The sequence below is a fragment of the Apium graveolens genome, chromosome 4 (genome assembly GCF_009905375.1).
Source record: "Apium graveolens cultivar Ventura chromosome 4, ASM990537v1, whole genome shotgun sequence".
Taxonomy (NCBI): domain Eukaryota; kingdom Viridiplantae; phylum Streptophyta; class Magnoliopsida; order Apiales; family Apiaceae; genus Apium; species Apium graveolens.
In genome coordinates, this window is record NC_133650.1 from 176,091,580 (window position 1) to 176,163,668 (window position 72,089).

Below are 72,089 nucleotides of genomic sequence, written 5' to 3' on the forward strand. Positions count from 1 at the left end.
GTCTTACCATGCTTATTTGGAAGAGACTTGTGAACAAGAGTTGTAGGCCATCTCAATACCTTTCCAACGAGCTATAGAACACATCATTTGAGTGAGTATTGAAGGAGATATGGCAGTTTGAAGTTGCTGCTCTGGTTTTGGCCGAGAGCAAGCTTTCAAGGGGGAGAAAGTGAAATGCTTCTTGTTTTGCCCTTTGACTAATTGTGTGGTCAATTATTTGGTTGCTTCTCTTTTATTTTAATTAACCATATTTAGAATTTACCATGGTTAAAAACACTTGGCTAATATTCCACCAATTCAAAAAATCTACTAGGTCATGCTTAGGTCATCTTGATTATGTCATCCTTTTACACTTGTTTTCTTCTTATTGGTATGATGACATCATCACCCACTAACCTCTTTGATTAACCCCTAATTACTTGGCTAATGACCGCTTATCTGTTATACGGTTCGTTTAACTTTCGTTCTCGTTTATCGTTTGAGGGATCATACCCGGGATCTTATTACTTGGGTTCCCTTAACCTTTCTCAATACATTATATTCCTTTTATGATCCTCTCTTATAATTCTTGAATTTAAATTCTTTTAATCATGTTACCTTCTACTCAATTCTTTCGGTATCTGGTGGATTTTCGGGAAAAATCAAAGTGTTCAGATTTGGATTCTGACGATCTTTACATACACTTATTTATCATATAGAGTACTAATACGATCTCAGAATAACAATAAAAGAACCCCTACATAGTGTGGCATGAAAAGTTTTCTTATTCAGCATAATCAGCAAAAAACACTATTCATAAGGGTTTCAAAAATTCTAAAATTTGGGGTTATTACACATAATTAGGTTTCGTTTAATATAATCATATATCTTCGTTCAACATATCTGATAGTTATAGGTTACGTTCCCGTATTTTCGGAATTAATTTTCCGAAAATCGGGAAGCGTCTCCTTTGTTTATCGGCCTACCCGTCGAAACAATTCGACGTCACATCAACAACCACAACACAATCCAATTCACAACCAAATTCACCAATCCCAATCACCGATACGAATTCATTTATTAATTATTATTATCCATTCTCGTTTCGAAATTACCTCCACGAACTAATTTATTTAATATATAAATATAGGACTCAGATAAAAATCATCACTGTCCACCATCGACTCGGCGAGGCTCATCGTTAACGGCGGTAAAATTCGCGGATTTCCGTTTATCGGACTTCCTACGCGAATTATACCGATTAATTATAATAATACCAGCATAAAAATCTTTTTATTTCACGGAATGTTAATCAAAAGGTCTGCAAAATTAAAAGTTCAGTCAGTAAATAAAATAAACAGTCAAACCAACACGACACACACCACGCGCCACATAACACAGCGCACAACCAAAACATAAAAGGGACAGGGCCGGAAACAACCGAACCCGGCCGGAATCAACACAACACCACCGCGCACACACACGGAACTCACGCACGCATAGGACACACACACACATATATATACGCACGCAAAACACACTCGAGAACAGCCTTCCACGCGCCACCACCTCGCCGGAGAGAGTGAAGGGTGGCGACCGGAATAAAAGAACAGATACAGCAACGAGGCAAAGCAACACACACGCGTAACTGATTTACATACACAAGTATATGTATATATATATATACACATACGAACAGGATACCAAGTCGGAGCTATTACCCAACAATAAGCCGGAAAAAAAACCAACCCAGACGACGGTAAGGGGAAGAAACAGCGAGGAAAGAAGAAGAGAACGAGAGAATTAAAGGAATAAAGGGAGAAAAAGAGAAGAATCGAGGGTGAGAGAGATTGATTGAGGGGAGAAATAAGAAGAAATTGATGCTGCATATTGGGGGTAAAAGAATAGCAGGAGATGAAATAAAAAAAAGAAAAGAATTGATTTTGGAGGAGATAAGAACAATTACGTCTATCTGGTTTAGCTCATATTATTTCGAATTAAACATCGCAATTGTCAATATAATGAGCAATTAACGGGTAACGATAACCTTAAAATTTATCAAATTTTAAGAATCCCGAAATAGTTTAAAACTATTAAATAAAGTTTTCGAAATTTTTAAAGTATTTTTAGAACATGCATCAAACCCGTATTTAACGAATTAACGAATAAACGCTCCGGTGAAATAAAGCCAAAAAATTACCGGAATAATTTTAAAATTCTCGAAATATTTAAAAGGTAATAGAATAATTTTTTTATGATTTTTGAAATATTCTGGAATTAAATACTGATTTTACAATTAAATGAAATCAAAAAATCATTTAAAGATAAATAATCAATAAAAAATTGATTACTAAATTTTATAAACTCCTAAAAACAATAAATAAAATTATAAAGCGACAAAAATAATTTTAGAAACAATTTTAGCATTTATGAGAATAAATATTCAATAAAATCATTTTAAAAGCAAAATAATTTTATACAGCTCAATAATTAATTATACAATAAATTTTCATTCCTAACAATTACCCATAATTAAAAACAAGGCAATACACAGCTAACAGAACCATCATATATTTTATTTATTTAATAATTCTATAATTATATTTACATATCGGATCCGAAAATAGATTACTTAGCCGCTAAGTAACTATAAAGACGATACAATTTATTACCACATTTGGATAATTATCAAAACTGAGCTTCCTATAAAATACTTTATACGAAAATAAAGTAATATTATTCCGTCTTTCGAGAATACGGGTTTTATAGATTTATAAAAATGATTAGCATATCAAAAATTTTACGCCGGGACTCGTACAGGTCAAACCGTATCCCAGATCGAAAAAGTCAAAACACGGAAAGTGTTCAGAATAATCAGATTAGATTAGGAAGGAGGTTTCCGAAGAGTTTCGGATTGTAAAAACGCAAAAACAGTTGAAGTTGGACGATTTCAAATTTTATAAAATAATTTTATAATTACTTAAGAATAACAATTATTAATTCTACAAATCCTTATAAAATCAAATCATATAATAATCCAAAAATTATCAGAAGAATACCAAAATTATCTATATTTTATTCTGGATGATTACAAAATAAAATATCCTAATTTTACCATATATAAACACCCAAATATTAATATCAATCATCAGCTAATTCACCAAAATTCACGTAATAATTACATAATAGTTATTTATTGATAAAAATAATTACACGCGATATCCCGGATATTACATGTCTCATCAAGCTCCCAACATCCAATCTCCACATCCACAAACATCCAAATCTAATCTCTTCAACAACAAGTCTCCAATCTGCAAGCCTCCAATGACTCACTCACAGCTCAGGTCACAACTCTCACTACTTTGGTGCAGAGTCAACAAAATGACATCAGGTACCTGGTAGACTCTCACAAACATCTCAAAATGCAGAATTCTATCTTAGTGGGAGCTATTGTGGGTGCCTTGAATGTTCCATTACCCGCTCTACCTGAATATGTGAGGCCAGAAATTTCAACTCCATTACTCCTGCCTGCTACCAAGACTAAGGGGGATATGGAAGTTAGAATTCAACAATCCAAGAAAACTGGTAAATCAAAGGTAGCTGGAAAATCTACTACTCACTCTGGTCAAAGTTTTACACAATTAAAATCTCTCAAGATGTTTGAAAAGATAGACTCCAGAAAGCTGCAGAAGGACCTTGTCAAGACAAGGAGTTCAATGAGCTATTAAAGTTCTAAGAGTGTATCTTCACAACAACTACATCACTTACAAAAGATCTTTGGCCAAAACATCAACTTCCTAAGGGTGGTGATAGTAAAGGTTGGAATTTTTTTGGAAAAGAGGATAGTAGCCAATGTCAATGATTGTGGCTTGGATAGATGTTTACATGTGTCACTCTCAAATCTTCAAACCATAAGAGCATCTGAATTGGATGTAATGGTTTATAGAATCAATCCAGTAATTCCAGAGGACACCAAACTGCTTAATAAACTCAAGAAAGCTCAGATAGCTACTTTTGCAGAAGCCTATCTATATTCAAGCAAGGGGTGACCTACATCTTTCCACAAACCAAATAGTGCAGATACTTTACAGTTCCTAAAAATTGTGTAAGGGGAAATACAAGATTGATTATGACATTGGATATTGATCTTAAAACCAAGAACAACAAAACAACTAAAGATAAAGAGATGATCATGATGCTGGGAAGATACCTATAAAATGCTGAGACCATGTTGCCAACTATACAGTTCAATACCAAAGATGACAAAGATGATAATGAGCAGAAGAATGATGAGTAAAAACCTTCTGGCTCAAATTCAAGTCATCTAAAGTAACTGGCAGCAAATTAGAAGAGAAGAAGCAGGATGAGAAGAAGAGGGATGATAGAAAAAGGGGAGATGAAAGCAGAAGGAGGAAGAAGGGTGAAGAAGAAGGTGTCAAGAAAAATGTCCTACAAATCCAAATCTCTCAAACTCAAACCACCAAGCATAGCCAAACACTATCTCAGCCAAACCTACCTTAAAAGCCAAAATTCTTGTACAAATAAACTGCAAATACCCTACTCAAAATACCAATCACATACAGCCATACCACACTTAAGAAGATCTCGAACCTACCTTCATTCAAGCCTTCGACCATAACTCACTTCAAGTCTGTTGGAAGAAAATCAAAGAAAATGCAAGCTGGTGCTAAGGTCATCTAGAATTGCTTCAATTAAACTGAATTTCTGCCTTTAAATATGTGCATCACAGATGAAGACTTTTTCCAACAATTAGCTGAAAAAATTGTCAAAGTTTGTTTTGTATCACTAGCAGAAGTCAGAATCTACTACCAAGATGGCTCCTTTATTTTGCTTAGCAGTACAGTAATGGAAACTTTTTCAACCACAGAATTGAAGAGGGTAATTAGCTTGATGAATGATAAGGATTCAAGTATAAGAATGTGGAAGGATGTGTTGTCTGAAAGGTTGAGGGAAAGGGATGAAAAATATGCAAGATTGAAGGCTGAAAAGGAGGAAAGGGATAAAAAAATATGCTAAGGAGATAGAGATTTTTTAGCAGAGGTCAAATGAGCTCAAGGCAAGGGGATGGGTATAATATCAAAGGATGGACATTTTATGAACATACAAGTTGGCAGATTCTCAAGATTCAGAGTGAGTTACTTAAATGGTTACATAGTAGATGAATGGCTCAAGCTAGTAGAAGTTCTAAGAGGGACTGGAATAATAGAAGAACTCCAGGTGCTAGCACTATGCCATAAGTGGGCTACTGTAATGTAAGTGTTACAAGCAGTGTTATATTAGCTAAAAAATTTTTGTCCTATTGTAACACCTCTCAATTACTGTTACAATAGCTATAAAGTTAGTGTTGCATAAAATTGCTGGTGTTGCACAATATTTAACACCGGTACCTAGTGTTACATTAATTACTTTTTAATTTTGAAAATATTAAAGTAAATTTTTTTATCATAAATTAGTAATAAAATTATATTCTAGTTTTTAAGTGAATGAAGAATGTAACATATAATATTATTTTATTTTAAAAATTATCTACAATAAGATAAAAATATTTTTATTTTTCATTTGATAAATAATAATTAAAATAAAAAATAATGCACGGTTTCCTAAGTGAAAATTTGGGCGGTATTCCCCCCAAATGAAAACCCAGTTGTATTCCTTCCCCAAATGACAAATCTCTCTCAACTCTCTCCCTTTACACTCTCGGACTCCCTCTCAATCCCCTTTCTTGGCTCTGTCTCTCGTCAAACACCATCTCAAAAATTAGATCAACCCTCACTTTCCCGGCCTGTACACTCATTCTCTCTCCCCTTGACTGACTACGACAACGATTACAAACTTTTCTTCTTCACTCTGGTTAGATTTCTCATTTTTAATTTTTTGTCCAATTTTGAGATAATATTTAAGGCTAAGCATATTGTTACCATCTTCTTCTCTCCGCTTCGATTAGTAATTTATTTGTATTTGACAAATTAGGGTATTTGAGTTGATGTTTGAGTTAATTAAGATACCAATTAGGGGTTTTTGACTGATTAGGTGTCTGAATTGGTTTCGAATGCTTCATATTGAAAAGTCGATGAAAGATAAAAAGTCGATATATATAGTTTGGTTTGGGCTCACAACTGCTTTGCTTGCTTTCTGACAGATCTTTTTCAATTCCTCTATACATTTTAGGAGTTAAAACACTGATTTTTTAATCATTTTCTTCTTGATTTTCAAGTGAGTTTTGACCTGAGTTTCTGGTGCCTTCTTTCGGTGAATTCCGTTGAATTTTATATTACGGAAGTTATTGCTTCTTTCTTATCGTAATCCTGCGGAAAATTTTGAAGCTTAAATAACCCAAGTTTATGTTTGGTTTCTTACTCTTTTAGTACTTTTTTGCAGCGAAATTCAGCATATAAGGTAGCACTTTTCCACAGATTTTTTAAGCAGATTTTATGAGTTATTGGAGCACTTTTTACAGCATTTCTTGGTGAATTTCAGAACTGATTCAGGAGCTGAATCATGCGCTGGTTCAGGTTAGTTTTTAAGTGCATTTCAGCAGTTTTTTCAGGCATTTTCATCAGGGTTATGGCCATTTTCCAGCATATGTTTTGTTTGTTTTTCTGCAGATATCTGGACCATTACCTTTGTTTTTCAGCATATTTTATTACAAAATTATACAGACTTTTCTGTTGTTTTGACCTTGTTTAGGATCGAGACACCGGAAACTCTAAAGGATATGACTTCTGTGTTTCTGAGGTGAACCTAAATAAACTCTCATTAGTTGCCAAAATTAAATATTAGCTATTTTTTCTTTTCAATTGCTTATGCTGTTAACTTTCTCTAGCATTTTTTTAATGGGATCATTCATAGTCATGCCTGCTATTACTTACCTACCATGTTGTGAAAACTCGGAGCATCAGTATCCTTTCATCTGCCCAAATAATTTTTTGGATTTTGCATATTAAGGTTTCAATATATGCCATTAGGTTCTAGATTCTTAACTAATATGTGCTCTATACCAGGATCAAGGAGCAACTAATGTTGCATGTGCTGCTTAAAATGGATTAAAATGGGTGATAAAACACTTATTGTTCGGCGTGCTACCATCAGGTTGGAACTTCTAATTATCTGGATTCAAGACCACTTCTTAGGTTTTTGTAAATGTTAAGTTATATATATGTGTTAACGAATCATTTTATGTGCAAAGTGCCAGGAACGTTTTGTCAATTACTATTTCTGCTTCTTAGAGTATCATCATTAATCATGGTATATGTATACATTTTTTGAGGTGTTCACATTTTGTGTGTCAATTACTTTACATTTGATAAGTTGGATTGTCTTTTGCAAAGCGTTGAAACTATGATATGATACTAACTAAAATATTGTATTTGATAATTTACACCCAGACTACACCTTAAATTTATGACAGGAAGCGTTGCATTTTTTAAAGATTATATTTTTATCTCTCTGATTTACATCTTAAAGTTAATCATTACCAGCTACTATCTGGATGTCAACTTGTAATTTTTTTTCTAGGAAATGTGCTTGCTATAAAAACTTTATCAAGCCTATTTTTGTGTCATGATTCTGTTCTATCCCATTTTTGTGTCATGATTCTGTTCAATGAAGATGTTCATATCTCATGTAAACTATATACCAGATAATATTGGTGGGAAAGCATACCGGATCTTACCAACTTTTAAAGTGTCACAAGATCAACTTAATATGAATGACATAATTAATTTAGCTTTTGTGTATGTTTAACAAAACCTCCCAGACGTATCACTATATTGAGTTATAAATTATAATAAGCTTTCTCTTCCATGCTGTGTGTTTTTTAATCCACTTTAGTCTGGCTTGTACAACTAGTATCTACATATTTCATGTTAATTCTTGGATTACCAGCGTTTAATCAAATGATGGGCAGTATGTTCAGGACCATAGAAATGAAAATTTGAATGCTCTAAATGCTCCTATTATTTTATTTGAAATGTGCAAGTATCGTACTGTTGCATAGTCTAGGTATGACAATACGTATCATTATACATCTACTTTATGTAATTAGCTAATTAAGTATGTAATTTTATGCAGACAGTGCATATACACCTAGGTTGATGAAGTATAAGTCTTGTTTGTTTTAATATGACTTGGCGTCTTGTATTTTGACTTTTGAGTTAGGAGGTATTGTTGCTTAATTGACTAGGCAAAACCTAAGATAATGTAATTGCTAACTTTATTTGAATGAAATACAACAAATTGATATGATTTCAGTTGTTAGTATGTCTTGATCAATATTACTATATTTGTATGCAGGAAATCGATTTGTAAAATGATATGACTTCGGTTGTGGGTAAGAACCTGTATCTTTGTCTTGCTGCCTCCCTAAGTATTAGTGCCTTGTAATTGAATTTCATTGCCGCTATCAAAGTTGGTTGTAGGCTTGAAATCTCTAAACTATTTGCATACAGGTACGTAATCTTTTGATTCTTTAAAGTGTCTTTAACTTGATACCGCGGTCCAAATAATTTGCATTGACAAATGCTCTCTATAGTTGCACTTATCTAAATGCTCCTTAGCACTTGTGTGATATTACCAACTTGGTTATTGTATATTTCTTTGTCTAAATTATCCGAGATTTACATTTTTTTAATCGTTGATCTCATCTTGTAGGTATCTAAAAAAACGCACTTCTTAGGGATTACTCTTTATCCAATTCAAGTGATCTAGAGGACAATAACACCCGTGTCACTCAAGGAGGCCGACTTCTTAGATATTGTATATTATTTTACATTGGTACATTGCTCAAAGTTATGGTTGTCAATATACTTGTAGTAATCTAGTAGAGTTATCATTTACACTTGGTTTGGAGATGAGACTATTATGTATTACTTTTTTGATGTTACATTGTTACTGGGAATGTTGTTTAAAAATAACATGTATTTTAAAATATTTAAAATTAATCCTTACATTTGTCTATCCTACTGTATCCTACTGTATTGTATGTTTAAAAATAGTATTACGTTAGTATTGCTCAATTATAAAAAATTGGTGTTGCAATATATAAAATATACTGTTACAATATGCTATATGGGCCCACGGGTGGATCCCACTTATGCAATCTTGACAAAACTATTGTATCACTCATTTTATGTTACATTTGGGCCTGTTAGTGTTACAGTAGGTGCCTATTGTAACGTTTTCCTCTATGTAACAATAGATCAGTGAAGTGTTACATTAGGGTGTCTATTGTAATGCTTGTATACGTAACGCCCCATGGTGTTACAATAGACCTATTGTAACACTTTTGGGGCTTATTGTAACACCATTTAGGCATTACAATAGCCCACTTATGGCGTAGTGTAGTAAACCTAAATGACCTCATTAGAAAACAGTCAGGCTATGAGAAACTCATTTGATGACTATAATTGTGGAACTTATGTAATCGTCAAATGTATAAAAGTTGTATTTGTACATCTGTGATTGGACGTTCAAAGATGTAGTATCTAACTGGATTGCATTGGATAGAGATTTGAATAAATATGTGAGTGGACCTAGCTGTTAGGTATTATGTTTTGTCTTATTTCACATGTATCTTGGTGATATATAAACCAAGAGTAACAAATGTTTAGAAGTGAAGAATCATAGTTTAGTTTTAGAACAAAAAGAGAAAGCAAGCTGTATCTTTAGTCTCTCTAGTTACACTGGTAAGCAGCTGTGTGTTATTAGTATCACAGAGTAATCTTCTCAATATATATCTTGTTAGATATATTTGATAATGTCATGGCTAATATGTTTTATGTTTAGTTTTCAGATCTTACTTAACAGGACAAATCAGTACTTAACTGGAAATTAGTACTTATACTGGAAGTCAGGACTTAAGGATATCAGTACTTATATTATCAGGAGATAATCATCAGAAGTTGGATATCAGGACTTAAGTGCTGAAGGACGATTAGATAAGGGAAGTAGCTGATTAAAGGAAAGAAGATCGAGATAAACATAAGAAGAGATATGCATGAAGAATGAGTTATGTGAAGAATGGAATACTTGGAAAAAAAGATATCTGATTGATATATTTTAGGAAGCAGAATTATATTCCATATCAATTAAAGAATATCTTGTAACTGTGTAGTATATAAACACAGACATAGGGTTTACACTCGATGTGTTATCATTATTCGAGAAGATTATTCATTGTAACCCTAGCAGCTCTCGTGATATTTGTTCATCACTGAGAGGTAACAGTTCCATACTGTAACAAAGTTTATTGTTTCAATAAAGTTTGTTTTCTGTTACTTACGATATTAAAGTTCGATTTGATTGTATTATACACTGTATTCACCCCCTCTACAGTGAGTGTGACCTAACAAGTGATATCAGAGCTTATCTGTTAACACACATACAGTTAAAGATCCAAACACAATCATGTCTGACACAGAAACTCCAACTAAGCATACCAAAACTGAAGAACCTCCAAAGACACAAATTCAAAGTCGGTATGAAACCATCAGAGTTCCCATACTGAGACCATCTGAATATGCTATATGGAAGGTGAGGATGACCATGTTTCTGGAAGCTACAGATCCAGAATATCTTGATAGAATCAAGGAAGGGCCTCACAAACCAACCAAGCTCGCTGTTGCAGTTGCAGGTGAAGCAGCAAAAACCGTATCAAAGGAAAAGAGTGATTATACTGCTGAAGATATCGCATCAATTGCTAAGGATGCTAAGGTACGACACTTACTGCATAGTGTCATTGATAATGTAATGTCAAATAGGGTAATTAACTGCAAGACTGCTAAGGAGATATGGGATGCTCTGGAAACAAGGTGTCAGGGAACTGACACAATTAAGAAGAACAGGAAGACAATACTCACTCAAGAGTATGAACACTTTGGTTCAAAGGCTAATGAATCATTGACTGATTTATATGATAGATTTGTCAAACTCTTGAATGATCTGTCACTGGTTAATAAGGAGTATGATCTTGAAGATACAAACCTTAAATTCTTGTTAGCTCTTCCTGAATGTTGGGATTTGAAGGCAACAATAATAAGAGACAACTACAGTCTTGATGAAACAACTCTTGATGAAATCTATGGAATGCTCAAGACTCATGAATTTGAGATGGAACAAAGAAGCAAGAGGAAAGGAGGAAAGTCAAGAATAGTTGCTCTTAAGGCTGAAGAAGAATTCCCCAAAGCAGCTTCCTCAAGGAAAGACAAGGGTAAAGCTCTTTTTACAAAGTCTGATACTGAGTCATCAAGTTCTGAAACTGATGATGACTCAGATTCTGAAAGCTTACCTGAGGCTGATGCTGATGAGGAGATGATGAAGCTGTGTGCTCTTATGGTGAAAGGAATCACAAAGATTGCATACAGAAAGTTCAGGAAGGGAAAGAAGTTTTCCAGGAAAGGCACAAGTTCTGATAAGAAGAATTTTAGAAGATCTGAAGGCAGAGGAGGAAAGTCTGACAGAGGAGATTATACCAATATTAAATGCTATAACTGTGGCGAGAAAGACCACATATCTCCTGATTGCAAGAAGGTAAAGGGTGACAAAGGCAAGGCTCTTGTCACAAAGCAGAAAAGCTGGACATACACCTCAGACTCTGAAAGTGAGGAGAACTATGCTTTGATGGCAAATGCTGATAAAGAAAGTGCTGAGAGCAGTTCTGAAGCTGCTGAAACAAAGGTACCTCAGACTACTTGTGCTTTTCATACTGATGATATAAATGAGTTGAGAAGATATCTTAAAACCATGTTTGTTAGTTATAGAGATCAAACCTTAACATGTGAAAGATTAACTTCTGAAAATCTTGCTTTTAAGAAAAGAAATGATTTCTTAGAAAAAGAGTTAGTTATATTCCATCAAACTCAGAAGGATAGAGATGATGCTTTTTATGTTAGGGATGAAGTGCTAAAAATGAATGAATCTCTAAAAACTGAGTTAGAAAAGGAAAGAGAGATAATCAGGACTTGGACTAACTCTGGCAGAACAACTCAAAATTTGCTAAGTAGTGAAAATTGGAAAGAGGGCTTAGGTTATGGAGAGGATAAGAATGATAAAGGAACTGAAGAAATTAAGCATGTTGTTAAGCAAAAACCAAAGTTAAAACCTGTTAAGTTTGTAACTGTAAAGTCTGATAATGAGAAATCAGAAGTTAAAGAGGAATTAACTTCTGACAAACTAAAACAGGAAAAGACAGCTGAAGTAAACATAGGCTTAATGACTAAGAAGCAGCTTAAGCATAAGCTGAAAGATGTTAAGAATGCAAACAAGGTAAAATCACCTAGGAAAATAGGAATGGAAAGGAAGGTGTGAATAAAACCAATGATTATAAACTTGTTCCTGATGCTCCTAGGAAAACATGTCATAACTGTGGAAGTTCTAACCATCTGGCTTCTTTTTGCAGGAAGAATAAAAACATTAACTCCTTACCTTCAAAATCAGGAGTTAAGAGTCAGTCTGTTAGATATAAACCACAAAATCCTTGTTTTCATTGTGGTAGTTTATGGCATTCCATTTATACTTGTAAGGAATATCATAGTTTGTACTACGATTATTATCAATTAAAACCTTCTTTGAAGAAAGTTTCCATTGTTCCTTCTAGTGTAAATTCTGATTCAAAGTCTGATAGTGTAAGTTCTGATAAGAAAAATGTTAACATAAACTCTGATGCTAAATCCGCTGCAAATATTAACAAACTTAATAAGGCCAAGGGATCCAAGCAAGTCTGGGTCCTTAAAACTAATAATTAGTGGTCTTTGTGATTGCAGGGCAACAGGAAAAATATTCTAGTTCTGGACAGTGGATGTTTAGGACATATGACTGGAAATAAGGCCCTGCTATCAGACTTTGTGGAGAAAGCTGGCCCAAGTGTTTCTTATGGAGATGGTAACATTGGAAAAACATTGGGATATGGCAATATCAATCTTGGGAATGTCATCATTAAAGAAGTAGCTCTGGTCTCAGGACTTAAACACAATCTGCTGAGTATAAGTCAAATCGGTGACAGAGGTTATCATGTTGATTTCTTTGAAGAACACTGTGAAATTGTGAGTAAATCTAAAGGCAAAGTTGTTCTGAAAGGATACAGGCGTGGTAACATTTATGAAGCTAAGCTTTCAACAAGTACTGATGGTTCTGCAATCTGTCTGATAAGTAGAGCATCAATTGAAGAAAGCTGGAATTGGCACAAGAAACTCTCTCATTTAAATTTCAACAATATAAATGAACTGGTCAAAAAGGATCTTGTGAGAGGACTGCCAAAGTCAGTATTTGCTCCTGATGGTCTTTGTGATTCTTGTCAGAAGGCCAAACAAAGAAAATTTACATTCAAGAGCAAAACTGAATCATCAATTCTTGAGCCTTATCATCTACTACATGTTGATCTATTTGGTCCAGTAAATGTCATGTCTATTGCAAAGAAGAAATATGCATTGGTCATAGTGGATGAGTTCACTAGATACACATGGGTGTATTTCTTGCACACAAAAAGTGAAACTGCATCTATCTTGATTGATCATGTCAAACATCTGGATAAATTGGTCAACGATTCTGTGAAAATTTTAAGGAGTGATAATGACACTGAGTTCAAGAATTTTATAATGGAAGAGTTCTGCAAAAACCATGGAATTAAGCAGGAATTTTCTGCTCCTGGAACTCCACAGCAAAATGGAGTTATTGAAAGGAAGAATACTCTCATTGAAGCTGCACGTACAATGCTTGAAGAAGCAAAGCTTCCAACCTATTTCTGGGCTGAAGCTATGCAGACTGCTTGTTTTACTCAAAATGCAACACTCATTAACAAGCATGGAAAAGCACCATATGAGATGGTGAAGAAAAAGAAGCCAAATCTGAAGTACTTTCATGTATTTGGATGCAAGTGTTTTGTTCTCAAGACTCATCCTGAACAGCTATCAAAGTTTGATCTAAAAGCTGATGAAGGAATCTTTGTTGGATATCCACTTTCCATAAAAGCCTTCAGAGTCTATAATTTGAGAATAAAAGTGGTCATAGAATCTATCAATGTCTCTTTTGATGACAAGAAGATTACTGATCTTGAAGATTTTATTGACCATGATCAGCTGAGATTTGAAAATGAAGACTCAAATTCTGATACTGAAAATCCTGACAGTCTAAGTCCTGATACTGTAAACTCTGATGGATTAAACTCTGATGTTATTGAAACTGTGGTGACTACGCCAAAGGAAAATGCACCTATGCAGGGGGAGCATACTCAAGATCTTACCACATCTCAAGAAACATCAGAACATACATCTGGCTCTTCAAGTTCTGATTCGTCAAGTTCTGATAAGCCAAGTTTTGATAGTGCTGAAAATCTTAATTCTGAAAAATTCAACTCAGAGAGCATAGTTTCAGGGGGAGCATCAGAAAATGAAAATGAAGACAGTATGGATCATGGGGGAGCATCCAGTTCTAAAGAAAACTTCCATCTGCAAGAAAGTGGACAAAATCACATACACCTGATTTGATAATTGGAAATCCTGATGCAGGTGTCAGAACTAGAACAGGTACTTCAAATGAATGTCTTTACAATTCTTTTCTTTCTCAGACTGAGTCAAAGAAAGTGGAAGAAGCTTTTCAAGATGCTGATTGGGTGCAAGCAATGCAGGAAGAGTTAAATGAATTTGAAAGAAACAAAGTCTGGACCCTAGTGCCAAGACCAAAGAATAGATCTGTTGTTGGTACAAAGTGGGTATTCAGAAACAAAACTGACAGTGATGGCATAATTACAAGGAATAAGGCAAGGCTGGTTGCAAAAGGATATTCTCAACATGAAGGAATTGATTATGATGAAACATTTGCACCAGTTGCTAGGTTAGAAGCCATAAGGATATTTTTGGCTTATGTTGCTCACAAAAAGTTTACTGTCTTTCAAATGGATGTGAAAAGTGCTTTTCTCAATGGAGAATTGGAGGAGGAAGTATATGTTGAACAACCTCCAGGCTTTGTAGACTCCAAACATCCAGATTATGTCTACAGGCTTGATAAAGCACTTTATGGACTTAAGCAAGCTCCTAGAGCATGGTATGAGACTTTAGCTCAGTTTCTTCTGGAAAGTGGATTCAACAGAGGAACAATAGAAAAAACACTGTTCTACCTCAACCATGGAAAGGACTTACTTCTGGTCCAGATTTATGTTGATGATATCATTTTTGGGTCTACAAATGACAGACTTTGCAAGAAGTTTGCCAAACTGATGCAGTCAAGGTATCAGATAAGTATGATGGGGGAACTTAGCTATTTTCTGGGCCTTCAAGTCAAGCAGAATGAAGAAGGCACTTTTATTTGTCAAACTAAGTACACCAGAAACTTGCTGAAGAAATTTGGAATGCAAGATTGTTCAAGTGCATCCACTCCCATGGCCACTGCAACAAAACTGGATAAGGATACTGGTAAATCAGTAGATATTACTGATTACAGAGGTATGATTGGCTCTCTACTCTATCTAACTGCTAGTAGACCTGATATCATGTATGCTACCTGTCTTTGTGCAAGATTTCAAGCAGATCCAAGAGAACCTCACTTAACAGCTGTGAAAAGAATTTTTAAGTATCTTAAAGGAACAGCTGATCTGGGATTGTGGTATCCTAGAGAATCATATTTTAAACTAATAGGTTACTCAGATGCAGATTTTGCAGGTTACAAAATTGACAGGAAAAGCACAAGTGGAAGCTTCCAATTTCTTGGAGGCAGATTGGTTTCTTGGTTCAGCAAGAAACAAAAGTCAATTTCCACATCAACTACAGAAGCAGAGTATATTGATGCAGGAAGCTGTTGTGCACTGATTCTTTGGATGAAGAATCAGCTACTGGATTATGGGTTAACATATTTCAAAATCCCTATTTACTGTGATAATCAAAGTGCTATTGCTATGACAAGTAATCCAGTTCAACACTCTATGACAAAGCACATCAGCATCAGGTACCACTTCATAAGGGAACATGTGGATGAAGGTACAGTGGAATTGCACTTTGTTCCAACAGATTAACAACTAGCAGATATCTTCACAAAACCATTGTGTGAAGCCACTTTTACAAGATTGGTAAATGAACTTGGAATGATTTCAGGTTCTTTCTCTAAATCTGCTTAGTCTTATTCTGTGTTATCAGACTTTATGATCAGTATTTACAGAATTTAATCTCTTTGTGTATTCTGTGATTAATTGATAAATGTGTTTAAGTACTGACTGTTGTCTGATATATGTTTCTAAACTCTGATAAGTGATATGTCTGTTTAAGTAACCATTCAATCCTATGAGGATAACTGTGCTAGATGCTGACCTAGCAGTCTTCAATAAACAAATGATCCCATGTAAGAAGTAATTATTTCTATGGAAATCTATTGACACAAGCAAATTCTGATAATAGAGCTAAGTTGAGTTTACTTTGTTTATCTTATTATTAAGTCACAAATTAGAATAATGCTACTCATCTGTTAAGTTCTGATACTAGTAATTCTGCTGAATGCACTAAGTGCTGATAAACCTCTCATATCAAAAGGAAAAAGCAAAAGGATCAAAGAATAAAATCAGGTACTCCTTTGAGATCTAGAGTAAAAATGTGGAAGGGACGACCCAAGTGCATTGCTGGTATTAAGTAAATATGCATTAGAAAAGCAAAATATTTTCTTGGTGACTTTTTACACTCTATGATTACTGGAGAAATACTCTAATAATAGCATAAATTCTGATAAGCAGTCGTGACTCACTTACACTGAGAAGCCACTATAAAATGGAATTCAAAAAGATGCATAAAATTAGCACAAAATAGTTGAGGTGGACTCTAGCATGAACTCATTCAACATTAGGTTACAGAATAATGACAGCTCTTTAGCAAAGTTTTAATTATGCCTTATTTCTAAGATGTACTGAAGTGAATCAGACTTTATTCTTTGTCTGAAATTTAGCTTAATGCACAGCATCTCGTTGAGCGTGGAGAAGCATTGGGAACCCCAATTTCTTTCTTCGGAGCCGTTTCTTTTCCCCGAAATTCTAAGTGAGGTCATAATAGTCCTTTCTTTCGAAGTAAACTTTCAGCATCGAATGAGAACTTCTCTAATTAGATCCATTTTGTTTTGAAAAAGGATTGAAACATCCATAAGAATGATGAAAGTTACTGTGGTGGTCCGTGTTGTTTTAGATAAACAGTCATTGTGTCACTTTGCACAAATTCTGAGGACAAGTTCTGGTTGCATGTTCTGATGATTAAGTTCTAAAAAATATAACTTAGAACTTGTATGAGGACTTACTAAGATAGGCATTCTTTTTTCGAGTTAAGAAATTATGTTATGATGACTGTTAAGTTCTGATATAAGTCTAAGTTCTGATATTCCAGTCTAATTCTTTACTTGACTTATCTGTGGATAAAATTTTATAACAGTCTCGGTTCAAACTAGATTTATGTTGAAGTGGAAGATTAATAGTCACTATGGTTAGGGTTAATGGTATTCGTACTTGAACAGTCAACTTTTACTTGCTTCTTGTGCGCATTAAATCATGTTTTCTCTTTCCAATGAATGTTTTTCTTTTTCCAAGTCTGGGGAGACGAGGTAGAATAAATTCTATCTGTCAATATTAAATTCCTTTGCGTCTCCTAGCATTCTCTTGCCTATATAAGCAACCACTTCACATCAGTCTTTCCATCAAATCTTTTCTCTCAACATCAACTTACCTTCATACTTTTTCCTTCAAAAACACCATGGTCAGATACAACATGTTTTTGAACTACCAAAACTTCAATATGGAGCTAAGCTGTGCCGATTGGTAGCAGGAATGGCACGTTACTGCCATTCCTGATGAGATATGGGACTCTGTCCCACAGGAGGTACTCACCCACCTCCTGTTCTTCTATATGGACTACCATCGCCATCTGGAGCGATTGGAGGAGGAAAGGCTGGAAGCTCTCCACCAGCAAGAGCGAATCATTCGACTCGCCATCTGGTTTGTCGAGAGTAGGAAGAAGAAATGATTTATTTTCTTCTTCCTGTTTTTCTTCATCATCAGCCTTGCCCTGCTTCTTGAGCTAGGACTAAGGCTGTTGATGTTAGGTCTAGCAGCTTAGGGAAATCTTGTATAAGTTCTGATGTAATTTTAATTTCATGAATGTATTCACTTGATATATTAATGAAATTTGTTTTTGTTTCAAGATTTTGTCTCTAAGTTATTTTGTAATGCATTGATAAATTCTGATAACGATTCATATTCTGATGACCATATAAATTATGTTTTCATTTAAGTTCTGATTTTCCTTTTTCAGTACTTACTCACTTGATTTATCTTGGTCATTTTCACTTGTTTTATTTTCAGAATATTAATGATGCAGTGAAAAATAATTAAATCAGTGGGAACGGTTTTAATTTTGAATTAAAACTGTTTCTCCTTAATTAATGGAATATCTGGGTAAGTGGAACGGTTTTTCCTTGAAAAACTGCAAGTGGGTAAGTAATGATTACTGTTTTCTCGCGCCCAATAACTATCCGTTATTACTGCATGTCTGACAGGTGTCCAACGGTAATATTTTTTTTCAGAGTATAAGTACGACAGAGAGAGGATTTTTTAATCTTTTATTTCCTTTCATACTTTTTCTCTCTACTTGCTTTTACTCTCTCTCTCTCTCTTCTTCTCACGTTTTTTTTCATACAGACATTTTATCAAACACCTACCAGACACTCTTCAATCTCAACTTTTCACATGGCACCCAAGGACATAATCTTCAATGGAGCAAAGTTTGTTCCTAATAACTTCTCTGCTATCCTTCACACATCAGAGGCACCCTCTGAACTTCATTTCATTCAGGATTTTCTCACTAGTTCTGATATTGGGTACGCTCTAACTGAGCCTGAATCAGTCTCTGGAGTTCAAGTATTGGAGTTCTGGAGGAGTGGAGTATATGATGATGGTGGTGCTCAAGGGTCCCCGAGTATTATCTTTTCATCAGGGGACAATGAGTATGTTGTGACTTTGTCTACGGTTCGACAAGCACTGTATCTACCTGAGAACTGTGTTTATTCTACTGTTGACGAACCGGTTCTTCAGAACATGATGGCCAATCTAGGATATGAGGGAACATTGGCAAAGCTTGGCAAGTTGAAGAGATCTTTCATAAGGAGGGAATGGAGTTTCTTCTTTGACTGCATTACCAAGGCTTTTGCTAACAAATGCTCAAATTTTGATGCAATTCCCATATTCAGCCAAAAAATCGGGTATGCTCTTATAAATCACACTGATTTTGATTATGCAAGTGCTGTCTTAGGTTTTATTGGGGATAGGATGACAGAAGATCGAAATACTGTATATTTTGCCAGATTTTGTCAACTTATTCATAGGTTCTGTTGTAATCAGCCCCAAAATTTTGGTGATTTAGTTTCATCCTTTAGACTAGCTAAAAGAGCTTTCACTGATTTATTATCTACTGATAATAAGAAGGCTGTGTTAAGACCCCTCTTAATACCTTTATCTGTCAAACAAGCATTAATCACCTATGACCCTGTTAAGTACACTGCACTTTATCCTGATGTTCAACCATCAGAACCTCATCCCTCAGTATCTACTGTGAAGTCTTCATCTTCCAAATCTAAGAGGACAAAGACTGATTCTCAAACACCTCAAAAGAGAAGAAGGATTGCCTTGAGAGATGAATCTGATACTGAGGACCAGGTTCCTTCTTCAGAACCTGTTGTAAAAGAAGCTGAGAAAGTGACTTCTCACAAGGATTCTGGAATTGGGGGATCTAGGCTTCTCAAGAGGCTTAGAAGAATGACAGTTTCTGAAACTCCCAAGGAATCCAAATCTTCAAAGAGATACAAGAAACAGAGGGCAAATAGGCCAGTTTCAGATGATGAAGAGGAAGCAACTAAGGAAGGGGATCAGGAATCTCTGATCTCACAAGAAAAGGAATTTGCTAAAGTCACTTCTTCTCCATCAACTCCATCTAAGGAAGCTGTTTCTGAAAAGGTCAACACATCCTCTGTATCTCCTGTTGATCCAGGCACAAGTGCTGATATTGATGTTCAAAACTTGGTTATGCCTGAAGTAATTCTCTTAGAAGCTCCAACAACAACTAATCCTTCAACAACACCTGTTACTGATGTTGTTCAAACTCCAGAGTTATCTACAACACCTCTGCATCAAGATGCTGATGATCAGACTTTAGGTGAGCATCAGGATATGGCTGTTGATCAGAACTTAGAACCATATCAACAATTAGAGGATGCTGAAGCCTCCATTGCTACTCACACTGTTATTTTATCAGAAGATACTGATTCTGTAAGTTCTGATGCTGCAAATGCTGGAGATACTGGTGATGCTGCTCCAACTGCAGATGCTGATGAAGCAGGTCCTTCAGGACATGCTCCTCAACAGACTATTCTTAAATCTGAACTGGTTAAGAAGTTTGTTACCAGAGAAGCTCCAGTGCCTTGGAGTGAAACTCCTGCTGGACGGGAGTGGACTAAGGAATGGAACTCAGTTTCCTGTGTTCCAAATGAGATTCATCTTGCTGAGCACTTGTCTAAAGCTGATGAAATGTTAAATTCTGATGATTTCAAAACCCGGCTTCGAGTCACTGCATTGAGTACTAGACATCTACAAGGTCTTCATTCAACTACTCATGCAGAGCTACACAAGATTCAGGAAGAATTTATTAAGCAAGGAGAAGTTTGGAAACTTGACAAGAAAAGGTTCTTCCAACCTACCTTTGACATGATTGCTAATATTGAGAAGACTCAAGAAAAACAACAAGCTCAGATTAATGATATTTTGACAAATCAAGCTTCTCACCAATCTCAACTTACTGAAATCCAATCCTCGGTGGAATTGCTTGTCTCTCTCCTATTACCTGCTGATGCCAAAAAGGGGGAGAAAGTAATTAAGTCCAAATGCAAGACTGACAAGACACTGAAAGGGAAGGATGATGAAAAAGATGATCAAGGAAGCTCTGGAATGGGTAGAGGTCATAGTCTAGGTAGAGGATTCACATCAAGAAAAGCTGAAATCACAAGTCACAGGACAAGTTCTGATACTGGGAAAAGAATAAGTTCTGCTACTGGTAAAAGGATAAGTTCTGATGAACTTTTAGATCTTGATGAGGAAATGTCAAGACAGTTATTTCTTCAGGAAAATCCAGGAATGGACTTGGAGAGTTTAATGGAAGAAGAAGCCAGGCTTAAATCAGAGAAAGTCACATCTAAATCTGAAGCTTCTGGTAAAAAGCCACTTCCAAAACTCAAAGGCATTGTGATCAAAGAAAGGACAAATACTGAAACAACATTGGCTAAATCACAACCGCAGATAGATCCAAGATCCAAGGGTAAAGAAAAGGTTGGTGAACCTATCAAGGTTTATGTACCTCCTGAGGATGAAGAAATTACTGATGAAAATGATGATCTTGCTCTGACTTCAAGAAAAGTTCTTAAAACAACCTCTGACATGGCTCAAGTTGTTCAGAGTTAAGAAACTGTGAGTTCTGATATTTTGAAGAAGCAAGTAACCTCTGACATAGCTCAAGTTAACTTGATATCAGAAGATAGACCAAAGACACTCCTACCAGGATTCACTAAAGCAAAACAGACTCAACCTTTGAAGTCTACTACAAGTGGTTTTGAAGCTAGAGTAGTTACTGGAAAGGAAGCAAGAGATAAAACTGGATTGGGAAGTGCTGATGAAAGAAGAATACAGAACACTACCAATGATCCAACTTCCTTGAGTGAACCAGGTATTGGAGCAACTCCTGAGAGATTGAATCAACTAGAATCTGTACAAATGGTTTACCATACCTACTTGAAAGAATACATCTTGTTGTATTTCATGACAGATGGTAGGGTTTATCATATAAGACAAAATGCCATTCCATTGAAATATTTTGAAGAACTGGAACATGTACTATTCTTACTTCAAGTGGATGACAGAATAACAGGAACTGCTGCAAACTATTTGAAGGATCAGATTTAGAGACAAAAAAGGCTTTATTCTGTTAAGTCTGACAGCATATATGTTCCAAAGTACAAAGATCACAAGGATGATATAGTTGAAATGAAGCCCAATTCTGCTCAAATTATAACTACCTTTCTAGGGTATAGGGCTGTGGAATTCAATCTTGAGTCTGATAAAGCTTATTTGATCAGACTGGATCAGGATATAAGAAAAGAAAAGATTAATGATCTCAGGGCTGCAATCTTTCAAATTGGTGAAGATACTGCAGAGCTTAAAGATGCCAAAATGAGAATGATTGATGAACTTAGATATACTGAGAGATGTTTGTTGAAGAACTATCTCAGAACAACTCCTGACATCAGAGAGATCAGAAAATGAAGCCAAGTCAAAGATCTACAACTGCTTAAATTCTGATATTTGTACAGACTGAAGTTGTTATCAGAAGTTGAATATTGGTAAAGCTTTAAGGACTGTAAGTTGTAGCTATCTAGTCTAATTCTCAAGCATTTGTACTTAATGTTTTTGACATCATCAAATATCTGTTAAACTTGTATATTATGCTAATTTATAAGTTGGGGGAGATTGTTAGATATATTTGATAATGTCATGGCTAATATGTTTTATGTTTAGTTTTCAGATCTTACTTAACAGGACAAATCAGTACTTAACTGGAAATCAGTACTTATACTGGAAGTCAGGACTTAAGGATATCAGTACTTATATTATCAGGAGATAATCATCAGAAGTTGGATATCAGAACTTAAGTGCTGAAGGACGATTAGATAAGGGAAGTAGCTGATTAAAGAAAAGAAGATCGAGATAAACATAAGAAGAGATATGCATGAAGAAGGAGTTCTGTGAAGAATGGAATACTTGGAAGAAAAGATATCTGATTGATATATTTTAGGAAGCAGAATTATATTCCATATCAATTAGCGAATATCTTGTAACTGTGTAGTATATAAACACAGACATAGGGTTTACACTAGATGTGTTATCATTATTCGAGAAGATTATTCATTGTAACCCTAGCAGCTCTCGTGATATTTGTTCATCACTGAGAGGTAACAGTTCCATACTGTAACAGAGTTTATTGTTTCAATAAAGTTTGTTTTCTGTTACTTACGATATTAAAGTTCGATTTGATTGTATTATACACTGTATTCACCCCTTACAGTGAGTGTGACCTAACATATCTCTAGTGAAAATATCAATCCACCATAAAGTTTTTAAACACCTGTTTATTTACTTTTTGTTCTTGAATACTATTATTGTTTATCCGCACTTAAGCATATTCAAACACAGTTATATATTTTTGTAAGAAGTTTTCAAAATTTCAAAAAGGAACCAGAATTTCATTCAACCCCCCTTCTGTAATTCTGTTGTTAGATTGTTAGGGAATAACAATCACTAGAGCCAACAAGAAGTTTGTGATGAGATCCTAAGCTCTCATCATTAATTCTGTATTGTGAACCAAATTAAGAGTAGCTTCAACCTCCAGATTTGATTGGCTAGCCAATACTAGATAAATTATGTTTGGATGCTGAAATGTTGAAGCATCTAGATTTACACTATCCAAAGAAGCATAATTATTAATTGTGAAGTATAAATCGTACATTTATGTATAAGTAGTTTATTTTATTTTTTTATTTCATATAATTTAATATAATATTTGGCCATTTCATTGTGTTGGATGACGATATTAAATTGATGACAAATAAAAATATATGAGTATGTATTTATGTATATATGTGTGTGTATGTGTGTGCGTATGCATGTATGTATATATATATGTATGTATGCATACATGTATGTATTAATTTATATATATGTATATATTTATTGTATTATATGTATGCATGCATGAAGCATAAATAAGTAGTGTTGTTGGAGTTGTCATGCCTTATACTATTCTAAATCACCAATAGACTATTTTTTTTAATAACATTTAAAAGGAATACACCAAGAACAACTCCAATAAAGTCTTAATATGTTTTTATAATTATTATTATAAAAATGAATTCTAGTATTTTAGGATATTTTATCGTATCTCCACTCCAACAATATTCCTTATATGTGTCGTTAGTGTTTTGTGCCCTAAATACAACAATATTATGTTTTGTTTATAACATTTGGATTATTAATATTTATGTTCTATCGATTATTTTCTTTATAATTTATTATGTCTTAATTTACTGCAATATAAATATTAGACTAATAAATGTAATTGGAATATGATATGCAATCTATATTTCTAAGTACGTGACTTATAAATGAGATAATTATGAAAATAATATTAATATTGCTAAAGGTCCGTAATCGAGTATAATTATTAAGGAACAATAATAATGCATTAAGACTAATATGTTTATTGACTGATGATCACATCTCATTAATCATAAGTATGGTGATACTAAAGTCGAAAACACATGCACATGTAAATATACATGATGTTCGGTAGACCCGATGTGAGATTCTACATGTCTGTTATGTCATAAGTAATTTTCACAGAGATAATAATATAATGATTGTTAGACTTGAAATCATTATAATTATATACGAGAATTAATGTACTTTGATTATATTAAAAGTTATATTTGACCAAGGTAATGATAAAAGTGTAATTTAGATATATGATAAATCGTATGAGAAATATGATTGATATATAAAACTTTTACCTCCCTATTTTAAGAAGTGATATTATTGACCTATTGTGTGAACTAAATTATGAAATACATGGACGCGCTCAAATATTTATTTGATATACTCATTGATCAAGGAAATCTGAATTAGAGTATAATAAATATGATACATTATATAAGTCTAGTTTAATATGGTTAAATGGATTATATTATAGTATACATTTTTCATGAAATGTTTAACTGATAATCAATTTAATTATTATTATTTAGATAACAATGATATATAACTAGATGTCACAGATTATTTATAATTTTAATATGAGATGTTAAGATTGTTATCAATATAATAATAACCTACATCATTGTACAAAAAAAATCTTGAAAAATATTTAATTTAAATTCAATTTTGAATTAAATTGGAAATTCGAATATTTTTATTTTAAAATATTTTCCGAATTCTGATTTCCTTGGTAAAATCAATCTCAGACTGTCAAATATTTTTGTTTGTCGTTCAATTTTGCGACTGCTAAAATTTTAACTCTCCCAAAATCGACCTGGCCGATACACACACACATGATCGATGTGTACAATTATAAATCGTGTAATAACAGTCTCCAACTCGGACGTGACTCAGTAACTCTCTCTCTCTCTCTCTCTCTCTACATATCTCTCTCCCGATCGACCCCCTCGTCCAATCCCTAGATCCCTCCCCCAAATTTAACAATCCCTCACCTCACCCCCCCCTCAGATCTTCAATTACATCGTCTCCTTCGATCAATTTAACCTCCAGATCGATGGATTCACCTCAATTTCACATTTCGATCTGTTGAATTTAATCGTCGATTTGATAATTACATATAGCAAAGAAAGGTGTAAGTTGTTGTAGAGATGGCAGGGGGTCCGAACCTGGAGCAATTCGAATTGTATTTTCGAAGAGCGGATATGGATCAGGATGGTCGGATCACTGGACCCGAAGCTGTTGCTTTCTTTCAAGCCACTAATCTTCCCAAACAAGTCCTTGCTCAGGTACGTTCCACCTTTCGTAATCTCGTTAAGTTGCGTGTAGCTGCTTTAAGTGAAAATTTTATTGTTTTGTAGTTGATTCGATGTGCTGTATTTTGTTATTATGTATTCAGTGAAGTTGTAGGTATTGATTTTGCACCAGGGTTCTAAAACTTGCTGAAATTTGATACTAATGAATATGTAAAGTTAATTGGAGAAATGTAAGCGGCGCTGTGCCATTTTCTGCTTTTGTCTTTGTAATTGTGTTTTAATCGAGCTGGGTTGTAGGTTGTGCCATACATTGCTACTCCTATATAAAATATTGATTAGTTGTTTTGAATCAGAATTCAGTATTTGCTTGATGGTAATTGGCACAAGTATTATGGTCAATTTGTCGTAAAAGTCGTTAAGTTAGTTAAATTGTCACCAATTGTTCTTATTACTACTGTATAGGTTATCTTATCATCGATATAGGTGTTAAGTAATCTGCTGGTTTTACAATATATTATCGATTTATTTGTTACTATATATGTATTGTATGTATCATATCATATGAATTTACTGCCGGGGATCGATGAATCTATTTGGTAATCAGAATCCATAAATAGTATGGTTAGGCTGTTGATGCTACAAGTACTAAATGTTTTAAAGATCCTCAATGGCTCTATGTGCAATGATAGAAATCTGGTTTTATTAGGCTACATCTGTTTTATGAGATTTAAGCTATTTCCTGAGCATTCAGTTTCAGGTTAAAAGTAGTTGGTACCACCCGTAGAAAAGGCTCGTTGATATTTCCAAAACTCTCTGTTAGATTGATTTAACACCGTTGAGTTTTTAATTTAAAAGGGTATACGAAACTAGATATTTTTCCCTGTACGGGTTCCAGTCTCCAGCTTTGTTTTAGTAGCCACCTGGGATTTTCAAGTGATCTAGTTGCATCTTGATAGCATTATAGTCAACCCCAGTATATATGGAAATGTACATGCCACGTGTATCACTCTAATAAGAATGATAGATCATAGAATTATTTTTTCCATTTTAATTATGTATACATATAAATATAATCCGAAAAGGGATTTTTATGTGTTTTACATGCTCATACTAAAGACTTGCTCTTTGGCCCTATACAGATATGGACACATGCAGATCAAAATAAAACTGGGTTCCTTGGTCGAGCAGAGTTTTATAATGCTCTTAAACTTGTGACTGTGGCTCAAAGTAAGCGAGATCTAACCCCAGACATAGTGAAAGCGGCATTATACGGGCCTGCTTCAGCTAAGATTCCTGCACCGCAAATAAATCTTGCTGTTTTGCCAATGCCTCAGCCAAATATCAGGGCTGGCACACCCTCTCAGCAGTTTTCTGGAACTGCTCCAGTGACATATCAAAATACTGGCACTAGAGGTTCACAGGGTTTTCCACCTCAGCAAGGCCAGGGTTTTATACCTCAGCAAAACCCTGGTTTTCCGCCTCAGCAGAACCAAGGCATGAGACCACCGCGTCCCCTGCCTCCTGATAATGCAGATTCACAGCAGGGTGTTGCAAATCAACGATGGCCTGGTGGAGGTACTATGGCTGCTGCTTCTACTCCCCCAAGTTCAAGTATTTCAACTGACTGGCTGAGAGGAGGAACAGGCGGTTCACCTGCTGTGGTAACTTCTCAAGTTCCTTCAGGTGCAACTAATGCCTCCACAACCCAAGTCGGACTTGGGCCGGCAACCTCAGGATCGATAATTCATCCTTCCCCCTCTAAACCAAATAATTCAGCTTTACCTGCTAGTCAGGTGGGAGCTAAGAATTCGAAGACATCGACAAATTTAGGGAACGGCTTTGCATCGGACCCGGTGTTTGGAGATGTCTTTTCTGCAGCCCCAGTTCAAGTAACACAAAAGTCTGCAGTTCCTGCTGCTTCGGAAAATAGTTTACCAGTCTCATCAGCCAGTTTTCCTGCCCTTTCTGGACCCCAAACTACATCCGGGCCAAGTCCACCGAGCCCTCTGCAAAGTGCACCTGCTCAGGTGCCCACAGGCAGTCAGAATCAGCATCTTCCGTCTACGATGAAAGTTGGCCAGCAAGTTTCAGTGCAACCCTCCAATGCATACCCTGCAGGTGGTAAAAGTCCGGCTTCCGGCCAGCCCAATGTACAATGGCCTAAAATGACCCAGGCAGCTGTTCAAAAGTACAGCAAAGTGTTTGTGGAAGTAGATACTGATAGAGATGGAAAAATTAGCGGAGAGCAGGCACGTAACCTTTTTCTAAGTTGGAGGTTGCCAAGAGGTAGAACATGTTATAACACTTCTCTTCGATCTTGCTTGATATGTTTTACCTTATTTTGGATAAACCATACTTTTTGGTATATGCATAATTTGCCTTCATCATCACTGACTGATTCCATAACTATCAAAAGATTAGTAGATACATCTAGTTATTACTTGCGGGTGTAAAGAAATGGAATGGTTATCATTAAAGTGAATGTAACCTGCAATCATGTTTCATGAGGTCACATCATCATTCCAAAAAATATGCCTAATCGGTAATAGCAATTAGAAATTGAAATGTCGTTCTTCTATTCGATATCAAATTTCTCCACTTTTAAAAGGTCATCATAATGTTCGCAAGTTCATTCCGCAATTATTGCAAGGAAAATGACTGCCTTGTGTATCCTCGATTCTCGTACATCAACTATTTCTGCTACAGCTCGGCTTGTAAAAGTTAAGGTATCCATATTTTCTAGTTGACAGCTTGACAGATTGCAAATCACAAAATAATACCACCCAGACTTCTGTTTTTGGTGTATTGAATACCTTGTTAATATATTGATCCCTTTAACTAAATAGTAAGAGATGTCATATGTGTTCGAGTAAATAGCTCTTCTAAAACCACAAGGCATTAAGTAGCAGGCCTTAATTAGATCATAGTATGTTATGTTTAACACTTTCCTTCACTTGTACGAGTTGACAAACTGACCAGCAAATATGTACAGTTCATTTAAAGTACTAGGGTTAGGATCTGCTCTTCTAGAACCTCGAGGTGTTTGGAGAGGGCCTTTATTGCATCGTTATCCTATGTTCAACACAATATAAGTGAAATTCTTAAAGCAAAGTGACATCATGATACTACATAGTAACTCATGATCATTTCAATAGAATACATGCTATCTTGAAATCATCAAAATTATATTTATATTTTGTGTTGCATTTGAAATTTGAATGATGGTTAATTGGTTACCCAAATTTGTTGAAGTGGATGGATGGTAGGTGGTAGAAAAATGGTATTGGTTGCTGAGTAGGTAATCCTTTCATCCTTTATAAATTTATATTAAGACTGGATTGGTAAGTATATAGGCTTCTGCAAATTTGTTCTAGTTTGCTAATAAGAATATGTATGCTGACATACGCATTGCTAAAAGGCAGCAATTTGGTTTTTTACCAATTGGAACCTATATACTTTTTACAGTATTATAGATGATAGCTCTATCAAATTGTTTCCTGAACACTTCCAGAATTTAATGTTAATCTGTTGACAGTTCTATAAAATCGTGACAATTTTCTGTCTGGATCACAAATGCAGTGACAAAACTATTGTTTTAAAAAAAAAGAGAATGATCACTGGTCAAGAGAAATCTGAATGCTGCCATGGTGAATTAGGAATTATCTGTAGAAACCATTATTAGTGACTACTTCAATTAATACGTGGACTTGGAACAAACCATGGGTTTTCAACTCTTTTTTGCGGTGCTGCATAGACTGGACAGACATAAGCTTGATTCAGACTGATATTTTTATTAGGCTCTAATTATGCTCTCTCTTCTGTAATTGTACTAGAGATCTTAAAGCAAGTTTGGGACTTGTCCGATCAAGATAATGACAGTATGCTTTCTTTGAGGGAGTTTTGTATTGCTCTCTATCTCATGGAGCGGTTTAGAGAGGGCCGCCCTCTTCCATCAGTGCTCCCAAGCAACATCATTCTTGAAGATGCACAATTTCCGGCTACAGGTCAACCTGCTGTTGGATATGGAAATGCAACTTGGCGACATAATCCAGGTAAAGTTTCACATCAGGTGCCCTTTCAAAAGTATTATTGTCTAGTTCACTTCAGAGATGCATATCTATTAAGTCGTGTTATCTTACCAAACTTTAATTAGGTATGCAACAAACTCAAGAGATGCCTGGTACACGTTCAGTTGCCCCTGCTGCTGTAGGTAGGCCACCAAGACCAGTTCCGGTTCCAGTTCCACAGCCTGACGAAGAGAATGCACAGCGTAGTCGGCAAAAACAAAAACTTCCGGAACTTGAAAAGCATCTGGTGGACCAACTGAGTACAGAAGAGCAAAATTCGCTGAATTCTAAATTCAAAGAGTTAACTGAAGCAGATAAAAAGGTTTTTTCTAGTTCTTTTATCTGGTATTATAGTTTGGTCTTTGAAATAACACGTTCATCCTGTTGGATCCCTGCTCGGATCTTAGGGTTGAAAGTCGTACAGGATCAAAATGGGGTAGTTCCTACCATGGTTTCATGCTGAAAGCATCTATGCTTATTGAAACCTTTCTTACACTTACGAGTAATCTGAGTACCGTCTTGAGAAGAGTAATATATTCTAATATATGGCAAGACAAACAAAGGCTTCTCTGGTCAAATATGTTTCTTATAATAAACTAAATTTCTTTTTACATTCTTATGTGTTTATAAAGTTTTTAAATAAGTAAATATACAGTCCTTGCATGTTAAATTTTAAGGAAGTGGGATCGCTGGGATAGTGTGAAAAGAGGGCTCCATCCTTGCGAAGGCACAATTGTTAAATGTTTGGCTCGTCCAAGAGAGCACATAGTAATATATAATTTTTCTATTGATAGAGTGATGATGGATGATGTTAAGAATAGGATAAAGAAGCATGACTGCATTGGAGTGTATAGATATGCTACTTTGGAGTGTATTAATACCATGTCATTTTAAATTTCAAACCACCAAAAGGAGAAGCAACTTTATGCATCTAGTGAACCAACCTAGTACAGCAGAGCAAATTTCGCTAAACTCGAAATTCAAATAGTTAACAGGGGTATATTAAAAGTTTTTTTTTTCTAGCTTATTTGTCTGTTATCATAGGTTGGTCTTTTAAATTAGATGTTCATCCTGTTGGATCCTTGTTCTTATCTTGGGCTTGAAAGTCGTACAGGATCGATATGGGGTAGTTCTTCCCTTTCATGCTTAAATCATATATGTTTATTAAAACCTTTCTTGAGAGTAGTCTGAGTAGCGTCTTTAGACAAGTAATATATTCTAGTATATGAAAAGACAAACAAAGGATTCTGTGGTTGAATATATTTTCTATAATAAACTATAATTGTTTATACATTCGTGTGTGTTAATGAAGTTCTGTAAACAAATAAATACACAATCCTTATATGTAAAATTTAAAGGAAGTGGGGATGTCGGAATAGTGTGAGAAAAGGGATCCATCTTTACATAGGCACAATTGTAGTAGTCGGGTTTGTTCAAGAGAGCACATTATAATACATGACTTTCTTATTGATAGAGTGATGTGGTGGATGTACGTATAGGATGAAGAAGCATGACTACAACGGAGTGTATAGATATACTATCCTGGAGTTTATAGATACTGTATGATTTTTAAATGTTAACCAACCAAAAGGAGAAGCAACTTTATGCTTTGAATTGGTTTGTGATAAGTAATGTCGCAGCCTCACAGGTATAACTAAATTGGAAACTCATGACATGAATGTGAGCCTGCACAGAATCTTGCAGTATACAAAATCAGTTATCATGGCTCCAAGTTGAGCATTGAAGCTAGTCTAGAGTACCTTGAGAAGACTCCTTGACAAGTCACCCGGCTGGTCGTAAAAAGTCGACAAGTCATTTATTTGTGTATACTAGATTTAATGTAATATAGAACTTAACACATCAATTTCTCAACTTAAATCGTATGTAATAGAATAATAGGTTCAAGTTATACAAAATTTTTACATAACATCAAAATATCAAACATGTCTTGGCAAATAAAACCATAAGTGATGACAAAAATCAGGCAAAGTCAGCAATCTCAATATCATGTATTCATCTCCATCTTGTGTATTGTCATTGGTTATATCGGGCAAAGGTACACCATAGACATGGTTATCATGGCGCCAAGTCGAGTCTTGAGGCCTTTGACGGCCTAATAACTATTGTAATAAGTAATAACTACCAAACCCTGATTCAATTTTACTGCATTACTGGATCATTTTTACATTCAAACAGCACCTATTGTGCTGATCTAAGGTATGATATATTTTGCAATGTCTATGAAGTCACCACCATTTTTTGTACTTCATATTTAGGAAGCAAAAAGCAAATATCTGTTGTAGAAGGATACTGAATATTTAATTTTGTTTCAAAAATAATAACATAAGACGACTCATTAGTATATTAATATTACTTGGTTGATGTAGAAATTTTAAACTCATCAATGACAGACTCTGAGGCTTTACATTATTTTTAAGTTCTGTCTACCATATGAATTTCAAATCTCTAATTGACTCTTCTTATCATGTATAGGTAACCGAGTTGGAAAAGGAGATAATGGAATCAAGAGAGAAAATTGAGTTTTATCGTACCAAGATGCAGGAACTGGTGGGTATTGTATTTTTCTTGGAGCTTAGTTTACTCATAAATCCTATATGCTCATTAGCTCTTCCAACAGTTTTGTTAGTTTTGTTAAAATATCTCTGCTTTTGCTTCATTTTTACTTTTTTTTTTTTTAATTTAATATTTCCAATAGGGATATTATAGAAATGCTTCTTTTTTACTTGCTTTTGCTTATTTTTTGCTTGCTTATTTTAATATCTCTGTTTGACTGCATGCATGTTCATGTAAAATATGTTGTTATGGACTATATAACCCTATCACAATGTCTCTTTATTACAATCCAATTTATGTTTAGCTTGGTATAGGCGTAGACTTTGACATTATGTGCAAATGGTGCAAAATTCGAATTTGATCATGTGTTTTAGCATATTACAAGTGGTCCTACTCTAATATATCTGGCTTTATAAAAGAACTAGTTTATAACCTCGTGTAATGCATAATAGCTTCTTATAGTTGTTATTTTATTAATTGAATTTCTAAAGAATAATAAGTAGGCCTAAAGATGTGTTTCATTTAGAATAAGTATTTATAATAATTAGGCATGTTAAAATAGGTAAATAACTTTTAAAATAATTAGAACCATTAAATATGTTTTAAAAATAAATATGCATCTAGATCTTTAATTGAAATTGTTACAACAATTACTAGGCCTAAAGAGAAACATGTTGAGATGGGTAAATTACTTTTTTAATATAATTAGAACCAATAAAATATGTTTTAAAATAAATAGGCCTTTAGATAGACCTAATTAAATTGGTTTTAAAATAAATAGATTCCAAGTAAACATGTCTCAGAGATGTATTTTAATAAGAATGGTCAAATTTATTTTAATCAAATTATTTTTTTACAGTAATTAGGGATTAAAATAGATTTAAAATAAATAGATCTGATACTGGGCCCAAGTACCGTCTGACCGACCCACCAAAACTTTTCATGTTTCTGCTTTAATAAAATGGTATAGATGTGCAAGTTATTTTCAAAGTAGAATTATAAGATTTATCCTAATTATAAAGCCGAAATAGTAGATAAGAATCAGTTTACTCTTTCTGTTTGTAGGAGTCATTTTACTCTTTCTGTTTGTAGGAGTCATTTATCACTACTACAGTACTACTTATTTTACGATGTCATCAACTCAAAAAAAAAATGGATTGTGGTTTTAGGTCTTTGTAATTAATCCATGATATCTAAGGACTAAGAATGGTTTAGAAGAAAAAAGAATCAATTAAATTAATTTTTTCTAAATCTTTTCATTGTCACTGTCTGATACCCTATCATTTTGAGCCAGATATTGTACAAAAGTAGATGTGACAGCCGACTAAACGAGATCACAGAGAGGGTCTCAGCTGACAGACGAGAGGTATTTCTTTACATCAAGATAAAGAATCAGCTCACTTTCTGAGTATATTTGGAATAAATTTATTGGATTGAGTTTGGTATAGGTTGAGGTACTAGCAAAAAAGTACGAGGAGAAGTACAAGCAATCTGGAGATGTAGCCTCTAAATTAACTATTGAGGAGTCCACATTTCGAGATATACAGGTAAATGATGCACTACAATGTGGTTGAGTAATGCACTTGAATTATATACGTATCTCTAAAACTTTTCTCAGATGTTTTAGATTGCACTGGTTTTTTGTAGGAGAAAAAAATGGAACTATATAGGGCAATTGTTAAGTTGGAACAGGAGAGTGGTGCTGATAAAATTCAGGTATCTTACATGACCAACTTTTTAACAAAATTCTCTGAACATTTAATCTAATCTTTATACCTACCTAGGTTCGTGCTGATCGAATTCAGTTGGATCTTGAAGAACAAGTAAAAACCTTGAATGAGCGTTGCAAGACTTATGGACTAAGGGCCAAACCAACTTCTTTGGTTGAGCTTCCATTTGGTATTTACTTTATCACAACAAGTTGATATTAAGATAATAAAAATGCATAATTGGTTCTAGCTGAGGCTCTGTTTTTTAACTGCTTTCTTCAAATTATGCAATCTTTATATACCTGCTCTTCCTACTTCGGGTTAAATACAAGTCTCTAGATAAGTGGTATTGGTGAAGGCTGTGTTGACTTGTCGCAGATGGATTTAGTTTTTTTAGACAGGTTAGTATTTAGTGATTTCTTTAGATGCAATCTGTCTCCCCATAGGGATGCCGTGTGGGGCTCTGTCGTTATAGAATCTAAAATTGTAGTTGTCATAACCATGAGTGATAGAATGTCCACAGGACCACATCCTCTGAAACAATTCAAGTTGAATAACTAACGGATGATATGGTGGTCACTCTTGAATCTATTAATGTACAGCTCTATTGCTTATTCTTCATATTTACTTGATCAAATAGCTGCCTGGTTAATATATATATATATATATATAGAGAGAGAGAGAGAGAGAGAGAGAGAGAGAGAGAGAGAGAGAGAGAGAGAGAGAGAGAGAGAGAGAGAGAGAGAGAGAGCAGGATACATCATAGAACCAGATAAACCAGGGAACTGAGAGAACCAAAGGTTTGGCACTTCTAATATTTAGGGCTTCGGCATACTTTGTTGTGCAGAAGCAGAACCTTTGGTAGTTAGAGTTCTCATTCCAAGCAAAGGCTATCTATATGTGAATCTTATTTTTCCTGGTCGTGCTTCTCTTTTTAGTTGGTAATGGCTGAAGGTTTTATTTTCATTTGTTGGAAACATGTGCAAAATATGGTGCAAGTGTGGGTTTGCATAAGTCCTACTTTAGTACAGAATGTATTCCCCCACAATAAAGGCGGATTCTGCAAAAATGTATAGAATGCTTTCGACAGAGTTTCTTATTCTGTATAGTTACAGAGTAACTATTGTAGTTGAGCCTTTTCTTGTGAAGTGATGAGCTTCGTTAATTTAGCTTTGCCTTCTTTAATTAATATCTGATTTTGTCATGATTTTATTTTCATTTATAATCTTTTTAATATGAACGTGACAAGGTTGGCAACCTGGTATTCAAGAAGGAGCAGCTGATTGGAATGAAGGGTGGGATCGTTTTGAAGATGAAGGTACATATATTTATCTATCTGCAGCAAGTCTAATGACCTATAAATGGCTTGTATAGACAGTTTTAAAGCTCTTGATAGCTTTCTTGTGATGTTTAGCCTAAGATTCTGCAGTGTAAACTGATCTTGTGAAATGAAGCTGTAGTGGCCTTCTATTCATTTTTCAGATATGAGCAAGTGGCTTGAGTTTCTTGTAATCTTGACAAGAAGTTGATTTTTGTAGGATTCGAGTTTGTTAAAGAGCTCACTCTTGATGTGAAAAATGTTATAGCTCCTCCCAAATCCAAAGCTCCATTGGTTAGAAAAGAAACGTCTCAGACAGATGAGAGGGTACCTGAACCATCCTCTAATAATAGTGGAAAGCCAGAAAATCTACGAGATGGAGAAAGTAACCCGAAGCATGAACCCGAAAATACCCACAGAGAAGATGACGTTGCAAGAAGTCCACTTCATAGCCCATCTAGCAAGAATGCTGTTGAAAGCCCATCTAAACACTTTCAAGATTCCCCGTCCAAAAGGGGAATTAATTCAGATGGTTCACCCCATGCTACAGATATGCAGAGGTAGGGTATTTGGTATTTGATGTTTGTAATTGTGTAGTCTACCTGCACTGTAATACTTTAAAAACTCTGAGCGTCTTTTTTGGGGTTTTTGTGGGTGTTTGTATTATATTTTTCTTTAACCTGAAGGAATATATGTGTAAATTACTGTAGTGAACATGGGGGTTCCGAATCTGTGCTGTCTGAGGATAGAAGATTTGATGAACCAGCCTGGGGTTCATTTGACACCCACTATGATACAGATGCGGGCTGGGACTTCAATCTTGATGCGGCCAAGGTCAGTGAAAAGAAACTACTTTTGCATGTTTTAAATCACTTTATTACTGTATAAAATAGCAAAAATCACTAGGCGGCAGACATGTTGAGTGTTGACTCAGTCATGACCTGACCTTTATTTTTTATTTTTGCTAAATGACCCTACCCTTATTGTTAGTGTTCAATAAAGAGAAGGGTTTATAGGAAAATCAGAGGAAATCTAGGAATGAGAAGAAGAAAAGGGTAGATAACTGAAAGAAATCACGGAGATTAGAGAGATGAGAAGATCTTAAATATTTTTAATGGGATAAGTTAAGCTCCATAATGTGTGTAACATTGATCTTTAGGACACACAGTGCATATTCAGTAATTACAACTGAGTGCACTTTCATCAACTTGTTGTAAATAAACATGACTGTAAAATAACTATTGAGTAAGCAAAGTAGCAAACTATTGTAAAATTAGAGAAATATTCTAAGACGACTTTTAAGGTCAACATTTTCAAAAGAAGTCAATCAAATACGACAAAAATTTTGACCTACTCAGAAGTCTCCTCTCACATTGATATTTCATTACGGATAAATATCTTAATGCAGTACTCAAATACATAGACTATAGTAGGAACCAGCATCTGTGCAGACTGCAGACAATATATGTAAAAACAGTTCTTTCTGTTTTTTGTGTATTACATGGTACTGAAATTACAAAAGAAGATGTTCTGGCTCACTTGATTTTACCTCACTGTCCTTGCAGGATTCAGATCCTGAGCGACACAATGAATCTTCATTATTTGGACCTGATAGCTGGGGTCTAAACCCCATAAGAACAGAGTCCAAAGACATAGATAATGTATTCCAACAGAAGAGTACCTATGCTTTTGCAGATTCTGTTCCAGGCACCCCTATGTCTATTTATGGTGCCACACCCCACACAGATAACTTGTTTGAGAAAAAAGGCCCCTCTGCTTTCACGGATTCTGTTCCAAGTACCCCTATGTCAAGTTATGGTAACTCACTTTATTCAGACAACATGTTTCAAAAGAACAGCACATTTGGATTTGCAGATTCTGTTCCAAGCACCCCAATGTATAACAACACCCCTCGAAGATTTGATGAGAGTTCAGAAGATCATTCTTTTGACCTCTCTAGATTTGATTCCTTTAATGACAGTGGACTTTTTCCATCACGAGAGTTCTCAAGGTTTGATTCTATGAGCAGCACTAGAGACTTCGATAATGACCATGGTCCACGAGAGTCCTTTGCAAGGTTCGATTCCTTCCGAAGTACGGCAGACAGTGAGTACAATCCTGTCTTTCCAGCTCATGATTCATTTGCGAGGTTTGATTCCATGCGCAGCACTAAAGACAGTGAATATAATCAAGGTTTCCCATCATTTGATGACACAGATCCATTTGGATCAAGTGACCCATTTAAGATATCAGTTGGGAGTGAAACTCCAAGGAGAGAGACCGATAGTTGGAAAGCTTTTTAGTGTGTGGAATCATATTATTTTGTGCTTACGCAGTCTTTTCTTGTGAGGTTTGGCAGTATAGTGTGATGATAGCTTTCTTTTATTTGATTGAATTATGCAACAATGGGATAAGGTCTAGTGGGCCCTGTATTTTAAATTTTGTTTTGAATAATTATGTTCTATTCATCATTTGTTATTTACATAGAGGTATGAAATTTTGTATAATATTCCTGCACTAGTGAATTTGTATAAGAAAAAAGCACCAAGTTCAATTTATGAACATATAAAGAGTATTTTAGTTATAGAATAGACCATGTGAAGCTTGTAATGGTAAAATCTGTAAGAGTTCTATCATATTTGTTTCTACCCGATGATTCTTCACTGCTTTGCTCCTTGTCAAGTTCCTTCTTTTTTCTGGTTAAATTCCTTGTCGACTTTTCATGTGCATGTGTGATGTATGGGTGTCCTATTTCTGAGAATGCCTTGATCCTTTGCGGTGGCAGGCTCTAACTTTCTGAGAATGCCTTGTCCTTTGAGGTTGCAGGTCTGCCTCGCTAACCTGAGTGCCGTACTCTCGGATGCCAACCCAGTGCACCAAGAGTAGCGGATTAACGTCCGCATGGCAGGCACCTAATGGTCAGCACGATCAAAAACTACTTTGCCTGGACAGAACATTGGCAACAATTTTAGGAAGAACCTTCGCAGCTGATATACGGGCACCAAATCTCAGCGGGCAGCTTCTAAAGCTGACAGACTTGGGAACTATAAAATAGGGAACATTATATTAAGTGATCGGGTATAAGCATCCCGATCTCAGCTAGGGTTCAACCTTGCTATAGAGTGAGCTAGGCTCATTAGAGGAGCCGGGAACCGGCCCAATCCGGATGAGCCAGGCTCCTATGGATAGTCGGGTTCAGGCCCCAGTCCAGAAACGAGTCAATCTCCCGGCTAGAGTTCAACCATGTCCTAGGGCGAGTTCGGCTGATGGGAGGAGCCGGGTCTATCCCAACCCTGACACAAGCCAACCCCATATACCACCAAGGAGGAGCACGTGAGCACGAGTCTGGGCACGTGACAATGACATATATCAATACCCAACAAATTGGGACAAACAAGACATAACAAATTGGGACAAGCAAGACATGCGTCAACACACCCTTGGTATAGTCTAAGGCGGTCCTTACCTAGACACATGTATGAAATCCATTCGAGTCAGGCGTCCTCCGCCCCCAGCAATAAATGACCCTGATCTGAAGTCCTCCGCCCCCGGCAACAAACGACCCTGATCTGAAGGTACCAACCCAAAAACCCTACCCTTGGTTATAAATAGCCCAAGGGGAAAATAATTATGAGTTGCGCTCTCTTCTACACACTCATACACACACAACTACCTTACATTTTTATCTTCATAATTTTCCCAAAGTGAGTTCTTACTCTCAAACCGGAAGCGCCGCGGAACTCAAACCCCCATTCGGTGTTGTTTTACAGACACCCAATGACAGCTACACCACAACCGCAAGAAGAGTTCAGCCGCGGCGTCGGAAGGACTAGACCACGGATCGGAGTTATCAATTGGCGCTAGAAGGAGGGGTTGCTCCGTCCTTGGATCTCGGAGCTCATGGGCTCATCTTCTTCAACAATCTCTGAAAAACGTCCTTCATATAATCGGTAAGAATCCAAGCAACCCAGCTCAGTCGTAACTATGAATGCTCTTTATTTAAGCCATGTTTGTGTGTGCTCATCATTTTAAGCCATGTTTGTTTGAGCTTTATTTTATTTATGATAAGCCACGTTTGTGTGTGCGATAAATATATTTGTTCATTTTGGAACCTATATCTGCTTCATTTTGCGTATTTTCTTTGTAGTTTAGACCCAGTTCTAGTTATTCTAGAATATTGTTAAGCAAACCCAACTAGCTTGTTTGTTATTGTGTTGGGTGAAATTGACTATTGTTGAAAACAACCTTAGATCTGTTTTGAGAGTTTGAAATCTTGGTCAGTTGTTATTAATGCTCTTGAGACAATGGTTAGAGTTGGCAAAAGTATAGTTGGAAGCCCTTTAGTATGCACACAGATTCCGAACCCGGATCAGTCACAGAACCAGGGGCAAACTAGGACACCCTCCTGGAGCAACCGTTAACCCACACCCCGGTCCTGGAGCGTGTAGTTCTGGCCGATGCTAGAAACCTCATTGAGTTGAATCAGTACAACTACACCAATGTCCCGATCGCGGAAGAGCGCATGGCCAACCTAACTAGTGATGAGTTGGCTGAGGCAATCCAGCTCTTCAGGGAAGAACAGATCCGAGCCCAGGAAGAAGTAGAACAGGATGATGATCCGGAAGAGTCAGGAGACTCAAACCAGTCCCGACCCTCTGCCTTTGACCGAATCGGGGCGATTCGGTCGAATGGAAGAAGAATAAAAAAGCTCAAAGTAAGAAAAAAGACAGAAGCAACCAGGCAAAAGAAGTTGGAAGAAGGGGACAAATCCGAAGAGAGGAATAGGAAAAAATCGAGGTCAAAATTCAGAAGAGAATGCAACTAGAAAAAGAAAAGCTATTGGCTAGAGCCAAGACCAAAAGCACCCGGAGAGACCCGACCCCGAAGGTCATTTTTGATGATGATGAGGAGCAGCATGATCTCAAGAACATGATTTATGAACTCCAGAGGAAGATGGAGAAGGACTCTGAAATGGAGATTAGGGGGATCTTGACTCCCTTCAGTCATGACCTGGAAGCCATACCCCAGCAGAGGGGGCTCAAGCACTACAATTTTGAATCCTTCGACGGGTTGGGGGACCCACAAGAACATCTCAACTACTTTGATCATATAGCCCAGATGTAATACTATAACGACTTAACCAAGTACAAGTTCTTCGCATCTACACTAAATGGAGGGGCCCAAAGATGGTTCGGTCGGATCCCCTCCCGAAGCATCCATAGCTTGAAGGAGTTCCAAGAAGCTTTCGTCATGAGATTCCGAGCTAACAAGACACATGAGCTGCATATATGCTATCTGGAAACTATTCAGCAATATGACAATGAATCTATATTAGCATATATGAGATGTTTCCAGGAAGCAATCAATAAGATCTCTAACTTGGATGAGCGAGAACCTTTAAGCATCTTTTCAGAGAAACTTGGACCTGGAGCATAATGAGATATATATCGTAGGACTGATCAACAAGGAGCCCTAAATTCTGGCTGCTACCTATTTCATGGCCTCCACATTCATCAAAGAGACGGATGTGCTCCAAGTTATGAGAATGACCCGGAACGGGGGATCCAGGAACAAGAATTCTGATGCCCGGCCGAAAGGGGGTTACCATCAGGATAAAATATTCAAACAGAACCATCAAAATTCACTTTATGCAGAATACTCCTATCTCCCAAAGGCTCGGTCCCATAACGGAATCTAAAAGTGACCAAGGACCAACTAGACCAGCTAGGGAGCCAAGGCCAGAGCCGGATTGGACTCCACTAAACCGGACCCAGGGGGAATATTAAAGGAAATTAAAGATAAACCCTTCTACTACCCGCCAAAGCCAATGCAGACCCCCCGGAAATCCATCCCTACAATCGAAAATGTGATTATCATGAAACACAAGATAGAAAACTGTCTTTCTCTCAAATACTTCATTGAGGATCAAATCACAAAAGGGAACCTGGGTCAATACATAACCCGAGACACTAATGAGAAAGGAGAAGGATTGAGAAAAAGCAAGAATGCGGTGAACGTGATCCTGGGAGACTTCCACTCACCTCCCGCAGCCCGAACCCAGGGGATGAGGTCATATTTATTCAATCATTCTCGAAGATGATCATCTCCTTCAGCAACAAGGATTATGAGGGGGGCAATCCTAATCGCAACGAGGCCTTGGTGGTAAATTTGGATATTTTTGACAATAAAGTCAGGTTGATGCTAATTGATAATAGCTCCTCAGTGAATATTCTTTTTAAACATATTGTGGATTGCATGCAGCTGGGAAATGTTCATTCAAATGAATACCGAGGAGATCCACTCTATGGGTTTGTGAACAACTTGGTCCCGATCGAAGGGACCCTGTACCTGCCTGTTCTATTTGGAACTGCTCCTAACCAAGTCACCCATGTCATAAAATTTTATGTGATCAATACTCCTTCCTCCTATAACGGAATAATTGGCCGCCCAGCTCTAACCAGGATGTAAGCAATAACCTCTATTTCCCACCTAAGGATCAAGTTCCCAATCCCGACTGGAGTCAGAGAAGTCAAATGAGACTATGAGGTAGCACAAAATGCTATAACCAGGCTCTGGTCATGGCCGAGACTCACCAAGATAACAAGAGAAAAGCCGCAGTCCTTCGGAAACAACAAAGCCATAAGAAGCATCGTCCTCACTCAAATAAAGGATCGTGGAAGGAGGTCCAAGTCATTGAATCTAACCCGGATCCACCAACAACCAAGCCGGGTTTAGAGGGGCCACGAAAGCAACCATGTCATGGTAGCGATTGAAGTAGACCCGTTTCTGGACCAGGAAAATCCTACTATGCAAGCAACCAGCCTTGTCTCAGGCAAAAAAGCAACCAACCTTGGGACAAATGAACCAAGGGAAAGAAACCAAAGAGGAGAATCGACCCATGCTCAGGTTTACAAGAAAAATAATGCTGAAGCCCGGATCCAACATATGGTCTCAACCCATGACCAAGTAAAGGTTGATGATGCAGTAGAGACAGAAATAATCCTGATTGATGAGAGCAACTCTTCAAAGAAGGTGAAGATGGGGTCCGGGCTCGAAACAGTTTTTAGAGAAGAATTGATATCTTTGCTCCATGAGTATGATGATGTCTTTTCCTGGAGTCCTAAAGATATGCCCGGGTTGCACGAATCTATAACAATGCATAGTCTGAATGTGAACCTGTACAAGAAGCCAGTAAACCAAAAAAAAAGAAACTTTGCCCCGGAAGGCAGAAGACAATAGATGAAGAAGTAGAAAAGCTACTCAAGGCTGATATCATATGTGAAATCAAGTACGTGGAGTGGCTAGCCAATATTGTCATGGTGAAAAAGCCCAATGGCAAATGGCGAATGTGTGTGAACTACATAGATTTGAATGATGCATGCCCAAATGACCCCTACCCTCTGCCGAACATAGACCAACTAATCGATACCACCTCCGGGAACCTTATGTTAAGCTTCATGAATGCGTTCTCCAGGTACAACCAAATCAAAATGAATCCAAAGGACGTTCTTAACACAACATTCATCATCTACAGAGCAATATACACATAAACCATGCTACCTTTTGGGTTAACAAATGCAGGCTCAACTTATCAAAGGGAAATGATTTAAATTTTTAAGTCCTATCTCAGAAGAAAGTTGGAATCCTATGTTGATGATATGATTGCAAAATTCACAACTATCCCCGGTCACATTGGAGATCTCAAAGAATGCTTTGATAATTTAAGGAAGTATGCACTAAAGCTGAACCTACAGAAATGCACCTTTAGAGTGGGAGCCGACAAGTTCCTGGGATTCATGATAAGCAACTGGGGAATTGAAGCCAATCCTGAAAAAATAAAGGCAATTCAGAAAATTGTAAGCTCCCAGGACCCAGAAGGATGTGCAGAAGCTAGTAGGGCCACTAGTAGCGCTTAGAAGATTTGCATCAAAACTAGCAAAAAGATGCCTACCTTTTTTTAAACTATTGAAAGAATCCAGGGACAAGAAAGAAGTAAATTGGAGCCCGGAGTACCAAAAAGCTTTAAAAAAATCAAGGGATACCTTTCCCAGCCACCGATCCTGACTAAAGCCCAACCCGGGGAACCCCTATACCTCTACTTGACAGCCGGGACCTTGGAATGGGGGCATCCTTAATACGAGAAGAAAATTGACAAAAACAACCAATATATTACCTAAGCCAGGTGTTAAAGGATGCTGAGACCAGATACCCGAGCCTAGAGAAATTTTCCTTCTCCCTAGTCACTACATCAAGAAAGCTCAGACACTACTTTTAAGGAAGGGAGATCCGGATTGTCACTGATCAACCTTTGAGAAAGATAATTCATAAACCAGATATTTCGGGGAGAGTTGTGAATTGGGCAGTCAAACTAAGTCAATTCAATCTCACCTTCATCCCTAGGACTGCTATCAAGGCTCAGGCACTTGTAGATTTCATCATTGAATGCAATTTTCCAGGAGCTGAGCCAGCACCCATGGATATTGACCCGGGTAGCAACCAAACTTTCAACCCGGGAGCCCGAACTCTGAACATCAATGGATCTTCAATAAATGAAATGTTGGGAGTCGGGCTCATTTTGAAAAGCCCTGATGGCTTTATGATCCAGACTGACATATCCTCTGGCTTCCCAGCAACAAACAACCAAGCAGAGTATGAATCCCTAGTGGTAGTACCAAGACTTTCTAGGACCCTCAGAGTCCAGGACCTAAACATCTATGGTGACTCCCAGATTGTAGTCAAGCAAATATACGAAGATTATATAGAAAAGGATCCTACATTGTTCAAGTACCAAGTTCTAATTCAAAGCTACCTAGCTTTAATACCCTATTACTAAGTCCTACAAATTTGTAGAGAGGAGAATGCAGAAGCTGACTACATATCCAAGCTAGTCCGGAACTCATCAAATCTAGACTGTTATGTTTACTTTGAAGAATTACAAAGGTCGACTATAGACACCGAAAAAATCTTGGAAATCGACAACGCTCCGAACTGGATGACTCCTTTCATCAATTACTTAAAAAAAGGAGAGCTCCCAGAAGACAAAGGAAAAACACAAAGATTAAAGGCTAAGACACCAAACTTCTTTCTTGAAAAAGGACTACTGTATCGCCAAACCTTCTCCTCCCCAATCCTCAAATGTGTTGGCCCAACAGAGGCTAATTATTGTTTAATGGAAGTTCACGAAGGAATTTGCGGAGATCATATATCCGTGAAGGCCCTGGCTCAAAAAATAATAAGGCAAGGTTATTAATGGCCTACCATTCACCAAGATGCTGTTGAGTTCATGAAAAAATGCAAACAGTGCCAGCTCTTTAGCAACGTCTTCCGGCTCAGTCCAGTCCCACCCTCTTTAGTCCTATCTCCCATCCCCATTTTCGTTTTGGGAATAGATATCATGGTACCCTTCCCTTGGGCCAAAGGGGACCTGAGATATCTCCTAGTTTCCATTGACTATATGACTAAGTGGGTGGAGGCAAAAGTAATGAGAACCATAAACCAGCAAGACTGTATAAAGTTCATGGATAACATCTTGTTGAGATTCGAGATCGCAAGGGTCCTGGTATTAGATAATGGATCGCCGTTCATCGGGTCAGAATTTGAATCCTACCTTCAGGAACGGGACATTGAACACAAGAAATCATCAGTAGCATATCCTCAGGGGAATGGACAAGTAGAAGTTACCAACATAATATTTCTCCGGGGCATCGAAAGAGACTCCAAAAAAGCAAAAGCAAATGGCCAAAAGAGTTTCCTAATGTACTGTGGGCTTACAGAACCAGTCCCCGGACAAGCATATGAGAAAACATTTCAAGCTAGCTTATGGAACGGAAGCAATGCTGCCTATCGAAGTAGGATCACCTTCCCATCGGGCAATCAAATTTGATGAAATAGCTAATGAGGAAGGGCTCAGAACAAACATGGAACTTATTGATGAGGTCCGGGACCAAACTATAACAAAGATATAAAAATGCAAGGAGAAGACAAAGAAACACTTCAACAAGAAGTCCAGGGTCAAGAACTTTCAAGTTGGAGAACTGGTACTTTGAGACACAGAAGCCTCAGACTCTACTAATATCGGAAAGTTGATGCCTAAGTGGGAGGGCCCATGCAAGGTGGAAGAAGTCCTAAGGCAAGGGACTTACAAGCTAATGAAACTGGATGAATTCGAGATCCCCAACACCTGGCACGGACTCAGACTCCGAAAGTTCTACCAATAGGTTAAGAAAAAATAATCAAAGCAACCATGAACTTGTAGCTTATGGAAATCAACCACTTTATCATTCCATCTTTTGTTTGAAAAAAACTTTGAAATCAATGAGAAGTATTTTTCATTTTCACTTAGCAATAGTGTTAGGTCACACACACTGTAGAAGGGGGTTGAATACAGTGTTTACTACAATCAAATCGAATATAAGAACTCAAGTATGAAATACAGAATAATATTATTAATAAATAGTATTACAATGGAACCGTCCTCTCTCAGTGATAAACAAATATCACGAGAGCTTCTAGGATTACAATGAATAATATTCTCAATTAAGATAACACATATAATGTAAACCCTATGCTGTATTTATATAGACACACAGTTACAAGATAATCTTCTAATTAATATCAAATATAATTATGCTTCCTAATATATATCAACTAGTTATCTTTTCTTCCAAGTATTCTATTCTTCATAGAATTCTTCTCCATGCATATCTCTTCTTATGTTTGTCTTGATCTTCTTTCCTTTTAATCAACCTCCTTCCTTATCTGAAAGTCTCCTTAAGTCCTGATATTATCTCTTGATAAATATCTTCTGATAACTTAAGTTCTGATATCTTAAGTCCTGACTTCATTATAAGTACCGATTCCCAGTTAAATCCTGATTTGTCCTGTTAAGTAAGATCTGAAAACTAAACATAAATCATTATTAGACATGACATCAAATATATCTAACAATCTCCCCCAACTTGTAAATTAGCATAATATACAAGTTTAACAGATATTTGATGATGTCAAAAATATTAAGTACAAATGCATGAGAATTTGACTAGATAACTACAACTTACAGTCCTTACAGCTTTACCATCCTTAAAGTCTGATATCAGCTTCAGTCTGTATACACTTCAGAATTTAGGCAGTTGTAGATCTTTGACTTGGCTTCAATTTTTGATCTCATTAATATTAAGCGTTGTTCTGAGATAGTTCTTCAACAAACATCTCTCAGCATATTCAAGTTCATTGACCATCCTCCTTTTAGCATTTTTCAGTTCAACTGTATCTTCACCAGTTTGAAAGACAGCAACCCTGAGATCATTTATTTTAGCTTTTCTTATATCCTGATCTAGTCTGATGATATAGGCTTTATCAGACTCTAGATTGAATTCAAGTCCCTTAATACCAGAAAATGTAGTGATGATTTTAGCAGTATTAGGCTTCATTTCAACAATATCTTCACTGTGAGATCTGTACTTAGGACAGTATGGGCTGTCAGACTTTACATAGTAAAGCCTCTTCTGTCTTTGAATATTTGATTTTAAATAACCTGCAGCACCATCTGTTGATCTGTTTTTTACTTGAAGTAGAAATAGAACATGTTCCAGTTCTTCAAAATACATCAATGAAATTACATTCTCCCTGATCTGGAATACCCTCCCATCTGTCATAAAGTATAACATGATATCTTCTTTCAAAACAAAATGGTAAACCATTTGTACAAATTCAAGTTGATTCAATCTCTCAGGAGTTGCTCCTACTCCTAGTTCACTTAAGGAAGTTGGATCATTGGTAGTATTGTGTACTCTCTTTTCTTTAGAACTACCCAATCCTGATTTGTCTCTTGCTTCCTTCCTTGAACAACTCTTGCTTCAAAAATACTTGATGTATTCTTCAAAGGTTGAGTCTGTTGAGCTTTTGTGAATCCTGGTAGTAGCATCTTTGAAGGTTTAACATGAGCAATGTCAGAGGTTTCCTTTTCTTTATCTTCTGATATCAAGCCAACTTGAGCTATGCCAGATGTTGCATGCTTCACTGTAATATTAGATTTTACTAAGTCCTGATCTTGAACAACATGAGCTCTGTCAGAGGTTGTTTGAATATCCTTTTTCTTCAAAATCAGACTAGCATCATCATCAGATTTTGTGTCCAGATCCATGATTGGCATGTATACCTTTATAGGTTCATCAATTTTTGCTTTGCCCTTGGATCTAGGATCTACCTCCACTTGTGATTTGGCTTTGGTTGCCTCTGAATTTTTCTTTTCTTTTATCACAATGCCCTTAGGCTTATGTGGCTTCTTTTCCATGACTTGAGCTTTAGATTTTGACTTCACATTTTCTGCTTTAAGTCTGGCTTCTTCTTCCTTCAGACTTTCAATATCCATGCCTGGATTGTCTTTTAGGAATAACCTTTTGGAAATCTCTTCATCAAGTTCCAGATGTTCACTAGAACTTATCCTTTTACCAGTATCAGAACTTATTCTTCTCCCAGTATCAGAACTTGTTCTTTGACTTGTAGTTCCAGCTTTGCTTGATGAAAAACCTTTGCCTTGACCATGACCTCTACCCGTTCCAGAGTTTCCCTAGTCATCATTTCCATCATCCTTACCCTTCAGTACTTGACTAGATTTGCATTTGGACTTAATTACTTTCTCCCCCTTTTTGGCATCAGCAGGCATAAGAAGAGAGACAAGCAATTCCACTGAGGATTGGATCTCATTGAGTTGAGTTTGCTGAGAAGCTTGATTCTTTAGAATTTCAGAAATCTGATCTTGTTGCTTCTCCTGAGTTTTTTCAATATACCCAATTGTGTCAAAGGCTGGTTTAAAAAACCTGTTCTTTTCCAATTTGATATTCATATCTTGATGGATAAGTAATTCTTGAATTTTGTTCACCTTGTCATGAGTTATTGAGTGTTGACCTTGAAGATGCCTAGTACTCATTGCAGTAACTCTCAGCTGTGCCTTGAAATCATCATTTATCAGCATTTCATCAGCTTTGGCCAGGTGCTCAGCAAGAATTTTTTCAGTAGGAACAAAACTAACTGTGTTCCATTCCTTAGTCCACTCCTTTCCTCTAGGAGTTTCAATCCAAGGTACTGGTGCATCCTCTCTAACAAACTTCTTGATTAGATCAGCTTTGCATGGAGCTTGTTGAGGTGCATGTCCAGATGGACCGGCTGCATCAGTATCTACATTTGTAGCAGCTTCACCAGTAGATTCAGCATTATCAGCATCAGAACTTACAGAGCCTGCAGTATCAACATCCTCTGATAAAATAACAGTATGTGAGGCTATAGAGGTTTCAACATCATCCTCTAAGTTTTGATCTGCAACTAAGTTCTGATCACCATCCATATTTTGATGCCCACCTTCAATCTGATCTTGATCATCTAGATTTAGAACTGGTGTTGTTGGAATGTCTGCATTGAAATCAGCATCCAAAATTGGTGTTGTTGGTGGAGTGAGTTGAGTTGGTGGAGCTTCTAAGTATAGAACCTCAGGCACAACCCAGTTATGTATGTCTATTTTAGCACTTGTACCTGGGTCTTCAGCATGTACTTGATCAATTATAGGAGACATAGGAGGTGTAGGCACTTTCTCTGGAGTATCCTCTTGTTCTTGAATAGGAGACTTGTGAGCTGATTCAGTAGTAGGAAGTAATTCAATTACCATAGGTTCTGTTGGGATCAGAGATTCCTGACCCCCTTCCTTAGCTGCTTCTTCCAGAACCTCTTCAGAGTGTGATGATTCACTTACAGCCCTCCTGGCTCTTTGCTTTTTAAGTCTCTTTGCTGAAGGTGAGACTTTGGGAGCTTCATCATCAGAATTTAGCTTTCTAAGCCTTTTGAGGGGCCTAGAACTCCCAGTTTCAGTATCTTTCTGAGAAGAGATCTTCTCAGCTTCTTCAACAACAGGTTCTGATATTGGAACCTGTTCCTCATTATCTGACTCATTTCTCAGAAAAATTCTCCTTCTCTTTAGTTGAGACTGAGGTACTATCTTAGTCCTCTTGGGTTTGGAAGATGAAGGCTTCACTGGATGTGCTGAAGGTTATGATTGAGTTGACTGTGTTGGTTTGTAATATGTCCTGATGGAGGGTTGAGTTGGTTGAGATTGAGAAGTTTGAGGTGTTTGTGTAGTTGTGGTATATTGTGATGGTTGTTGTGTTGGTTGTGATGAGTTGGTGGGTTGAACATCAGGATAGACAGATGTATAAGTTTGTGGATCAGCATTAACCAAGATTTGTTTTACTGACTGAGGAATTCGTAAGGGTCTCAACACTTGTTTCTTATTATCAGCATTTAACAAATCATTAAAAACCCTTTTTGCAAGATTAAAGGGTGAAATATGGTCACTGAACAATTGGGGTTCATCAGCACAACAGTAACTATATATAAGCTGACATAATCTAGCAAAATATACTACATTCCTATCCTCTATCATCCTATCCCCTATGAAACCTAGCACAACACTTGCAAAATCAAAATGAGTTTGATGAATAAGGGCATACCCGATTTGCTGACTCATGATGGGAATAGTGTAATAACCCCAATTTTTTTTTGAAATTTTTGAAACCCTGATGAATAGTAACTTTTGACGATGATGCTGATTAAGGAAAATTATCAGACCACGATATATAGGAGTACTGTTATGAAAATTCTATGATCATATTAGTATTCCATAAAGTAAATGAGTGTATGTAAAGGTCGTCAGAATTCGAATTCGAATTCGAACACTTTAATTTTTCCCGGAAATCCACCAGATACCGAAAGAATGGAGTATAAGGTAACATGATTAAAAGGATTTAAATTCAAGGATTATAAGAGGGGATCATAAAAGGAATATAAAATATTGAGAAAGGGTAGAGGAACCCTAGTAATAAGATCCCGGATATGATCCCTCAAATGGATAACGAGAACGAAAGTTAAGCGAACCGTAAAACAGATACGCGACCAAGAGACACGCTTGTACAAGCATCCAAGGTATTATGACATCATCAAACCACAAGACAAAGGCATGTGGCAAATGGATGACATAAGCATGATAAGTGGGTAGGTTTTGTGGGTTGATTATTAGCCAAGCATTATTAACCATGCTAAAAAGGTTAAAATCAATTCCTAAGTCAAAAGAAGAAGCAACCAAACAAACACATTCATTTCTCCCCCCCCATCTCCTTGCTCACGGCTTTTTGAAGAAAAGCAAGGAAGAAAAATTCCAAAACCCAAGCTCCACTTAATCATAATTCAAGAGGTTTGTTTCTTTAGCTTCCATAATTCATAACTTAGATGAGCCATAAGTTTAAGCTCAAGATTTCATGTTTAACATAGCTAATCAATTCATCAAAGTTCTTGGTGAATAGTGTTTTCAAGAAACTAACTTTGTGTTTTCTTATGTTTTCTTCAAGATCCAAGGTTAGTAGAGATAGTTAGTGGTTATTTAAGACTTCCTAAGTGATTCTCCACTCTCCAAGGAAGGTATAACTTCTCAAACCCTTAGTCTTAAGTTTTGTTGGTTTGGATTTCATAATGTTTAGATGATGGGTTAGTGTAATGGGTGTGTACTCATGTTCAGAGCTTTGTTTAGTAAGTGGTTTTGTTGATTTTGGAGTTAGGACTGATACTTGTTGGATTTGATGTTCTTGGTCACATTTTGATCCAGTTTAGATGAATAAATTGAGATCTTGAGTTATAGTTAAATGATCTTGTATTGTGGTTGAATGATGGTGGAATGCTGTTGATTGGTGGTGGTTTGATATTGAATTGATTGGGTAAAAATTTGGGAATTGCTAAGTTATAGCCGCCGTAATGCCCAATTTTCCTTAGACTGTTTTGTGCTTAACTTTTGCACCCGAACACTCACTGCCATGAACTAACCATTACCATTTTTAGATAGTTCATGTTACGATCTTCGTTTTGATATGTGGTTAGCTTGAATCCGATGTACGGTTTAGGAGAAACGACCATTTTAAGTAACGGCGTTTCGCGAACGAACCATTACCCCTTGCCTTACTTTGAAACCTTGGTTAAGGCCCTTAAATGACTAATTGGAGTATGAAACAATTATGTAAAGTGGATGAGGCAGTTGGTAGAGTACTCACGAAAGAATCGCCTAAAAATTCTTAATGGTTAATTTATTAAAAATGGTGGAGCCGAGGGTATTCGAACGACTTATGTAATTCGTTAAGCGTAGAAGTGACCATAAGCGAACGTTAGGGTTCAATTGGTTAAAGTCTAGTTTCTTAAGCGACCGGGGTTTAATTCCAACTTATGTTGTTTTTCATAGGTTATCGGACAAGTCTATCCGGGAACACTCAGGAAAGTTTTCTTCCCGTTATACTGTTGTTGTGATGTAAATATATTTATATGCATTATCTTGTGATAAGTACATGATTGTTATTAGCAAATCTTGCGATATATTGGAGCATGCTGATATGGTATATATGCATGTCTGTTTCGTAATCTTGATATCTAATTGTTGATTCAAATGCTTATAAGTTGCATAATACCTATGCTAGAGATAAGCATGCTAGAGATAAGCAGTAGTTGCGTATACCCTTAGTATAGGGGACCCAAAGGTGAACATTTTTTAAACCGGGAGTCGATGTTCCCGAGTACTATATATATATATATGAATAGTTTTCAAAACCATTAATCGAATAAGGTTTATTTGATAACTTTATTTTAGTTAATTAATATTATCTTGAATATTCATTCGAGGACTTTTGACTCCGCTTATTTTATTTAATGAATATTATTCTGAATATTCATTCGGGGACTTATGACTCCGCTTATTTTATTAAATAATATTCTTTATTTTATTAAAGAATAATGTTTCAATAATCAAACTTATTTTTGATTATTTAAATAAAGATCGTACTTTCGTATAAGTATATATTTGGTTTTTTATTATTCATTTCAAGTATAAGTTTTAAAACTTCTACTTCAGTTATTTTTATAAGGATTATCCTGTTAGATATATTTGATAATGTCATGTCTAATATGATTTATGTTTAGTTTTCAGATCTTACTTAAATAGGACAAATCAGTACTTAACTGAAATCAGCACTTATACTGAAGTCAGAACTTAAGTCATCAGTACTTAAGGTTCATGAGATATTTATCAGAAGATAATATCAGGACTTAAAGTAAATATTCAGATAATGAAGGCAGCTGATTTACAAGAAGAGAAGATCTAGACAAACGTAAGAAGAGATATGCATGAAAAAGGAATTCCGTGAAGAATGGAATACTTGGAAGAAAAGATATCTGATTGATATATTTTAGGAAGCAGAATTATATTACATATCAATTAGCGATTATCTTGTAACTGTGTAGTATATAAACACAGACATAGGGTTAACACTATAAGTGTTATCATTATCGAGAAGATTATTCATTGTAACCCTAGCAGCTCTCGTGATATTGTTCATCACTGAGAGAGGACAGTTCCATACTGTAACAGAGTTTATTGTTTTGAATAAAGTTTGTTTTCTGTTACTTGAGTTATTAAAGTTCGATTTGATTGTGCTATACACTGTATTCACCCCCATCTACAGTGTGTGTGACCTAACAAGTGGTATCAGAGCCTATCTGTTAACACACAAACAGTTTAAGATCCAAAAACAATCATGTCTGAAGTAGAAACTCCAACTAAGCCCACCAAAACTAAAAAACCTCAAAAGACACAAATCCAAAGCCGATATGAGACGATTAGAGTTCCCATATTGAGACCATCTGAATATCCCATATGGAAGGTGAGGATGACCATGTTTCTGGAAGCTACAGATCCAGAATATCTTGATAGAATCAAGGAACTGCAAGACTGCAAAGGAGATATGGGATGCCTTGGAAACAAGATGTCAGGGAACTGATACGATTAAGAAGAACAGGAAGACAATACTCACTCAAGAGTATGAACACTTTGACTCAAAGGCTAATGAGTCATTGACTGATTTATATGATAGATTTGTCAAACTCTTGAATGATTTGTCACTAGTTGATAAGGAGTATGATCTTGAAGATTCAAACCTTAAATTCCTGTTGGCTCTTCCTGAAAGCTGGGATTTGAAGGCAACAACAATAAAAGACAACTATAATCTTGATGAAACAACTCTTGATGAAATTTATGGGATGCTCAAGACTCATGAACTTGAGATGGAACAAAGAGCAAGAGGAAAGGAGGAAAGTCAAGGACAGTTGCTCTTAAGGCTGAAGAAGAATCCCCTAAGGCAGCCACCTCAAGGAAAGGCAAGGGTAAAGCGCTCTTCACAAAGTCTGATACTGAGTCATCAAGTTCTGATAGTGATGATGACTCAGAATCTGAAAGCTTGCCTGAGACGGATGCTGATGAAGAGATGATGAAGCTGTGTGCTCTAATGGTGAAAGGAATCACGGAGATTGCATACAGAAAGTTCAGGAAGGGAAAGAAGTTTTCCAGGAAAGGTGCAAGTTCTGATAAGAAGAATTTCAGAAAATCTTAGGGCAAAGGAGGAAAGTCTGACAGAGGAGATTATACAAATGTCAAATGCTACAACTGTGGTGAGAAAGGCCACATATCTCCTAATTGTAAGAAAGTGAAGAGTGACAAAGGCAAGGCTCTTGTCACAAAGAACAAAAGCTGGACAGACACCTCAGATTCTGAAAGTGAGGAGAATTATGCCTTGATGGCAAATGCTGATATGGCAAGTGCTGAAAGCAGTTCTGAAGCTGCTGAGTTAAAGGTACCTCAAACTACCTATGCCTTTCATACTGATGATATTAATGAGTTGAGAAGATATCTTAAAACCATGTTCATTAGCTATAGAGATCAAACTTTAACATGTGAAAGATTAACTTCTGAAAATCTTGCTTGCAAAAAGAGGAATGATTATTTAGAAAAAGAGTTAGTCATCTTCCATCAAACTCAGAAAGATAGAGATGATGCTTTCTATGTTAGGGATGGAGTGCTTAAAATGAATGAATCTCTAAAAGCTGAGTTAGAAAAGGAAAGAGAGATTATCAGGACTTGGACTAACTCTGGCAGAACAACTCAGAATTTGTTAAGTAGTAAAAACTGGAAAGAGGGCTTAGGTTATGGAGAGGATAAGAATGATAAAGGAATTGTAGATATTAAGCCTATAGTTGTTAAACAAAAGCCAAAGTTAAAACCTGTTAAGTTTGTAGCTGTAAAATCTGATACTGAGAAATCAGAAATTAAAAAGGAATTAACTTCTGACAAACTAAAACATGAAAAGACAACTGAAGTAAACGTAGGCTTAATGACAAAGAAGCAGCTTAAGCTTAAGCTGGAAGATGTTAAGAATGCAAAGGAGGTAAAATCACCTAGGAAAAATAGGAATGGAAAAGAAGGTGTGAATAAAAGCAATGATTATAAACCTGTTCCTGATGCTCCTAGAAAAACATGTCATAACTGTGGAAGTTCTAACCATCTGGCTTCTTTTTGCAGGAAGAATAAGAACATAAACTCCTTACCTTCAAAGTCAGGAGTTAAGAGTCAGTCTGTTAGATATAAGCCACAAAATCCTTGTTTTCATTGTGGTAGTTTATGGCATTCCATTTATACATGTAAGGAATATCATAGTCTGTACTATGATTATTATCAATTAAAACCTTCTTTAAAGAAAGTTAGCATTGTTCCTTCTAGTGTAAGTTCTGATTCAAAGTCTGATAGTGTAAATTCTGATAAGAAAAATGTTAACATAAACTCTGATGCTAAATCCGCTGCAAATGTTAACAAACTTAATAAGGCCAAAGGATCCAAGCAAGTCTGGGTCCTTAAAACTAATCATTAGTGGTCTTTGTGATTGCAGGGCAACAGAAAAAACATCCTAGTTCTGGACAATGGATGTTCAGGACATATGACTGGAAATAAAACCCTGCTATCAGACTTTGTGGAGAAGGCTGGCCCAAGTGTTTCTTATGGAGATGGCAACATTGGAAAAACATTGGGATATGGCAATATTAATCTTGGGAATGTCATCATTAAAGAAGTAGCTCTGGTCTCAGGACTTAAACACAATCTGCTGAGTGTTAGTCAAATCTGTGACAGAGGTTATCATGTGGATTTCTTTGAAGAACACTGTGAAGTTATTAGTAAATCTACAGGCAAAGCTGTTCTGAAAGGATACATGCATGGTAACATCTATGAAGCCAAGCTTTCAACAAGTACTGATGGTTCTGCAATCTGTTTGATGAGTAGAGCATCAATTGAAGAAATCTGGAATTGGCACAAGAAACTCTCTCATTTAAATTTCAATAATATGAATGAACAAGTCAAGAAAGATCTTGTGAGAGGACTGCCAAAGTCAGTATTTGCTCCTGATGGCCTTTGTGATTCTTGTCAGAAGGCTAAACAAAGGAAATCCTCATTCAAGAGCAAGACTGAATCATCAATTCTTGAGCCTTATCACCTACTGCATGTTGATCTATTTGGTCCAGTAAATGTCATGTCTATTGCAAAGAAGAAATATACTATGGTCATAGTGGATGAGTTCACCAGATACACATGGGTGTATTTCTTGCACACAAAAAGTGAAACTGCATCTATCTTGATGGAACATGTCAGGAAACTGGATAAATTGGTCAAAGATTCTGTGAAGATAATAAGAAGTGATAATGGTACTGAGTTCAAGAATTTGATAATGGAAGAGTTCTGCAAAAACCATGGAATCAAGCAGGAATTTTCTGCTCTTGGAACTCCACAACAAAATGGAGTTGTTGAAAAAAGAATAGAACTCTCATTGAAACTGCACGTACAATGCTTGATGAAGCAAAGCTTCCAACCTATTTCTGGGCTGAAGCTGTGCAGACTGCTTGTTTTACTCAGAATGCAACACTAATTAACAAGCATGGAAAGACACCATATGAGGTGGTGAAGAAAAAGAAGCCAAATCTGAAGTATTTTCACGTATTTGGATGCAAGTGTTTTGTTCTTAAGACTCATCCTGAACAGCTATCCAAATTTGATCTAAAAGCTGATAAAGGAATCTTTGTTGGATATCCACTTTCCACAAAAGCCTTCAGAGTCTATAACTTGAGAACAAGAGTGGTCATGGAATCTATCAATGTCTCTTTTGATGATAAGAAGATTACTGGACTTGAAGATTTCAATGATCATGATCAGCTGAGATTTGAAAATGAAGACTTAAATTCTGATCCTGACAGTCTAAATCCTGATATTGCAAACTCTGACGGATTAAACTCTGATGTTATTGAAACTGTGGTGACTATGCCAAAGGAAGATGCACCTAAGCAGGGGGAGCATACTCAAGATACAACCACTACTCAAGAAGCATCAGAACATACCTCTGGCTCTTCAAGTTCTGATTCGTCAAGTTCTGATAAGCCAAGTTCTGATAATTCTGAAAACTTAAATTCTGAAGAATCCAACTCAGAGAGCATAGTTTCAGGGGGAGCATCAGAAAATGTTGATGAAGATAGCATGGATCATGGGGGAGCATCCAGTTCTAGAGAAAACCTTCCATCTGCAAGGAAGTGGACTAAATCACATACACCTGACTTAATAATTGGAAATCCTGATGCAGGTGTCAGAACTAGAACAACTACTTCAAGTGAATGTCTTTACAATTCTTTTCTTTCTCAGACTGAACCAAAGAAAGTGGAAGAAGCTCTTCAAGATGCTGATTGGGTGCAAGCAATGCAGGAAGAGTTAAATGAATTTGAAAGAAACAAAGTCTGGACCCTAGTGCCAAGACTAAAGAACAGATCTGTTGTTGGTACAAAGTGGGTATTCAGAAACAAAACTGATAGTGATGACATAATTATAAGAAATAAGGCAATGTTAGTTGCAAAAGGATATTCTCAACAGGAGGGAATGAAACATTTGCACCAGTTGCTAGATTGGAAGCCATAAGGATATTTTTGGCTTATGCTGCTCACAAAAAGTTTATTGTCTTTCAAATGGATGTAAAAAGTGCTTTCTCAAAGGAGAATTGGAGGAGGAAGTATATGTTGAACAACCTCCAGGCTTTGTAGAGACCAAATATCCTAATCATGTCTACAGGCTTGATAAAGCACTTTATGGCCTTAAGCAAGCTCCAAGAGCATGGTATGAGACTTTAGCTCAGTTTCTTCTGGAAAGTGGATTTAATAGAGGAACTATAGAGAAAACACTGTTCTACCTCAACCATGGAAAGGACTTACTTCTGGTTCAGATATATGTTGATGATATCATCTTTGGTTCTACAAATGACAGACTTTGCAAGAAGTTTGCCAAACTGATGCAGTCAAGATATCAAATGAGTATGATGGGGGAACTTAGCTACTTTCTGGGCCTTCAAGTCAAGCAGAATGAAGAAGGCACTTTTATTTGTCAAACCAAGTACACCAGAAATTTGCTGAAGAAATTTGGAATGCAAGATTGTTCAAGTGCATCCACTCCCATGGCCACTGTAACAAAACTGGATAAGGATACTGGTAAATCAGTAGATATTACTGATTATAGAGGTATGATTGTCTCTCTACTCTATCTAACTGCTAGTAGACCTGATATCATGTATGCTACCTGTCTTTGTGCAAGATTTCAAGCAGATCCAAGAGAACCTCACTTAACAGCTGTGAAAAGAATTTTCAAGTATCTTAAGGGAACAGCTGATCTGGGATTGTGGTATCCCAGAGAATCAGATTTTAAACTAATAGGTTACTCAGATGCAGATTTTGCAGGTTGCAAAATTGACAGGAAAAGCACAAGTGGAAGCTGCAAATTTCTTGGAGGCAGATTGGTTTCTTGGTTTAGCAAGAAACAAAAGTCAATTTCCACATCTACTGCAGAAGCAGAATACATTGCTGCAGGAAGCTGTTGTGCACAGATTCTTTGGATGAAGAATCAGTTACTGGATTATGGGTTAACATATTTTAAAATCCCTATTTACTGTGATAATCAAAGTGTTATTGCTATGACAGGTAATCCAGTTTAACACTCAATGACAAAGCACATCAGCATTAGGTACCACTTCATAAGGGAACATGTGGATGAAGGTACAGTGGAATTGCATTTTGTTCCAACAGATCAACAACTAACAGATATCTTCAAAAACCCACCATGTGAAGCTACTTTTACAAGATTGGTAAATGAACTTGGAATGGTTTCAGGTTCTTTCTCTAAATCTGCTTAGTTTTTGTTCTGATGCATCAGACTTTATGATCAGTATTTACATAAATTACTCTCTTTGTGTATTCTGTGCTTCATTGAAAATTTCTTAAGTACTGATTGTTGTCTAATGTGAATTTCTAAACTCTAATAGTGATATGACTGTTTATGTGACTATTTAATCCTATGAGGATAACTGTGCTAGATGCTGACCTAGTAGTCTTTAACATACTAGAGATCCCATGTTAGAAGTAATTATTTATGTGGAAATCTATTGACACAAGCAAATTCTGATATTGAGCTTAGTCACGTTTACTTTGTCTATCTTATTACTAAGTCAAAAACTAGAATAATGCTTCTCATCGGTTAAGTTCTGATGTTAGTAAATCTGATGAATGTACTAAGTGCTGATAAACCTCACTCATCAAAAGAAAAGGTAAAAGAAAAGAGAATAAACAATCAGGTACTCCTTTGAGATCTAGAGTAAAAATGTGGAAGGGACGACCCAAGTGCATTGCTGGTATTAAGTAATATGCATCAGAAAAGCAAATAATTATTTTTCTTGGTGACTTTTCACACTTTATGATTACTGGAGAAATACTCTGATAATAACATAAATTCTGATAAGCAGTCGTGACTCACTTACACTGAGAAGCCACTGTAAAATGGAATTTCAAAAGATGCATAAAATAAGCACAAAACAGTTGAGGTGGACTCGTGCATGAACTCATTCAACAGTAAACTTCAGAATAATGACAGATTTTTTTGTAAAGTTCTTAGTTATGCCTTATTTCTAAGATGTACTGAAGTGAATCAGACTTTACTCCTTGTCTGATATTTTGCTTAATGCACACACTTACACTCCATATGAATGATGAAAACTACTGTGGCGTTCAATGTTGTTTTAGATGAATAGTTTATGTATCAGATTGCATAAATTCTGAGGACAAGTTCTGATGGAAGTTCTGAGAAATAAGTTTTGAAGAACCGAAATCAAAATTTGTGTGAAGAATCACAAAGATAGGCATTCATTTTTCGAGTTAAGAAATCATGTTCTGATGACTGTTAAGTTCTGATATAAGTCTAAGTGCTGATATTAAATTCTGATTCTCTATTTGACTTATTTGTGGTTAAAATATGAAACAGTCATATTTTAAATCAGAATATGTACGAGTGAGATATTAACAGTCAATACAATTAGGGTTAGTGGAACACGTACATGCACAGTAATTTTTACTTGTTTCGTGTGCGCATTAAACCCTGTTTTACACTTCCAATGACTGTTTTTCTTAGACAGGGAGACGAGGTAGAATTATTTCTACCTGTCAGCATTAAATTTCCTTGCATCTCCTGGCATTCTCTTGCCTATATAAACCAACACCTCAAATCAGCCTACACATCATTTCTTTTCTTACATACTCACTCTCCTTTCCTTCATACAAACACAAACATGGTCAACTACAATATGTTTTTGAACTATGAGACCTTCAACATGGAGCTGAGCTGTGAGGACTGGCAGCAGGAATGGCACGTAACTGTCATTCCTGATGAGATTTGGGACTCGGTTCCCCAGGAGGTTCTCACACACCTCCTATTCTTTTACATGGACTACCATCGCCATCTGGAGCGATTGGAAGAGGAAAGGTTGGAAGCTCTCCGCCAACAAGAGCGAATCATTCGACTCGCTATTCTTTTTGTAGAGAGTCGGAAGAAGAAATAATTTGTTTTATTCTTCCTATTTTTCTTCATTGTCAGCTTTGTCCGGCTTCTTAGCCAAAGACAAAAGCTGTTGATGTTAAGTTTAGAAGCTTAGGACAGTCTTGTAATGCTCTGATGTAAATTTCAATTTCATGGATGTATTCTCTTGATATATTAATGGAATTTCATTTTTTTGCAAGATTTTGTCTCTGAGATGTTTTAATTTATACCGCATTTTCAAATCCTGATATATCCATATTCTGATGACCATTTTAATTATTGATTTAAATTATGTTCTGATTTTAAAATATCAGTACTTGTTTACTTGATTTTTTTTGGTCATTCTCACACTTGAAATCTTTTACAGAATACTGGTTTTGCAGTGAAAATGATTAAATAAGTGGGAACAGTTTAAATTTTGAATTAAAACTGACTTACCTCAATTAATGGGATTACTTGATAAGTGGAACGGTTTTTCCTTGAAAAACTGTATGTGATAAGTAATGATTACTGTTTTCCCGTGCCCATTAACTATTCATTATTGCTGCATGTCTGACAGGTGTCCAACGGTTATTTTAATTTTTAACCAAGTATTACTAAGAGAGAGAGAAGATTATACAATCTTTTATTTACTTTCACACTTTATCTCTCTTTCTTTGCTTTTACTCTCTCTCATCTCCTGACGTTGGTTTATCATACAGACATTTTATCAAACACCTTACAGGCAATCGTAATTTTCAATTTTTCTCATGGCACCTAAGGATTTGATCATAGATGGAGCCAAGTTCGTTCCCAACAATTATGCTGCAATCCTAAATCATGATGAAGCTCCGTCTGAGTTGCATTTTGTGCAAGATCTTCTTGCATGCAGTGAAATTGGGTATGCATTGACCCAGCCTTCAGTCTTTTCAAGCCAACAAGTTCTGACGTTTTGGCGGACTGGGCATTTTGATAATGGTGGTGCAACTGGTACTCCCAGCATTGTTTTTGAAGTCAATGATGATGAGCATGTGGTGACTCCTGGAACAGTTCGCAAGGCTTTACATTTACCAGAAGGCTGCATTTTCTCAACACCTGAGGAACCAGCTCTACAGCAGCTCATGGCCAATTTGGGGTATGAGCAGAGTTTGGCTAAGCTTGGACAGTTGAAACGAGCACATATCAGGAAGGAAGGTAGCTTTTTCTTTGACTGCATCACTAAAGCCTTCGGGAATAAGTGTTCCAACTTTGATGCCATTCCGATAATGAGTCAGCACATCGGGTATGCTATTATTAACCAAACTCATTTTGATTTTGCAAGTGTTGTGCTAGGTTTTATAGGGGATAGGATGACAGAGGATAGGAATGTTATCTACTTTGCTAGATTCTGTCAGCTTATATATAATTTCTGTTGTGTTGATGAACCCCAACCTACCACTGACTTATTTCCACCCTTTAAACTTGCAAAATGGGCTTTTAATGACTTGGTAAATGCTGACCTTAAGAAAACGGTAGTTAGACCTTTACAGATTCCTCAGTCTGTAAAATGGATCCTGATAAATACTGATCCTCAAACCTATAGATTTGTTTATCCTGATGTTCAACCTACCAACACATCCCAAACACCATACCAACCATCAGAACATACCACATATACTTCTATACCTCAACCCTCTCTCAGAACATATCTCAAAACTTATCTCACACCTTCACAGACAGCTCAACCTTCATCCTCAGCACCTACTGTAAAGCCTTCATCTTCCAAGCCCAAGAGGACATAGACTGTTCCTCAGACACCACAGAAGAGAAGGAGGATTGTTCTCAGAGATGAGTCTGATAGTGAGGAACAGGATTTTGCATCAGAACCTATTGTAAAAGAAGCTGAGAAGGTTCCTTCTCAGAAGGATTCTGGAATTGGGGGATCTAAGCTTCTCAAAAGGCTTAGAAGAATGACTTCTGCTGAACCTCCCAAGGAATCTCCACCTTCAAAGAGATACAAGAAACAGAGAGATAAAAGGCCAGCTTCAGATGATGAGGAAGCAGCAACTAAGGAAGGAGATCAGGAATCTCTGATCTCAAAAGAACCAGAATTTGCTGAAGCTACTGCCTCTCTCTCTTCATTGTCCCCAACTCAGGAAGCTGCTACAGATAAGGCAAACACACCATCTGTGTCTCCTATACATGAAACTGTATCTCCTGTAGACCCAGGCACAAGTGCTGAAATTGATATTCACAACCTGGTTGTGCCTGAGGTTCTTTACTTAGAAGCTCCAACAACAATTAATCCATCAACAACACCTTTTACTGATGTTACTCAAACTCCAGAATTGTCTACAACACCTTCTCTGCATCTAGATGTTGATGATCAGAATATAGGTGAGCATCAGGATATGGCTGTTGATCAGAACTTGGAAACATATCAGCACTTAGAGGATGATGCTGAAGCCTCCATTGCTTCTCATACTGTTGTTTTATCAGAAGATGCTAATTCTGTCAGTTCTGATGCTTCAAATGCTGATACTACTGGTGATGCTGCTATTAATGCAGATGCTAATGAAGCTGGTCCTTCATGACATGCACCTCCACAAACTGTTCACAAATCTGAACTACTTGAGAGGTTTGTGACAAGAGCAGCACCAGTACCTTGGAGTGAAACTCCTAGAGGACAGGAGTGGACTAAGGAATGGAACTCAATTACCTTTGTTCCATCTGACAAGATTCTTGCTGAGCACTTGGCAAAAGCTGATGAAATGTTAATAATGATAATTTTAAGACACAGCTTCGAGTCACTGCATTGAGTACTAGACATCTGCAAGGTCTCCATTCAACAACTCATGCAGAGTTACGTCAAGTTAAGGAAGAATTGCTCAAGAAAGATATGACTAGGAAACTTGATAAGAAAAAATTCTCTTAACCTACCTTTGACAGAGTTGCTTACATTGAGAAGACCCAAGAGAAGCAACAGTCTCAGATTGATGATATTTTGAAACATCAAGCTTCTCAGCAATCTCAACTCGATGAAATCCAAGCCTCAGTGGAATTGCTTGTCTCTCTTCTCTTACCTGCTGATGCGAAAAGGGGGAGAAAGTAATTAAGTCCAAATGCAAAAATGTTAAGACACTGAAGGGGAAGGATGATGAAAAAGATGACCAGGGAAACTCTGGAATGGGTGGAGGTCATGGTCAAGGTAGAAGTTTCTCATCAAGAAGAGCTAAAATTACAAGTCCCAGGACAAGTTCTGATGCTGGATAAAGAATTCCTTCTGCTACTGATAAAAGGATAAGTTCTGATGAACTTCTGGATCTTGATGAAGAAATATCAATGCAGTTATTTCTGAAAGAAAATCCAGGAATGGACTTGGAAAGTCTAATGGAAGAAGAAGCTAGACTAAAGTCAGAAAAAGTCAATTCTAAATCTGAAGCTTCTGTTGGTAAAAAGAAACTTCCAAAGGCCAAAGACATTGTGATAAAAGAAAGAACAAGTTCTGAAGCAACCAAGGCTAAATCATAATTGCAGATAGATCCAAGGTCCAAGGGCAAAGAGAAAGTTGGTGAACCTATCAAGGTTTATGTGCCTCCTGTGAATAAAGAAATTACTGTTGAAGATGCTGATCTTGCTCTGACTTCAAGAAAATTTTCTAAGACAACCTCTGACATTGCTCAAATTGTTCAGAGTCAAGATATGGTTAGTTCTGATATCTCAAAGAAGCAAGTAACCTCTGACATAGCTCAAGTTAACTTGATATCAGAAGATAAATCAAAGGAAACCTCTGACATTGCTCATGTTAAACCTTCAAAGATACTCCTACCAGGATTCACCAAAGCCAAACAGACTCAACCTTTGAAGATTGCTGTAAGTGGTTTTGAAGCAAGAGTGGTTACTGGAAAGGAAGCAAGAGATAAAACTGGATTGGTTAGTGCTGATGAAAGAAGAATACAGAACACAACCAATGATCCAACTTCCTTAAGTGAACCAAGTATTGGAGCAACTCCTGAAAGATTGAATCAATTAGAATATGTACAGATGGTTTATCATACCTACTTGAAAGAACACATCTTGTTGTACTTCATGACAGATGGTAGGGTTTATCATATAAGGGAAAATGCCATTCCACTAAAGTATTTTGAAGAACTGGAACATGTATTATTCTTACTTCAAGTGAATGACAAAATAACAGAAAGTGCTGCAAACTATTTGAAGAGTCAAATTCAGAGACAGAAAAGGCTTTATTCTGTTAAGTCTGACAGCACATATCTTCCAAATTACAGAGATCACAAGGGTGATATTGTTGAGATGAAGCCTAACTCTGCGAAGATCATAACTACCTTTCTGGGTTACAAGGCTGTGGAATTCAATTTTGAGTCTGACAAGGCATATTTGATCAGATTGGATCAGGAAATAAGGAAATCTAAAATTACTGATCTCAGGGCTGCAATTTTTCAAACTGGTGAAGATTCTGCAGAACTTAAAGATGCTAAAAGGAGGATGATTGATGAACTCAGATATGCTGAGAGATGTTTGTTAAAGAACTATAATAAGGATAGGTGTATCCCCATGGGGTTCACCGGTATTATTTGTGAAGAAGAAAGACGGAAGTATGTGACTATGTATCGATTATCGTGAATTGAATAAGTTGACTATTAAGAATAAGTATCTTTTACCACGGATCGCTGATGTGTTTGATCAGCTAAAAGGAGCTGCCTGGTTTTTTAAGATAGATTTAAGGTCAGGGTACCATCAATTGAACATCAAGGCTGAATATATTCCCAAGACTGCTTTCTGTACCAGATATGGACATTATGAATTCCTCGTAATGGCATTCGGTTTAACTAATGCACCAGCAGCATTCATGGATCTGATGAACAGAGTATTCAAGAAATACTTAGACAGATTTGTTATTATATTTATTGATGACATCTTGATCTACTCGAAGACCTAGGAAGAAAATGTCGAGCATTTAAGAATTGCTTTAGAAATCTTATGAAAGGAGCAGCTTTACGTGAAATTTTTGAAATGCAAATTCTGATTAGGAGAAGTACAATTTACGGGACATATTATTAGCATTGAAGGAATTAAGGTCGATCCTGAAAAGATTGAAGCTGTATTGAATTGGGAAAGACTAAAGACACCGACGGAAGTCAGAAATATCTTGGGATTAGCTGGTTATTACAGAAGATTTGTTAAAGATTTTACGAAGATAGCTACACCATTAACTTAATTGACTCGGAAGAATGAAACATTCGTATGAGATGAAAAATGTGAAGAAAGTTTTCAGGAATTCAAGAACCGACTGGTGACCGTACCTATATTATTACTACCAGACGAGCTTGGAGATTTTGTCATTTACAGCGATGCTTCCTACCGAGGACTATGATGCGTAATAATGCAACACGGTAATGAAATTGCATATGCTTCTAGACAACTGAAATCACATGAACAAAAAAATACGACGCATGATCTGGAATTAGCCGCAATCGTATTCGTACTAAAGCTTTGGAGACATTATCTTTATGGTGAAAATTGTGAAATTTACACATATCATAAAAGTCTAAAGTATATTTTTACGCAGAAAGAACTCAATATGATATAACAACGATGGCTAGAATTGATCAGGGATTATGATGTTACAATCAGCTATCATCCAGGAAAAGCAAACGTCATAGCAGATGTGTTAAGTTGGAAAGAAAGATTGAATATGTTAACTTCTTTAGAAGAATTGGTTAGAGAATTTGAGAAATTAGAAATTGAGGTCCGTGCTCCAAGGGAATACACTGAAATGAATTATGCAATGACATTTCAACCTGAATTGTTAGAAAAGATCCAAAGATGTCAAGAGGAGAGAATGAGTCAAGAAGATGACGTTCTAACAGGAGAAGAAATTACCAGTTAGAAAGATGATAAAGGAATTTTACGATTTTCTGTTAGGCTAAAATTAATTACAGCGGAATATCAAAATTAAAATGAATAAACACACAAAGAGATTCTGGGTAAATATTTTTTTTAATTAAAAGTATAAATACCTGGAGGTTTGCTTACAACTCCAAATACAAAGATCTGAAACAACAAATTTAAAAAGAACCAAAGCAATAAGCTAAAAATCTAGGGTTCTTCTTATCACTCTAAAAATTAAAAGCTCTTATCAAAAGATATTGATTACAATCAAGAGAGCTTTAAATAATGAGTGTTACAAGTTTGTAAGGCTTTAAATAGTGTGGAACAAATTGGACATGACCTCCCCTTGTCAAATCAAGCTTTCAAAGCTGAGATAATTTTGCAAGAGCTTTGCACTTTGTAAAAATGGAGGAGATTCAATTTACAATCTGCATCTTTGATTATATAGATTGGTATGCTGTTGGAGAGAAGGAGGCTACGTGGCACAACCAGGACCAAGCAAATTAAATTGACAGCTTTCAAAATAATTGTTTAAATCCAAGTTACGACCTGTATTTGAATGTAACTGGCAACTTGATGTGTTAACTTGCGACTGAGTTTTGTGGCTTCAACTTGTGACTAACAAATAGAACGTTGCCTTATTTTTATTCATCTAACTGGCGACTGTATGCTCAACCACAAGTTGCAACTGTCAACTTAATTCAGCAACTTGCGACGTATGAAATAAATATATTGTTTTTTTTCTGAGTTGTACAATTAAAAAAATTATTTATTCGAATTAATAGAACAAAGATGCCAGGAGGGGGTTTTTGTGCGCCACGCGCCGAGAAAGAAGCAGGAGTGGACGGGATTTGCGCCACGCGCACGTTGATGTGCAGGACAGCAAAACAGAACCTTCCAAACTGAGTTTGTTCATTTGATTTCTTTGAATTCCAATAAACTAATAAAAAGTCAGGGGGTCCCGCGTGGGAATTCAACTGAGAAACACAAAATCACAGACTACCAATTTCTGTGTTAACAATTCTTACCTTTAATTCCCAAGCAAACATGCATGCATAATTCGAGTTCTTTTATTATAAAAATTAAATTAAATATTTGGTTAATTAGAATAAATAAATAAATGAGTAAGGTTTCATTTATTTATTTAATTAAAAACAAATATCAATTTATTTTTCAAAAATTAAATATTGATATTAGATTAAATAAATAAATGACTTGAATTTCATTTATTCATTTAATAAAAAATCAATTATTAATTTATTTATTTTAAAGTCAAATGTGATATTAAATTATATAAATAAATAAAATTAATTTCCATTTATTAAAAAATCAGTCTATGATTAAAAAATAAATCCTGTAAATCCTCGAGTTGTACTCCCCTGTATCTGCAGGCCTTCTAATCTCCGGGATTTTGTACCTCAAAATATTTCCAGTCTCCTCGAGTACAAAAGCCACTTAACAGCATTTCTAAAAATAACACTCCGTTTCCTTTCACGGATCAGTGACGTCTAGTTCATGGGTTTGGTTCACAGACGACTAGTTCCGCACTCAGGCCTTCGTATTATACCCATACAAACCACTGTTAAGTCTTCTACCAAATATAACCAACTTCACTCGGAATCCTTGAGGTCTTCACACTGATTCTGATAACTGTTTCGAATGACTCCAACCTTATTCCTCCGATGCCTGAACATATTAATGAACTTCATACGGATCACTGTTGACGTCTTCTTCATTGCATCTAACAAAACCTTTTGTGTATATGCCCAATAAACAATCTGTACTGATTCTAATGGAACATAGATTATTTCAAAGTCTTTATTCTATGTTGAGTTATCCAAACCAGTATTGTTAAGTTATACATACAGCTTCATTCTTGCTCAACATTTTCATCAAGGATCTGGGTACCTAATGTACCAGAATTGAAAGAAGAAATATTATAGGATGCTCACAACTCAAAATATTCTATTCATGCAGGTAGCACAAAGATGTATCAAGACGTGAAGGAAAACTTTTGGTGGCCAGACATGAAGAAAGAAATAGCGGAATGGGTAAGTAAATGCTATACGTGCCAACGAGTCAAAGCAGAGCACCAACATCCAAGCGGATTATTACAACCACTGGATATTCCGGAATGGAAATGGGAATATCTAGCGATGGATTTTGTGGTAGGACTTCCAAGAACCAGAGCAAATCATGATATAATATGGGTTATTGTTGACCGACTAACAAAGTCAGCATATTTTATTCCAATCAATGAAAGGTTTTCGCTCGATAAACTGGTACACTTATATCTCAAAGAGATTGTGATGCGACATGGAGTTCCTGTATCCATAGTATCTGATAGAGATCCACGTTTTAATTCAAGATTCTAGAGATAATTTCAGGAATACTTAGGCAGCAAATTGAATATGAGTACCGCTTATCATCCGCAATCGGACGGGAAAAGTGAAAGAACAATCCAAACAATTGAAGATATACTATGTGCATTAGACTTTGAAGGCAGTTGGGATGAGCATTTACAGTTAGTGGAATTTTCTTATAACAACAACTATCATGCAAGTATTGGAATGCGACCTTATGAAGCTTTATACGGAAGAAAGTGCAGATCACCTGTGTATTGGGATGAAGTTGGTGAATGTAAAATTCTGGGTCCAGAATTAATTCAGCAGACCAAAGAAAAAGTAGAGCTTATCCAGAAGCGACTAGAGACAGCACAAAATCGACAACGCAAATATACAGATCAAACCAAAAAGAGTTTAGATTACCAGGAAATGGAGCATGTGTTACTAAAAGTATCTCCATGGAAAGGATTGACCAGGTTTGTCAACAAGGGCAAACTAAAACCATGATATGTAGGTCCATTTGAAATCTTAAAGAAAGTCGGATAGGTCGCGTACGAGTTAGCCTTACCGCCTCATATGCATCGTATTCATAATGTGTTCCATGTGTCAATGCTTAAGAGGTATAATCCTGATTCAAGACATGTAATAGAATATGAGCCGATAGAGATTCAAGCTGATCTGTCTTATATAGAGGAGCCAATAAGAATTCTAGATCAGCAGGAGATAGTATTGAGAAATAAGTCTGTACCTTTAGTACGAGTTTTATGGAGAAACCCCATGGTTGAAGAGTCAACCTGGGAACTTGAGAGTGAGATGTTAGAAAAATATCCCCAGTTCTTTTCTTAGTGAGATTATGAGGACAGAATCCTATTAAGGGGGAAGGATGTAAAGACTGGGAAATTACGATTGTATTATATCATAATAAAGGTGAAATTATGTGTTTTATTATGTCATTAAGTGTACTTATTCATAAAACCCTAGCTGTTATGTGCTATTTATGTTTTGTGTCGTCAGGGTATTTTTTAGGGTACTTATCGGGTATTTTATTTTGTGTTAAAAGCTTTTGTATCAAAAGTTATACGACCTGAACTTTGTTTTAATAGCTGATAGTTCAAATAAAATAATTGACTTTATTTTGCCTAGTATGGCTTGCACCATATCGTTATTCTGAACATCCAGTTATTTTAGGAATTTTCTCGTTTTGTGAAAAATGACTTTTCCAGGCCCCTTCGGGTGTCAAAAACCTCACAAAATTCATATTTTTATTTTTATAAAATTATGGGACTTTAAATTATTCCATTTCTTTGTATTTTTGAATTATTCACAATTTTTGGAAAATTTTGGCAGATATATTGTATATATTTAATATTTGAAATTTAAAAAATAATACTCAAAAATTATTATTTAAGGGCCAATTAATTTTATTATATGTAAAATTAGGGCCTTAATTTTAATTAGGAGTATTATTTTACCTAATATAAATAGCCTAATTATTAATAATTAATTATAATTAAATTATAAAACAAATCAGAATATCAAGAAATTCTCTGCAAATCGGGTCAGGAATTCGGATTCAAGTCAAAGAATCAACCGGTGATTTTGATCGATTTCCAGCATCAAATCTAGTCGTGTGAGTACTCAAATCGATGCTCTTGATCTGTTCTTTCAATTTCTTGCATCAATTTCATGTTTTAATTTGTTATTTTTCGATTTTAATTTCTAGGGTTTATATTCAAATTAGGGCTTTTTGATTCTAGGGTTATTTGATTGATTTGATGATTGATATAGCTTCTCTGTGATGTGTACAGTCAATTTATGTATTCAATTTCATCAAACGATTCTTGTATGATCGAATTCGATTATCAGGGTTTATGTAATTTTTTTATTAATACATTTTTTATTTTGAGAAAGCTGAGGTATATAGGTTGTTAAGGGTTTGATTGTACACTAAACAAGCTTTGATTTGAGCTATTAAAATCAAAGTTTCATGTACAAATCTGTGATTTCGATAGTTGGCCAGAAAATTTTGAGCTTTGATCAGAGATGGAGTTCCAGGGGTTATTCAGGGATGTTATGGTCGGAGTTGAGTTGCTTAGATGATTTGGAATTGATTCCAGCTGAAAAACGAACCAAACGGTTACGCTTTTTGCCTGAAAACGGCTGGCCGGGTCTGTTCCGGTCGCCGGATTCTGGGTAAAATTCGGTCATATTGTTCATGACCCGGATTTTGACCCGTTTGACCCGTTTTCAGAACCCGGTTTTGATTTGTTTTTGCCCAATTCCATTTTCAGAAACCTTTTATTGGATTTTTATTTTACTTTTTATTTTTATAAATTATAAAATCAGTTTTATTTTTTAAAATTAATTGGTTGATTAATTAATTTAATTAATTGATTTTATTTTATAAATAAATCTAAAATATTTTCCAAAATTTGAGATTAATTAATTATTATTTATTATTTATTAATTATTTAAAAATGTTTACTTATTTTGATAATTAATTAGTTTATTTTCAATAATTCATTATAAATTCATTTTAATTCCAAAAATTATGGAAAAATTATTTTTAATTATGCTTTTTCCTAAATAGTTATTTAAAAATATATTTGAGGTTCAATTATTTTGGATAATTGATTTTTTTGAATAATAAATTGATTTATTCCTATTTATTTAATAATAATTGAACCGTTTATCCGATTTAAAGGAACGAACACCCTTAGACTCAGTAAAATGATCTGTTTTCATTAAAACTAGTTTTAAATCTTAGTTCCTTTTGCAAACGAGTCGGCTTTCGATATTTATTTATTTATAGACCCTATTACTTATAGAGACGAGTCCAATAAATTCCGAAAATTTGGAAACGAGCCAGATTTTGTCCGATAATGCGAATATTGATCCGATTTCGATTCTAATTTTTTTTAAACCTAGAATAACTATGTGACTTATGTGTTATGTGAATTATGTGGTTAATCAAGTCCTAGTTGTTAGTAATTATTATACAAGTCAGTTTTAATCATACGGATAGACGATAAGGGCTACGTGAAGTCGGTTCGAGACGCGATTAAGATACGTGTCGATTAAATGACCATCTTTCTTTGATAGACATGAAGCCAACAAGGAGGATCTAGCCGGTGTTAGAAAACTGTGATATATTTACGGTAAATCGCTTACCAGACAAGTTTTTCCCCTATTATAAATTCAGAATAGTGAATTCCTTTCTTCTACTCAAATTCTCAACCCGGTAAACACTGATAATTCTTGTTCACATACACTGATATACAATTACTGTTCTCTTGTTTGTATTTCACTTCGATTTCTGATTTCTCTTGATTTACTGAATACTTTATTCATATGCCAATAGATTATATTATATTATATATATATATATATCCTGATATATTCTGATATTGGGTTACATCAAAACATACCGATTGTTCCGGTTACTCATCTGTGGGCTGGATGGTGATGGTGAGGATCAGGTATACACTTGATCCTCTGGGCTGGGAATTAACTGAACCCCTATTTTGGGCCATAGAGCCCGGGTTCCCGAATGGATCTATACATAGAGGTATAGATTTGTACTGTATCCTGACTGATCAGCTTGATATGGGTGCAAACTTGTGTTCAGTCTAGTTTATTGATAATCGCCGATACTGACCTTCATTCTCATTTGCAGAAATATATATTTACAGATACAATCAGATCACCGGTTCATTTAGCTTTCTTATATTACTATATATATATATTGTGGACTTGCTGAGCAAATTATGGCTCACCCCTTTTTATTATTATTCACTTTGTCTTTTTCAGTCAGGAAAAGAGAATGAAACCTATTCG

At 36.0% G+C, this 72,089-nt stretch overlaps 1 protein-coding gene and 1 long non-coding RNA gene across 4 annotated transcripts; both read left to right on the top strand.

Annotated features, from left to right (window-relative positions):
- Positions 1-5,625: 5,625 nt before the first annotated feature.
- Positions 5,626-8,968, top strand: LOC141720439 (uncharacterized). Of its 3 annotated transcripts, none has more exons than XR_012574347.1 (6): positions 5,626-5,853; positions 6,382-6,515; positions 6,691-6,738; positions 7,005-7,092; positions 8,296-8,450; positions 8,653-8,968. It is a non-coding gene; the product is annotated as an uncharacterized LOC141720439 (long non-coding RNA). The 3 variants fall into 3 exon arrangements; XR_012574348.1 differs by having other exon boundaries at positions 5,627-5,853; positions 8,296-8,332; XR_012574349.1 differs by lacking the exon at positions 8,296-8,450 and having other exon boundaries at positions 5,627-5,853.
- Positions 8,969-25,185: 16,217 nt separating this feature from the next.
- LOC141720441 (uncharacterized) lies at positions 25,186-37,725 on the top strand. The gene is made up of 13 exons (XM_074522863.1): positions 25,186-25,608; positions 26,715-27,861; positions 29,409-29,627; positions 29,729-29,964; positions 32,136-32,210; positions 33,511-33,582; positions 33,665-33,763; positions 33,864-33,932; positions 34,001-34,115; positions 35,175-35,243; positions 35,464-35,803; positions 35,954-36,077; positions 36,809-37,725. Exons 1-13 carry the CDS (start codon positions 25,471-25,473, stop codon positions 37,544-37,546), a joined length of 3,441 nt encoding a protein of 1,146 aa, XP_074378964.1. The 5' UTR covers positions 25,186-25,470; the 3' UTR covers positions 37,547-37,725.
- The last annotated feature ends 34,364 nt before the right edge of the window (positions 37,726-72,089 follow it).

What these genes read in the sequence shown, in the direction of transcription:
- LOC141720441 (XM_074522863.1), top strand. Translation starts at nt 25,471, where the DNA reads ATGGCAGGGGGTCCGAACCTGGAGCAATTCGAATTGTATTTTCGAAGA. An exon ending in AACTTGGCGACATAATCCAG is followed by an intron (nt 29,628 to 29,728) that starts GTAAAGTTTCAC and finishes AACTTTAATTAG; the next exon opens with GTATGCAACAAACTCAAGAG. An exon ending in GTACCAAGATGCAGGAACTG is followed by an intron (nt 32,211 to 33,510) that starts GTGGGTATTGTA and finishes ATTTTGAGCCAG; the next exon opens with ATATTGTACAAAAGTAGATG.